Genomic DNA, 72,089 nt, shown 5'->3' with positions numbered 1-72,089 from the left:
CAAATCCTCTGTACAGTCAAAAGTCTTTGACCGATACGTTAAAGGAAAGCTAAAGGAAATAAATCCCGCTCAGTTAGAAAGGAGAAGGAACTGTGTGGTTGGCAAGGGTGAACCTGATAGAGGGGTGCCGACAAAAAGGGGCAATGCTTGATACCCTAAAGAACATTGTGATGACAAGAATGAACCCGACGGAGGGATGTCCGCTGTGCAATGTTTAAAAAGACATTAAGGCTTGTGAATGCAACAGGCGAAGGTGTTTTGTGAAAAGACATAGTGAACCCGACAGAGGGAGGCAAACTGGATCTGAGCCCGGAAGAGGGGGATCCAAAGGTGAAAACCCATAGTTTACACGACAGAGGGCAAACATTCTCCTGCTGTCCCCCTCCCCTTTCCTCGGCTACCTTGCCCTCCCTCTCTGCCCCTCTAGGGCTCCTTCTACACCTTCGCAGGGCGTACCTCTGATCTGTACCCCTCCCCGGAATTCTTTCAAGGATGGCAACCTTCTCCACATGCAGAAGGGATGTGGCCTAGCAGTTCGGGCTGGACTGCCCCTTTTGGGGTGGGGCCAAGCCTGATTTGCATATGGTATTTCCCTTCTGTAATGGCTTGGCAGGCAAAGAACGGTGGTCTGGAGGGTTGCCCAGAGCATTGCCTGTGGTTAAGATTAATTCTAAACCTTCCAGCCATCACCTCTTTGTTTTTGCTATGTCACCCCGAGTGGGACGGGTATGCCCAGACGTGGGTCCCGTGCCTGCTGGGCCGAGAGACCCAAGCTACTCCTCACTGATGAGTCCCAACAAGGGCGAAACATGTCTGGGGATGCTTGTGGTCTCGTGCAGAAGGGATGTGGCCTAGCAGTTCGTGCTGGACTGCCCCTTTTGGGATGGGGCCAAGCCTGATTTGCATATGGTATTTCCCTTCTGTAATGGCTTGGCAGGCGAAGAACGGTGGTCTGGAGGGTTGCCCAGAGCATTGCCTGTGGTTAAGATTAATTCTAAACCTTCCAGCCATCACCTCTTTGTTTTTGCTATGTCACCCCGAGTGGGACGGGTATGCCCAGACGTGGGTCCCGTGCCTGCTGGGCCGAGAGACCCAAGCTACTCCTCACTGATGAGTCCCAACAAGGGCGAAACATGTCTGGGGATGCTTGTGGTCTCGTGCAGAAGGGATGTGGCCTAACAGTTCGGGCTGGACTGCCCCTTTTGGGGTGGGGCCAAGCCTGATTTGCATATGGTATTTCTCTTCTGTAATGGCTTGGCAGGCGAAGAACGGTGGTCTGGAGGGTTGCCCAGAGCATTGCCTGTGGTTAAGATTAATTCTAAACCTTCCAGCCATCACCTCTTTGTTTTTGCTATGTCACCCCGAGTGGGACGGGTATGCCCAGACGTGGGTCCCGTGCCTGCTGGGCCGAGAGACCCAAGCTACTCCTCACTGATGAGTCCCAACAAGGGCGAAACATGTCTGGGGATGCTTGTGGTCTCGTGCAGAAGGGATGTGGCCTAGCAGTTCGGGCTGGACTGCCCCTTTTGGGGTGGGGCCAAGCCTGATTTGCATATGGTATTTCCCTTCTGTAATGGCTTGGCAGGCGAAGAACGGTGGTCTGGGGGGTTGCCCAGAGCATTGCCTGTGGTTAAGATTAATTCTAAACCTTCCAGCCATCACCTCTTTGTTTTTGCTATGTCACCCCGAGTGGGACGGGTATGCCCAGACGTGGGTCCCGTGCCTGCTGGGCCGAGAGACCCAAGCTACTCCTCACTGATGAGTCCCAACAAGGGCGAAACATGTCTGGGGATGCTTGTGGTCTCGTGCAGAAGGGATGTGGCCTAGCAGTTCGGGCTGGACTGCCCCTTTTGGGGTGGGGCCAAGCCTGATTTGCATATGGTATTTCCCTTCTGTAATGGCTTGGCAGGCGAAGAACGGTGGTCTGGAGGGTTGCCCAGAGCATTGCCTGTGGTTAAGATTAATTCTAAACCTTCCAGCCATCACCTCTTTGTTTTTGCTTTGTCACCCCGAGTGGGACGGGTATGCCCAGACGTGGGTCCCGTGCCTGCTGGGCCGAGAGACCCAAGCTACTCATCACTGATGAGTCCCAACAAGGGCGAAACATGTCTGGGGTTGCTTGTGGTCTCGTGCAGAAGGGATGTGGCCTAGCAGTTCGGGCTGGACTGCCCCTTTTGGGGTGGGGCCAAGCCTGATTTGCATATGGTATTTCCCTTCTGTAATGGCTTGGCAGGCGAAGAACGGTGGTCTGGAGGGTTGCCCAGAGCATTGCCTGTGGTTAAGATTAATTCTAAACCTTCCAGCCATCACCTCTTTGTTTTTGCTATGTCACCCCGAGTGGGACGGGTATGCCCAGACGTGGGTCCCGTGCCTGCTGGGCCGAGAGACCCAAGCTACTCCTCACTGATGAGTCCCAACAAGGGCGAAACATGTCTGGGGATGCTTGTGGTCTCGTGCAGAAGGGATGTGGCCTAGCAGTTCGGGCTGGACTGCCCCTTTTGGGGTGGGGCCAAGCCTGATTTGCATATGGTATTTCCCTTCTGTAATGGCTTGGCAGGCGAAGAACGGTGGTCTGGAGGGTTGCCCAGAGCATTGCCTGTGGTTAAGATTAATTCTAAACCTTCCAGCCATCACCTCTTTGTTTTTGCTATGTCACCCCGAGTGGGACGGGTATGCCCAGACGTGGGTCCCGTGCCTGCTGGGCCGAGAGACCCAAGCTACTCCTCACTGATGAGTCCCAACAAGGGCGAAACATGTCTGGGGATGCTTGTGGTCTCGTGCAGAAGGGATGTGGCCTAGCAGTTCGGGCTGGACTGCCCCTTTTGGGATGGGGCCAAGCATGATTTGCATATGGTATTTCCCTTCTGTAATGGCTTGGCAGGCGAAGAACGGTGGTCTGGAGGGTTGCCCAGAGCATTGCCTGTGGTTAAGATTAATTCTAAACCTTCCAGCCATCACCTCTTTGTTTTTGCTAAACCTTCTCCACATTGCCACTCTTAACTCTCGCTCTGCTGTCAAACATTCCTCTGATATCTGCCGCCTTCTTGAAGAACTTGACCTTGATGTCCTCGGTCTCAAGGAGACATGGTTCACGGCCAGCTCTGTCACCAGCTTTGACACACTCCATCCTCTCTGCGCCCAGGCCCAACTGACTCGGTGGGGGTGTAGCCCTTATCTTACCTGAGTGGATTCCTGCCCCTGTCATTCCTACGCAGACCTAGTCCTCTTTTGATGGCCTTGTCTGTCGGCTCTCTCTCTCCCCCCTAGCCATTCCCTTACTGTGGCTACTATCTATTGGCCACCTGGTCAGATTTCTTCCTTCCTCTCTGAGTGGGCGGACCTCTCCTCCTCACTCCTGGCCTCAACCACTCAACTCCTCCTTCTTGGAGACTTCAACATTCACCTGGATGCCTCCTGACCCCCTCTGGACTCTTTCGTGACCTCTGCGACTCTCTCTCACTCACCATTCTCCCCTCTGGCCTGACTCATTCTGCAGGGCACACTCTTGATGTTCTGATCTCCTCTGACCTTCCCCTCTCCGTCCCTTTCTCCACTCCTCTCTCCTGGAGTGATCACGTTCTCCTATCCTCCCACCTCACCCTCCCTACCCCTCAGGCCAAGCCACCTCCATCACTGCCACCCACCTTCTCGGTCATCTGACCTATGAAGCGCGTGTCAGTTGAGGCTTTCACCACCACATTCTCACTCCCCACTCCCCCTTTGGCTGACTCTCACCCTGACACAGCCCTCTCCATCATCCACTCCTCTATATCTGATACTCTTGATATCCTTGCCCCTGTCATGAGAATCTGCCTGAAGCTCAAAGCCAAGTGTAACTCCTGGTATGACTCAGACCTTGTCACCCTTAAACGCATGTGCAGGGTGGCCGAGAGGAAATGGCGTGCTTCATGTTCATCCTCTGACAAACTGGCCTGCCGCCGGCTTCAAAGGCAATAACGGCTCTCTGTCCTCACCAAGAAGAGAGCTCATATCCAAGCCCGCATCTCTGCAGCATCAAACAACTTGGCTGAACTCTTTAAAATCTGCAAGGAACTAGCCAATCCTGCTGCAGTCTCTACCTCTCCTGTACCTTCCCAGGCCCTCTGCACGGCACTGGCTTCTCACTTCATCTCTAATACTCAGGTCATCCTGTCCTCACTCTCCTCCTATCCCCTTCCTCCCCCTGCTCCCTGCTCTTCCTCTGGCCCTTCTGCAGCCACCTCTCCTGACTCCTTCTCTGCCTTTCCCCTTTTCTCTGCTGACAAGGTTTCTAGACAAGTCCGATCTATGAAAGTCTCGTCGAAACAGGTTCACTCCTGTTCCTCCAAAACTATCAAGGACCACATCGACTCCCTGGCTCCTGCCCTGGCTGATTTCTGACATCTCTCCTTCGCCACTGGAGTCTTCTCATCCCAACTTTGGTCTTTCCTCTCCAATATATTTTTCTCTACCTGTGGTGTCCCCCAGGGATCTAACCTCTCTCTCTCTCTGGCTGTTCAACCAATACCAATACCTGGCACTCCTTGCCCACCACATTGCCGCCCTCTGCCCCAATTTTCAGTGCTATGCAGATGATACCCAGCTTATTTTCCAGCTACCTTCGGCCTCCTCCTCGCCTTCCCTCATCTCTGACTGTCTGTCTGCTATCCAGGAGTGGTGTGCCGCCAATGACCTCTGCCTTAATGCCAGTAAAACAGAGATTTTACTCATTGGCACACCCACTCCCTCCTTCGCTGCAGCTCTCTGGCGGACCTCTCTTGGCCCTCTTCCTGCTCCCACCTGCAAGGCTAAAAACCTTGGGGTCATCTTCGACTCCACACTCTCCTTCTCTCCTCACATCTCTAAGAAGTCATACTACCAGCTACACCTCCTCAGAGGTATTCTTCCTTTCTTCTCCTTCCCTCAGAAGCTCACTGTCTCCAGATCCCCGGTTCTCTCTAGGCTGGACTATTGTAACAGCCTCTATCTAAATCTACCTGCCTCTACGCTCCGCCCTCTTCAACTTATCCAAAACAGGACTGCGAGACTTGTCCTTGGCCTCAAGCCCAGGGATTGTATCTCTCCAGGACTAAAATCTCTGCACTGGCTCCCAGTGGCTGCAAGGATTAAGTTCAAAACCCTCTGCATTGTCCACAAGGCCTTCTTGGGCCACAATATCTTCAACTCTCTCTTCCCAAATAGCTTCTTTCTCGAGCCCTTCACTCATCCTCCTCCAACTCCCTCAGGGTCAGTCGCTTCTCCAAGGAACGAGTTGGTGGTAGATCTCTCTCTTCGGCAGGGGCCTCCCTCTGGAACAGCCTTCCCAGCTTCCTGAAACTTGAGAACCATCTCCTGTTCTGGAAGCACCTCAAAACCTTCCTCTTTGCTTTTGCCTTCTCTCCTCCTCTCCCCCGTTGAATTCCTGGCTGAAACTGCACTGGTTACCTTGCCATCCTTTCTGATCTTGGGCCAGGCCCTGCCAATTGCACACCTGCTCTGCCTCCCTAGCAACCCCCGCACCTGGGTCTGTTATTCTGTATCCCTACAGTCCCCCTACCAGCACTTATGTCTGCTCTTACCTTGCACTTGCCTCCATCTGGCCGTTTTATTATCTTATTATTCTACTATCCCATGTACTGCACTTCCCCCCTCGCTTTCCCCACGCACTTTTCCCTTTCCCCCTTCCCATGCACATGTGCGATCTGAATGACACCTGGCCTAGTAAGATCGTTGTCTGTCTTCCCCCTGTTTCCCCTCCCTTGCCTCGTCGTGCCTCGAAACACTTGTGTATAGGCGCGTTATAAACGCCATATAAAATAAATATATATTTCGAGAGGGGTCTGAGCCCAGAAGAGGGGTACCGAGGGGTGAAGCAACATCATTCAAAGTGTAATCAAAGAGGAACTTTTTATTTGTTATTTTGGTATACATCAGGTCCTCGAAGGCAAGAGACAGTTTATGAAAAGAGACTTAACCATCGAAGATCCTGATAGCTGAGAACTGAACTGTCGTCTCGTGGTGGGAAGGCTCGAGAGTGTGCTGTGCTCACAAGTCCTACCTTGTCCCGTGCTCAAAACGTGGGGAAGGGAGTCCCCGGCTACCACATCCTAACATATCATTTATGAACACTTCTTTCTTTTATTGTGACCATTATCCCACACCCTTTTTGTATCTAGTGGTAAGGTCTGGCAATAGGTTCTTTAGTATAGGCCCTTTTATTTGACACAACGCCACTAGGAGTGCCTTATTTTTCATTTGATGGTCATAGCCTACTCCCATCTTAGATTTAGGTTTAGATTAGGCGTTTTTCCAACCTGCATCTACAGTTAATAAATACCCTTGAACTGTGATCACTTGTGTCTGTATTTACTGTTGCCACCATGAGTTCCTTACAATAACCAGAAACCTCCTGTGCTCCACTGCAGTATGGATTGTTAGGTATGCATTTTTAAGATCCAAGTGAGCCAACCAGTTTCCGGGTTTCAAAACGGGTAAAGATTGGGAGGATTTATATAGGCTTTCAATGGCCCACAGGCTTTGGGATAGCCTCTATCACTAGGAAAGAAGCATATTTAGCTGCACTGCAGTGTGCTTTACTTAATACACGCTCCCTGGTTGCTTACCATATGGATTGTTACGACCTTCTGTCCTGTAAGGGGCTCGATCTTCTCTTCCTAACTGAAACTTGGTTTAGAGGGACATCTGGTCCGCTGATTGTTCAATCTCTACCTGAAAATTACTCTCTAGCTCATGAGGATCGTGCTTCCCTCCATTCAGGGGTGGGAGTAGCCTTGATTTATAAGACCAACTATAAAGTCATCAGTATGGTCCCCAAGCACTCCCTAAAAATGGAATGCATTTTGACCCACATTTCAATTTCATCTACCTTTACTCTTACAGTTCTGCTGGTCTATCGACCCCCAGGGGCTGACACTGTATTCTACACCAACTTTCCAGCATTTGTGACGGAATTACAAGTGAAATATCCTGACTTGATTACTATGGGAGACTTTAATCTTCCCATCAATCCCGTCACTGCCAAATTGGTTGCCAATTTTACCATGCTGATGGTCGATCTTGGCCTCCTACAAGGGGTTCACACTCCCACTCACAGTGGCGGCAGCATTCTAGACTTAATTTTTACTCCCCTCTCCTATATTGATATTGATACTCCTATCCCTCTTATATGGTCAGATCGTCTTTTTGTGCCCTTTTCCATTCCCGTTAAAGTCCCTTCTCCTGCCATGGCGAAACCTGCTATTTGCATGCACAGTTGGAAAGATGTCCCTAAGTCTAAACTGATTAGTCTGCTACAATCTCACTGCAACTCTGCGGAAAGTTGTTCCCTCACTACATTACAAGATGCTTTCATCGCTACTGCTGATGCATTGGCACCATAGAAACTGTGCAAACAACGCAGTTGTCCTCCGGAACCCTGGTTTTCACCAAAACTCAGGGATAGAAAACTCTGATGTAGGCAGACTGAAAGAAAGTGGCATCTTAGCTACTCTTCCATCTCATAAATACTCTATCAGAGCACTCGTGCTGCCTACCAGAGAGAAGTGGTAAATGCTAAAAGAGTCTATTTTGCACAAACTGTAGAGGGGGCTATCAATAAACCTACAGCTTTATTTGATTTAGTTCAATCCCTCTCCACGCTTAAACTAGTACAAGATTGAGTCCCGCCCTCTCAAGAGCTCTGTGACTCCATCTCCACCTTTTTTCTTTCGAAAATAACCATCATTCGGGACAACACCAAAACTGAGGATGCAGCATTCACTGGAGCCCCAGCTTCTGTGAAACTTCCCTCTACCGCAGGGTCCTGGTCATCCTTTCCCATCTTTTCTAATACAGAAGTCTTATCTACTATTCAAAAACTTAAATCTGCGTCCCCTGCAGATGCCATACCACTCGCTCTCTTGCAGGAGACATCTGCTGATTTGATCAACTACATTACCTCGGCAGTTAATATCTTTTTCTACTGGAATAATCCCGGGCTCGCTTAAACACGCTTTAGTGATTCCCTTTGCTCAAAAAGCCTACTTGGATCCTGAAGTGTTGGGTGTCCTGACCCACGTTTAAGCTATCCTGCTACAACATTTGGTGCTGTGGGCTTAGGAAATTCAAGATGGCGGAAAACCCACATGTGCGCCGAAATCCAGGAAAGCTGCGCAGTTTGTGCGCCCACCAAAATGGTTGCCTCACTTGCCACCCACCAGTGCGAGAATGAAAGGCCGGGTTGCCATGAGGGAAATGGGTTGCCAAAGGAAAAACAGTAGCGCCGGTTAGCTTCAAAGCGCTTTAAAACCACCATTGGACTACCCGCACAGTAGTCTGAAACCATTGGGAATGGCAATGCTGATTGCCAAATGCAACCTAGAAGTGTGGGGAATTCATTTCTTAAATCCCAAAAATGGGTGCAGTACCAGTACTCACCACTATCCAAAAGCCGGCGTTTTAAAACCACTCTGTGTGTTTCTGAAGGCAAGTCAAAATGCCTATTTCTAACAGTGCAACATGTGCAAAATATTTACTGAACACCAGCAGACATTGGCAGAATGGAGTTTTGTGTGCCTACAGAATCTGGGAAATGAAGATCATAAGACAAGGTTTATAACAAGACTGGCTGAGCTGTGGATTGCAGCAGTTTAAGTTGCACTGGATTTAAAGACACTAAAATCGAAAATGTTAAATTAAATGAGTGACCTATGTTTGGTGTCACATGCCTTTGTAACTGTTGAAATGTCATAGTTTTGCACTTAGAATCAGCATTCTAGCTGCATGTGTAAAATTACAAGTTATTTTAAAAGCAACAAAAAGTTAGCTGAAGGTCCGGCTTAAGGAACTGAATTCTGCCTGGCAACTACCCCAGCAGCAGTGAAACTTGAGTCACCACTGTGTTCCCAGGCCATCTGCCCTTTTGCTGCTCACACAAAGGATATGCCATCTATCTGATAATTGAATTATCTGTGCTCTGCAGAGAGTGAACAAAGCCCTCTCCACTCAGGCAAGGGTTTTTTATTACAGACGTCGTAAAAAGTGGCTTCCTCCTGGAGAAGCTGGGAGGAGCACTGCCTGTGAGAGCAAGCTGGCTTGGCAGAACTGGAAAGAACCAGAAATTCAACCTTGTGCTGAGGGTAAACCACACCCCTTTGGAGCCAGAACATAACTTTAAAAAGATGAATAACTCATAGAGCGGACATGTGAAAATTTTATAAATGATACCATAATTCTTGTGATTTTTCTGCCCACAGTTTAAGACGTGGTAGGAACCGGTGGTATGTTCAGGGGGGTTTTAGCGGAAAAGTGGATATTACTCTAAATGTGTGCATGTTAAAAATCTGAAACTTCATCAGTTAATGTCCCTACCCCCTGCACACATGTATGTAAAGTTGGGTCCATGTCGGAAATTGAAAAAGCAGTTAAAAAGTGAAATATGTGCCAGTTCTGAATGCAAGCTCCCAGGAAGAGCAGAGTTTGAACAGGGGATACCTCCTGTAATGCATGATGGGTGCATATGATTTTAAAACAATATGTACCTCTGCAAATATGTATTTGTTTCAAATCTAGATTTGTGTGTAAGTTGACAGGAGGAGTGGACTTTCTGCAGGCTGTAAAATGACATCAATCTGACTCACAGTTCAGTTTGCCAATCAAGCGGAGGAATGGAAGTTTGACCAATTAGAAGCTGAGAGAGAGGTAGGGTCAGTGATGCTAGAACACACCCACATTCTAAACACATAAAAGCAGACAGACAGGACAGATAGGGACCTTCAAAATCCATCTGCCGCTGGAAGCTCTGCCGGAAAAATCCATACTTACCTTCATCAAACTCCAGAAAGCCAAACTAGAGACTTCAATCTATCCAGAGCAGAGAGACCCAAAGAACCGGTGCCTAGCAGAGACCAGACCCCTGTGAGCCGTTCCAGAGGCCAGGCGCTGTGAGCAGAACCCGGAAAGACCTGACCAGACTGAAGTCCGTGACCAAGTCGCTTTCCTGTTCAAAATCTCTTGTGAGTACTTAGCAAAACTCAGAACACATCTCTTAGTTTAAATTCATCTAATTCAATCTATTTAACCTAAGTAGAACTGCCTCCTAGCTGTCACCTGTCATTCTAGCTGCAAAAATTTGTCACTTGTCATTTTGAAAAAGTGTGCGTTTAAAATTTACAAAACCAAAAACGACCTTTACTAAATTACTCATATCTCCGCAACCGTTTGGGCTAGAGACTTGCAATAACTTTCATTTGGAAGCTGAGATCCCAGGCTTTTCTAGGACCCCAAAACGGTAGAGATAGTCCTTGCGGTTCCTTTGTAATAGCGCTCGGCGCATCCGCGAATTTTACCGCGATTTGCAATTTCTTCACATGTAAAAACTGCTGCTGTTTGCTTTCCATTGGCCAGAAATTCGTCTAACCTGCTAACTATCCCTGCATCATTGCTAGTGTGAGCCTGGACTAATATTAACTAGATACCACTCACCCTGAACCTCTATAAGGGAATTAAAAGCAAATTTAGCATATTTCTCATTCATTGCCAGCACATATCCAAGCATTGCCTGTGTTTTCAAAACTCCTATCTGTTATCTGTTTTCTGTAAGCTTGCTGGATTGAACTGATTACATTGATTGCATTTCTGAGGACTGTGTGTTTTCCTTCCATTTCCTTGCATTGCATAAAGAGGGGGGGAGGGAATAGCCCGAGAAAAGTGATTACATTGTTTGGTTGAAATCATATTGAGTATTTTCTGTACTGCATTCATTGAATATTGCATCCACCTGAGCTTACATAAAGCATCCTCTACCACATTATACTTTTGTTCCTATTTACCAGTGTGTTACCTTATCCATTCATGTCAACTCATTAGTGATTATCAGAAGAGTGCTAGTGCCAGATTCTCCGTTGTTGATCTTTATCATATCAGATTAAGTGTGCTATTCAATTATTAATTTATTATAAAGTGTGATATATATATTTTAATTTATCAAATAAACCTTTTAAACTTGCAAAACAGAACTACTTCTTGGCTCAGTGGGGTCAGGGGGATTCCAAGAGAGGGGTGTTATACAAGGGTAGTCATCCAGAACGCATGAACTGGACCTAAAGATATATCAATAAGGGTTTTCATTCAGTCTTCTAGACTAGGCGTTAACTTAGCTGTAGTGCTGAATTGAATCCTCTTACAAAGTGGGGGCTCGAGCCGAGACGTTGGGTTAGATTTACCACTTGTGCAGCTTAATACAGTGTGCTAACTGACGGGATACATACATCCAGTCGGATCACCACGCTGCATTACGCTGTGAAGCATTCCTCAAAAGGGACACTCCAAGAAAAGTTCTGTTCCGCAAAACTAAAATACTAACTTCTGTAAGTCAGGACAGAGACCAATCTCTAGAATGACGACCTTGGTAGATATGAAAATAGCCAGAGAGCACTTCTTACATAAGTTATTTGTGAGAGGTGAGTGGACTCACCAGGACCAAACAGTCTGGTTGCAGGCCATCATGCAACAGGTCACGGAAACAGGGTCAGATATATATAGAGATCAGGGTCCATTACACGTGGCCCTGAGTGAACTATATATGGCTCCTAAGGCCAAAGATGAGCACGACAAGATTGTTAGGATAGCGGCATATTTATATTTATACATGGGAGCCATACAGAATAAATGTGCTGAAGGCCATGATCTGGCAAAAAGGCAACAGATGGCGTTAGAGAAGGCCCAATCTGATCTGGACTCTTCTGAGCAAAGGCTGCACAGAAGCCAGGAGTCAGAAAATGAGACCAGACAGTACATCACTAAAATAAAGGAGGATATGGATGTGCTGCAAAAGGAAAAGTCAGAACAGGATACCAGATTTCTGGCCTTGCAGAAGGAACACCAAGAAGGTTTGGACTCCCTACTGCAAAGCCAGAAAAAGCTGGAGCAACAGCTAGACTTCAATAGGGCATGTGCTGAGCAGGTAGTCACCCTGCAAGGCCACCTAGATAGAGTGAAGGAGGAGAGCAATAAACTGATTCTGAAAGACCTGGATACCCAGGCAGAGTTTGATCAGGAGCGCCAGAAAGCTGGTGCCTTCCAAAGGCAAAGGGACGACCTGGCGGCACAAATGCAGGCTCTTAGTCAGGAAAGAGACGCCTTAGGCCAGGAAGTCTGCCATTTAAAAAGAAAAATGGAAGAAAATCACCTGGCCCACCAGGGGCTGGGTGATCTCCAAAAAGAAAACCAGAACTTGGTAGAGCACACCAGAAGGGTGGAAGATGCTCTAGCAAGAAAGGAGCAGGCCAATAGGGACATTGCCCAGGAGGTAAACCTCCTGCAGCAAAGACTGGCCCAGTTCTCCAGGACCAACCAGGAAGCACAGAGGGAGAATGAGGCCCTCTGTCAACACAATGATAGGCTCCAGCAACAGGTAGCGATGCAGGAGAAACTGATAGAGTCGAGTAAGGCCTTAACAGAGGAACTGAAGGCACAAATGCAGGCTCTTGCATTGCAACAGGGAGCAGGGGCGGATAGAGATGAGGTCCGCTGGGAAAGAGAGATTCCTGACCATAACCGCAGGAGCCCTAACACCAGGGGCCTTCATCTCCCCCAGTCCCTGGACTCTACCATCCCCATGTCCCCTGGCGCACATGAGCACAGGGCCACAGGGATGGCAGATTACTATCCAGCCAGAAGCATGGGGCTCATAGGCCAGTACCATCCAGGAATGGAGGGGTGGGCATCCGGGTATGGGCACCCAAGTACAATACAGTTCAGTGGGGAACCCCAGGAGAGTAGGCCCATTAAGGGCATCCTGAAAACCTCTGCCCAGTTAGGTCAGTGGAGGGGGTACCCATCAAATCCTGGCAGCAAGGATGAATCTGAAGACTCCTCTGAACTGCGCAGGACACAGGAGACCAGGTCCCCACATTCTGCCAGCCATTCCCAGGCTCGCAGAATCCGGGAAAACCTGGAAGAACAGACGGGAACCTCTGGGAGCAGTGCCTCTGAGTCCGAGGAAGAATGGACAAGGGTTACCCGAACCAAAAAGGCCAATAAGGCAAAAAGGGCCTTGCTTAAGGACCCCTTCAAGCAGATTAAGGCGATCAGGAGCGTCATCACGCCTTACCATAAGAACGCTAAGTATTCTGTTTGGGAGCACTTAGAGTTGTTTGAACAAATGATGGAGACTTTCCATTTGAAGGACAGCCAAAGCTGTATTCAATATGTAAAGTGGACATTCTCCCCGGAATACTCCAGTTTCTTTGCGGGGCTGGAGGACCAAAATCATTTAAGATGGTCCACATATAAGGCGGCCATCCTGAAACATTTTTCTGTTCACAGAAATCCTCAAGAGGCTCGCAAGGCGGCCTACAATTTGCAATGTGGGGAGGATCAGGCCCCACGAGAATTTGTGCAGGAGTTAAAGCGTGCGTTTGCGCAAACCACCAGAAGGGTGCGCACAGATAGTAGAGAGTTTGTCAATACATTTTTCCATGCCTTGCCCAAATATATAATGACCCAGCTCGTGAGAGATTTTCATGAGAAAAGATCTTTAGACTGGGTCATTGAACAGGCTACCCGGATCTATGAGGTGCAGAAGCCCATAGAAAATAAAAGCAATGCCCAGAAAAACCCCAAAGCCAACAGCACCCCTGCTGCTGCCAAGGTGGCAGAGGTAAAGGTCACCCCTGTTTTGGATTTGGAGATGGGGGGGCCTAAAAACCTACCTGCACCTAATAATGCTAGGCCCAGAAGGTCCTCGGGCCAGTCACAGACAGGGAGCCAGGGAGGCAGCCCCACAAATGGGGTCCCTCGCTCTCCTGACTATGTAAGTCCTCGCTACAAAGGTAACAGACCCATCCTGGGTTATGTGTGGACTCCTCCAGCCCAAGGGGGGGGATCCAGCCAAGCACCTAACCCAGGGAACTTCCCTCCAAACTTCCCACAGGAGGGCAGAAATTTACCAAACCCTGGGCAGAACTTTTTCCCCAGATATCCTCCCGACTTTCAGCCCCAAAACCATCCATCCTTCTTTCCCCAATTCCCTGAGCCCAGACCACTGAATCCGGGAGAGGGGAGGCCAAGGGTGGAGGGGTACCCAAATCTTCCCAACCAGGGGTACTACCAAAGAAGGGATAGCTACCCTTCCCGGGATCAGCCCAGGGGAGAAAACAGGGCCCCGTATCAGCCTGAGCGGGTTTCCCAGTTAGAGCGCCAGGTTCAAAACATGGCGCGGGATCTGGGTCACATACTGAGGGCTCAGCAGAACCCTCAGATGGGCGTGCCGGCGCAGAACGCACCCAACTCTGGACCTGGTGCTCCAGAACAATGACGGGGGCAGCACCCCGATAACTCACCGGTTCCCAGGGAGGAGGCACAAGGGGAAGGGGGGTGTAAAGCCTTGGAGGAAGCTTCCTTCCTCACTTGTAAACAGCCCCTAGAAACCCAGGAACCGGAAACAAAATCTCTTGCCCCTGAAAGTCTGCCTCCTAAGGAGCAGAGGGGGGGTAGGAGAAACAAAAGACCCAAACAGACTCAGTTTGGGGAGGAGGTACAGATCTTCCAATTTGAGGGAGAGGGATCCACAGAGGATCCTGGGAAAAGGATCTTCTCCTTCAGAGAGGGGGGAACTCCTCCCAAAGAAAAATGGGTCCCTAGGGATGCAAATCTAGACTGGGGAGATGTGGAGACTGAGCTACCGCCGCCCACCATCTCATCCCAGAACCAACAGCAAGAAAATCCCCTGGTTCAAACCCATCCTGGTGACTGCCTCCAAAAAGGGGGGGGCGGCCCAGAACCGGAACCAGGGGAACCCACAATGGCTCTGATCTCCAGTTGCCAACTTTTTCTTTCAGATTCCCAAGGCTCTCCACAGAATTCTGCCCAAAATTCTTCTCTCGCGATGTCCAAAACCAGAAAATTAGCCCACCAGTTGTCCAAAAATGTACATTATCTGTGCCCCCTTGAGGAGAAGGAGGGAAGATATTATGCCCCGGTACAAGTACAGGGGCAGGGTACAATCTCGGCACTGGTGGACACTGGATCTCAAGCTACCCTTCTGTCCAGAAGGGCCTTTGACGAACTGAATGCAGGAAGGGGAGAGAATTACCAAATTCCTCTCACCTCTCTTCCTGGACAACTGCAGAACTTTGACGGGAAGGAAATTCCCGTTGAGGGGACTGCAGACTTGGACATTAAGATCGGGCGACACAAGTTGAAACACCCGGTCATAGTTGTGACCCCAGAGGGCACCCCTTGTTTACTAGGGAATGACCTCCTGAGAAGGTTGTCACCCCTAATAGATTGCGTAAACAAGGTCCTCTGGACCCAGACTAGCCGACCAATAAAATTAAAACAGAGTGCCAACCATGTTAGTTTAAACGGCACATGCCACATGGTTGAACAAAAATCTGACCAAGTAGAATTTCACTTCCAGAACAACCAGATTCCAGACGTGACAGTAATAGCAGTAGGACAACAGACTGGTGATGGGGGGTCCTCTCTATTTCTGAAAATCAACCTTCCTTCCAGTCTAAAGTGGTATTCCACGCTGGAAGGAAACACTCTGAAATTCTATACTAATCCACAATCTGAAACTCCCACTCCTATAGTCCAGAAGGAGGTGAAATCAGCTCAGAGCCTGGCTGATATTCAGCAAATTGGAGAGCAGTTGTTCATCCCTGTTCAGTTAAATGATGGGAAGGACTCTGTTCTCGCTCGAGTGTGTGTGAACAACGGTAAGAGCTTCATCAGCGAAGCCATGTTCCGCCAACTCCCAAAAGATCCAGCCATTCCCACCTTCAAACTGATAGACAAATGGGAAATGGACCTGGAAGCACCTAATTCCAAACATCTCCTGCCAAGCAGGTGTATGCTCAAAATCTCCATTGGCAACAAGAGCATAGTCCACAATTGTTGGGTCGTGCGAGACGTCCCTGCCGCCTTTTACTTAGGCAGTGACATTCTCAATCGCTTCGCCATTAGTTTGGACCTAATAAACTTCAAAGCTTGGTCCCGATTAGCGGATAATCCTATGGGCTTTGATGATCCAGAAAAAGCATTTAGGTCAGCTCAATTGCTACCTTATGCAGTTGAAATTCAGGTTAAAGAGGAAGTCACCATCCCAGAAAGGACCCGACAATTCTCCCTGGAAGTGAAAGTTAAAAGGGGACAAGAGTTGAAAAACCCTGATGCCTACATACATCTAAATGCTTCTCTCCAACAGCAAGGGTTAGGGGTAAACCCAACTCCATTAGTCAACATAGAACATGACACCATTCCAATAGAGGTGGATAACAGCGACTTAAAGAGTATTACTCTAGCCGCAGGCACCATTATTGGAATGGCGGTTGATGACCGACATTTCTCCATTGATCTTGTAAATGAACTGTTAGGACCAATCCCCAAGGACTGTGTTGACAGTGACAGTGAGGACAATACAACACCAGACAGGATCTTTACCCGGCATGGGGGGAACTTCCTGGTGTACACTTCCTGCCCCTATGGTAAGGAAGATGTGATTTGTGACTTCAGGAGGGATGAGGTGATTTTCCAGGTCCATGAGGGCTGCCTTTCCCACCTGAAGCCTCCGGTCCAAATCAGCACTCTGACCAGGGACTTCTCCACCCAGCTGGAGGAGGCCGCTGAAATAGCCAAACCAGAAGTCTTTCCAGGCTTCAGGCAGATGGTGGAAGAGAGAGTCAACCTAGCTGATGCCTGTGTGACTCTGGAACAAAAGCAAAAGTTGAAACAAGTTTTCTTGGATTTCCAAGATCTCTTTGCGGTAGACTCATATGACTGTGGTCGCACTGACATCCACACAACAACAATCCCCACGGACCCTGGCATGACTCCTGTGTTTGTGAAGCAATATCGCTTGCCTCTCGCATCAATGGAGTCCCTTACCGAAATAATTAAGAACCTTGAGTCCCGGGGAATAATCCGTCCCGTCCACAGCACCTTCAATAATCCGGTGCTGGGAATATTGAAGCCAAACGGCCAGTGGAGACTCTGCGCCGACCTCAGGGAGCTCAACAAACGGGTCCATACTTCCCGATGGCCTCTGCCCTACATTGACCAAGGGCTGGCCCAGATCCAGGGGTCACAGGTATTCACTGCAATAGACCTGACCAATGGGTACTGGACCGTGCCTGTCAGTAGGGAGGACCAATACAAACTGGCTTTTACCTTTGGGGGCCAGCAGTACACATGGACCCGGACTCCCTTCGGATACCTCAACTCCGGCAATGAATTCAACATCTTTCTACACAAGGCCATGCCCGACTTGGGTGCAAGGGGTAACCTGGCTTATGTAGATGATGTCCTCATCAAAAGCTCAACTGTTGAGGAACACATAGCGGAGATCCGTTATGTTCTGACACAGTTGAGGGCCGCCGGAGCAAAACTTTCCTTTCAGAAAGCACAGTGGTGTAGAACCCGTGTTAATTTCTTGGGGCATGAGATTACTCCTCAGGGTCTCTGTCCCCAGGAAAAGAAAGTGGAAGCACTTCAGAAACTGAAAGACCCCACAACTCTGCGGGAACTAAGGAGCCTCCTTGGACTGACTAATTACAGCAGAAAGTTCATTGAGGGCTACGCAGAGATCACCAGACCCCTGATTCATCTCCTGAAGGGGGGGGTCAAGTGGGAATGGGGTCCAGAACAATCCGAGGCAGTAAGACAACTCAAAAGAAGCCTCTCACAAGCGCCTTGCCTAGCTTACCCGGTCAGAAACAAGGAGTTCTTCCTGGAGACAGGGTTCTCTAATACGTGCTTGACGGCAGTATTATATCAAAAGCATGACAAGGTCAATAAAGTAATCTCCTATGCGAGCAAAACTTTATCCTCTGTGGAGGAAAAATTCAACGATTGTGAGAAGGCACTCCTGGCAACGGTGTGGGCATTGAAGAATTACCGCCCGTTTATCCAGGGGGAACACATCATAGTGGAGACTCCACACCAGCCTCTGCAATATCTCCAAAGTGACAGAATCCGGGCCGGAAATGTGAGTAATTCCCGAATTACTTCCTGGATTCTGTCAATGCAAGGCTTTCCTGTGGAGGTCAGATATGGCCAAAACAAGAAGAGTCCCCTCGCGCAAGGTCTGGCTGACTTGCATGATTGTGCCAGAGAAAACTGTCTCGAGGACGAAAGTCTAAAAATAAAGGACAACATGGAGGCATACCTTAATTCCCCCCACAAAGTCTTTGAAGAGGACAAGTGTGAGGGAATGCCCACTGTGTATGTGGATGGATGCTCTTACCATGTTGACAACAACGGGGAGAAAGAACTGGTGGCTGGCGTAGGGAATGCATGGGTGAATGAGTCCCCAGAACCCTCCGCTGGATACAAAATTGGTCCCCGAAGTAGTCAGGTGGCAGAATTGATGGCTGTGCATCAGGCCATCCTCACTGCTATCCAGCACCAACTCCACGAACTGGTCATAATCACAGATTCGGATTATGTACGGAACGGGTTCGTGGAGCACCTGGTTAATTGGAAAACCAGAGGCATGTTATGTGCTAACAACAAACCCTTGAAACATGGGAAGTTGATCCAAAACATTGATGATCTGGTCACCTCGAATGAGATGACCATCTATTGGAAGAAGATCAAGGGTCATTCCAAAGTAGAGGGACCAGACAAAACTGGAAATGACTTAGCTGATCAGCTGGCCAAAACCGGGGCCATCCAAGGGGATCTAATTGAGATTGAGTCCCTGTTGGGGGAAATCCAGGTCACTGCTATCACTAGGTCCCAGACAAATGCTCACAACGACCTTTCAATTGCACAATGGAGTAAGGAGACCCCTGATGCTGATTTGATTACTGCTCAGAAGGGGGATCCAATAATTGGTAAATTTTACCAGCACCTTGAGGACCCTGAGAACTTTCCCCTGACGGATACCGATTACATTGGGAAAGAGGACCTAAGAGTGTTGATGAAATGTCCCAAAATGTTCCGGATCCAAGACGGTTTGTTGGTAAGGAAATCCAAAGCTGGCCACGATCAGTGGGTGGTTCCTACCTCATTCCGAAGCCTGATGTTAAGTCACGCCCATGATGCGGCCACCGCCGGTCATAGGGGGTTTCACACAACATTGGAAATCTTAAGAGAGGTTGCATACTGGCCACACATGGGGCAGGACCTCGACCAATACTTGAAGGGGTGTCTTGTGTGTGCACAATTTCAGCCATCATCCCTCACGCACCGGGCGCCTTTACAAAAGAGGGGAATGACACTGCCATGGTCAGATTTACAAATCGACTTCGTAGGCCCCGTGATTCGCTCGGCTAGGGGGAATAAGTACATGTTGACCGTCACATGCTTGTTTACCAAGTGGGTGGAATGTCTCCCAGCCCCAAATTGCAAGGCAGAAACTGCAGCTGCCTTGATGATTAACCACATCTTTTCCCGTTTTGGTCTACCTCAAAGGATTGAGTCAGACAGAGGTAGCCACTTCACCAGTGAGGTAATGACAAAGATGTGGGAGATACTGGGGGTCAAGAGAAAGCTGCATATTGCTTACCGGCCAGCTTCTTCTGGGGCAGTAGAGAGATATAACCGGACAATTGTGAGCATGTTAAAGAAGTTTGTGGCAGATTCTGGGCCAAGTTGGGATATCCGATTACCTCTGGTCCTAATGGCCATCAGATCTACCCCTTCATCTGCAACCAAAATGTCACCATTTGAGTTGATGACGGGGCGCAAGATGGTGCTTCCTCAGCATTTGCTCTATAGGACCCAAGAGCAGACACTGATAAATGCCTCCACTACTCATGAGTATGTGGAGAATTTAAGGAAACACCTTCAACATGCTTTTGCTTATGCTCAGCGGAATCTAGAAAGATCGGCTGATAGCATGAAGACCCACTATGACCTGAAGACTTCCAGGAAGGAATATCAGGTGGGAGACCGGGTCTATCTATACAACTTCCAAAGGAACCAGGCCAAGCAGCGCAAATTTTTGCCTACATGGAAGGGACCCTTTGAGATCGTCGATAAGATCTCCCCTGTGGCCTACAAGATCCGCATCCCCAAAGGCGGTTCGGCAGAGGGGGAAGACAAGTGGGTCCACATAAACCAGTTGAAATGTTGCCATCCCAGGCACACTCTGCAACAACTGGAGGAATCCTCTGGAATCCTAGCGGGTATTGTATCAGACTAATTCAGTTCCAATCATAAAACCTACCACATCTAGTCTCTAAAATATTGTGATTTACATGAAACTGTCTCTAGTGATACTGTTTTTTTTTCAAAATAAGAATGTAATGTTTTGTTATGATAAAATGCATATGCTGCCCCACTATCTCAACAGTGGTGGAAAAAATCGCCTATGAGTAGATATTGCCGCTTTTGCTTTATCATCCTAGGAGAGATGAAACCATGAAGGATGACCAAGAAGGACGATTCGGAGACCGGGAGCAGAGACGCAACGGGCCCGGGGTACCGCCCAATCTTCCCATCAGGACCGGCGAGGAGAACCGATCGATCAGTACCGGATGGAGAAGAAAACGCTGAACTGTGTCATCTACAGAAGAGGAAGAAGATTATGCGGACAGACCGGTGCATGGGTCAAAACCCTTGTGCACGCGACTCCCCATCGACTCAAATTCAAAGTGCAGTCGCGTGGGGGGGACTTGTTGGGTGTCCTGACCCACGTTTAAGCTATCCTGCTACAACATTTGGTGCTGTGGGCTTAGGAAATTCAAGATGGCGGAAAACCCACATGTGCGCCGAAATCCAGGAAAGCTGCGCAGTTTGTGCGCCCACCAAAATGGTTGCCTCACTTGCCACCCACCAGTGCGAGAATGAAAGGCCGGGTTGCCATGAGGGAAATGGGTTGCCAAAGGAAAAACAGTAGCGCCGGTTAGCTTCAAAGCGCTTTAAAACCACCATTGGACTACCCGCACAGTAGTCTGAAACCATTGGGAATGGCAATGCTGATTGCCAAATGCAACCTAGAAGTGTGGGGAATTCATTTCTTAAATCCCAAAAATGGGTGCAGTACCAGTACTCACCACTATCCAAAAGCCGGCGTTTTAAAACCACTCTGTGTGTTTCTGAAGGCAAGTCAAAATGCCTATTTCTAACAGTGCAACATGTGCAAAATATTTACTGAACACCAGCAGACATTGGCAGAATGGAGTTTTGTGTGCCTACAGAATCTGGGAAATGAAGATCATAAGACAAGGTTTATAACAAGACTGGCTGAGCTGTGGATTGCAGCAGTTTAAGTTGCACTGGATTTAAAGACACTAAAATCGAAAATGTTAAATTAAATGAGTGACCTATGTTTGGTGTCACATGCCTTTGTAACTGTTGAAATGTCATAGTTTTGCACTTAGAATCAGCATTCTAGCTGCATGTGTAAAATTACAAGTTATTTTAAAAGCAACAAAAAGTTAGCTGAAGGTCCGGCTTAAGGAACTGAATTCTGCCTGGCAACTACCCCAGCAGCAGTGAAACTTGAGTCACCACTGTGTTCCCAGGCCATCTGCCCTTTTGCTGCTCACACAAAGGATATGCCATCTATCTGATAATTGAATTATCTGTGCTCTGCAGAGAGTGAACAAAGCCCTCTCCACTCAGGCAAGGGTTTTTTATTACAGACGTCGTAAAAAGTGGCTTCCTCCTGGAGAAGCTGGGAGGAGCACTGCCTGTGAGAGCAAGCTGGCTTGGCAGAACTGGAAAGAACCAGAAATTCAACCTTGTGCTGAGGGTAAACCACACCCCTTTGGAGCCAGAACATAACTTTAAAAAGATGAATAACTCATAGAGCGGACATGTGAAAATTTTATAAATGATACCATAATTCTTGTGATTTTTCTGCCCACAGTTTAAGACGTGGTAGGAACCGGTGGTATGTTCAGGGGGGTTTTAGCGGAAAAGTGGATATTACTCTAAATGTGTGCATGTTAAAAATCTGAAACTTCATCAGTTAATGTCCCTACCCCCTGCACACATGTATGTAAAGTTGGGTCCATGTCGGAAATTGAAAAAGCAGTTAAAAAGTGAAATATGTGCCAGTTCTGAATGCAAGCTCCCAGGAAGAGCAGAGTTTGAACAGGGGATACCTCCTGTAATGCATGATGGGTGCATATGATTTTAAAACAATATGTACCTCTGCAAATATGTATTTGTTTCAAATCTAGATTTGTGTGTAAGTTGACAGGAGGAGTGGACTTTCTGCAGGCTGTAAAATGACATCAATCTGACTCACAGTTCAGTTTGCCAATCAAGCGGAGGAATGGAAGTTTGACCAATTAGAAGCTGAGAGAGAGGTAGGGTCAGTGATGCTAGAACACACCCACATTCTAAACACATAAAAGCAGACAGACAGGACAGATAGGGACCTTCAAAATCCATCTGCCGCTGGAAGCTCTGCCGGAAAAATCCATACTTACCTTCATCAAACTCCAGAAAGCCAAACTAGAGACTTCAATCTATCCAGAGCAGAGAGACCCAAAGAACCGGTGCCTAGCAGAGACCAGACCCCTGTGAGCCGTTCCAGAGGCCAGGCGCTGTGAGCAGAACCCGGAAAGACCTGACCAGACTGAAGTCCGTGACCAAGTCGCTTTCCTGTTCAAAATCTCTTGTGAGTACTTAGCAAAACTCAGAACACATCTCTTAGTTTAAATTCATCTAATTCAATCTATTTAACCTAAGTAGAACTGCCTCCTAGCTGTCACCTGTCATTCTAGCTGCAAAAATTTGTCACTTGTCATTTTGAAAAAGTGTGCGTTTAAAATTTACAAAACCAAAAACGACCTTTACTAAATTACTCATATCTCCGCAACCGTTTGGGCTAGAGACTTGCAATAACTTTCATTTGGAAGCTGAGATCCCAGGCTTTTCTAGGACCCCAAAACGGTAGAGATAGTCCTTGCGGTTCCTTTGTAATAGCGCTCGGCGCATCCGCGAATTTTACCGCGATTTGCAATTTCTTCACATGTAAAAACTGCTGCTGTTTGCTTTCCATTGGCCAGAAATTCGTCTAACCTGCTAACTATCCCTGCATCATTGCTAGTGTGAGCCTGGACTAATATTAACTAGATACCACTCACCCTGAACCTCTATAAGGGAATTAAAAGCAAATTTAGCATATTTCTCATTCATTGCCAGCACATATCCAAGCATTGCCTGTGTTTTCAAAACTCCTATCTGTTATCTGTTTTCTGTAAGCTTGCTGGATTGAACTGATTACATTGATTGCATTTCTGAGGACTGTGTGTTTTCCTTCCATTTCCTTGCATTGCATAAAGAGGGGGGGAGGGAATAGCCCGAGAAAAGTGATTACATTGTTTGGTTGAAATCATATTGAGTATTTTCTGTACTGCATTCATTGAATATTGCATCCACCTGAGCTTACATAAAGCATCCTCTACCACATTATACTTTTGTTCCTATTTACTAGTGTGTTACCTTATCCATTCATGTCAACTCATTAGTGATTATCAGAAGAGTGCTAGTGCCAGATTCTCCGTTGTTGATCTTTATCATATCAGATTAAGTGTGCTATTCAATTATTAATTTATTATAAAGTGTGATATATATATTTTAATTTATCAAATAAACCTTTTAAACTTGCAAAACAGAACTACTTCTTGGCTCAGTGGGGTCAGGGGGATTCCAAGAGAGGGGTGTTATACAAGGGTAGTCATCCAGAACGCATGAACTGGACCTAAAGATATATCAATAAGGGTTTTCATTCAGTCTTCTAGACTAGGCGTTAACTTAGCTGTAGTGCTGAATTGAATCCTCTTACAGAAGTGATGGCCAACTATCACCCCCATCTCACTTCTAACTTTTCTAATGAAGGCTTTAGTGGCACCGGTTCCTGGAATCCTCACAGTTCCTTGATTCATTTCAATCTGGTATCGTGCCGGGTAGAGGCACTGAATCTGTTCTTAATTCGGTGATGGATGACCTACTGCACCTTGTTGACCATGGCGGTGTCAAAGCAGTCATGCATTTAGATCTGTCAGCTGCTTTCGACACCGTCGACCACTCTCTCCTTATCTCCTGGCTTTCTGAAGCCAGAATCTCTGGCCAAGTTCTTAAATGGTTCAGAGCTTTTCTTACTGACCGTTCACAGTCAGTTTCTCTTCCTCCTATCTGTTCTATCCCTGTCACTCTCTACTGTGGAGTCCCTCAGGGCTCGGTGCTGTCTCCTATCTTGTTTAACATTTACATAAGATATCTTCTGTTTCTTATTGAATCGCATGGGTTTCGCTTCTATTCATATGTCGACGATAACCAGATTCTGGTCTGTTTGGACTTGACAAAATCAGAAACAGCCAGGAGTGTTAAAAAATGCCTGGATGAACTTGAAACTTGGATGACACTGAACTGGCTTAAGCTGAATGGTACTAAAACTGAGGTCCTGATTGTAGGTACCTCTACTCCTCAATTGTTCTGGACGGCCGATTTCTGGCCCTCGTCATTAGGCCATCTCCCTACACCTGTCCTATCAGTTAGGAGTGTGATTCTCTGCTACTTTGACCATGGATGAGCAGGTTAGCGCAGTCTGTAAATCTGGCCATTTTAAACTCCGGGTTCTTCGGAAAGTCCTTCCTTTTATTCCCACAGCCAGTCAGGCACCGGTTGTGGGAGCCTTAGTCCTCAGTGTACTGGACTATTGCAACTCATTATATCTGGCACAACCAGGCTATGTCACTGGACGTCGTCCGCTGCTCCAGAATGCCGCTGCTAGATCCATCATCCGTCCACCTTCTGGAGCCCATATGACTCCTCTGCTGAGACAACTACACTGGCTCCCCATTGCCCAGCGGATTTTGTTCAAGCCATGTGCATAGTACACCAGGCCTTTTTTGGTGTGGGAGCAGAATGTCTGCAAGTAATGTTTACTCCTTACCAACCCACTCGCATTCTTCGCTCTCAAACCACCTCGCTTTAGGCTAGCCCGTAAGGGAGGCCATGCCTTCTCAGTCGCCGCTGCAAAGGCTTGGAACAACTTGCCCCTTCCCTTGCGCGATATCTCAGATCACCTTGCCTTCCGTCGAAGATTAAAAACCTTGCTCTTCTAACTTCCCAACGGATTCACACCTTGCCTCCTCAGCGCCATGATGCCTCTGGGTGTACGTGCGCTTACATACATTTCCTTAACATAACATAACATAACAGCACGTAAGCATGCGCATGACTGGCAGGGTGAGAGGTTTGGGAGTGTAAGTTGTGATGAGGAATTTGTGAGTGTGTGGGTTGTTGGTGAGTGGCTGTGGGCCGGTGCTTGGGGGATTTTAAGGACATAGAAGGGAAATATTTTCTCCATTAAAAATGATAATGATCAATAAAGTTAATAATATAAAATAGGCTCATACGATAAACCATAAAAGTAGAACAAACAAATACTGTTTAGTCATGCATGGGACAAAGGGACTGTATTTACTTGAAAGCAGAAACTACATAGAAAAGATGCAAATAATGACAATCTGGTTAGTTTGCAGCCTCACACACACACTACCTCTTCCGTGCAACCTAGTTCTCTAGCACCCTCCGGTCAATTAAATATGTGAAGCAAAAATGCTGCAGAAATATAAATTTGCCTAGAGGCCTCCAATGGTGTAACTCTCATTTGAAATTGGTTAGTTACATAGAGCTAAAAGAGGGTCTACATTCCAAAAAAAGATTTAAGTACAGAGAAGCGGTCCCATAACATGTCTGACACTTCCCATCCAGCCCTAGCTGTTCATTCAACTGCGGCTTGCATTCTGGGACTTTTAAGTTTAGTTTTTCCCAAATGTGTGTACCGCAAAGCAAATGTAGATTGGCATTGGGTAAACAGTAAGCACTGATGACTAGTCAGCTGCTTTCCCACCACTGACTCTTACTCTGTATTGTATTTGTGAAGCAGAGATGTATTTTCCCTCACGCCATGTCTGTCAGGTTTGAGTGATGCAGTCTGTGCTGAGTGTTTCTCTGCATTTTTGTATTCACAGTTTTGCATTTCATTCACCATTACAGAGCTGTAAGTGACAGAATGCAAAAAAAGAGACAGTCCTGGATGCCCTAGTCAGACAGGACACTGCTACAACCTGAGATTTCTTAAGTCAGCTGTGGGTTGGTTGTTTTATTAAGACACATTGCTTGTGTTTTTCATTGTTGAAAACAGGCAGTCAGCATATTGTTATGAATAGGAGTAAATAAAATTAGCAATTTGACAAACAAGTACTTTTTTTGCTTTCAAACAAGCAGGCAAGTTTCTACGTTTCTTTAAATTAAGAGTTATCATTTTCCTTCACAAATACACAGAATAGTTAATGAACCTGGTTGTCTGGACATTGCTTTAAAATGCACATGGGACATCAAAATTAACAGCCTTAACATTAGCACTTTGTATGAAGAGTTGACATTTTGCACATGAAAAGGTCAATGAAGGTGGACTTGCCACCATGGCCCATTTTCAATTAATGTCTGCCTACTGGGCAGCCCTTATCTAAGATGGAGTTGTAAATCATAGGTCCAGGGAGACACCGCGTGGCTGCTTCTGCTGGCTGTCTGCTTACGGCTTCCGAGTCTTTCTTTAAATAAAGACAGCAATAGGAGAGATAAAATCTGGATGTTCTGTCTGTAAACCAAACAATCGGGCACAGATCTAAAAATACAGTCAGTCCGGTCTAAATCCGGATGGGTGGCAACTCTATGCAAGTACTAGCAGTCAGTCCATCACGATTTCAATTGCCTAAAAATGTATGAATGCATGCTTTGCGTTACATTAGTAAATGTCGGGCCTTTGCTAACTATGCAGCCGCAGGCACTGTTTATTGTTTCTGTCCTGTCCTGACATGGTTCTGTAGGTCAGCCAGGTCAAGTCAGCATAACCCAACATTTGGGGCGAGAGGGGGCGGGGGGGGGCTAAAGCCCAATCTGTCCAATGTTCATTGCAACACTGCCCTTTACTATTTCTTACACTAGCCCAGTGGCAGTAGGCACATCAACAGGAGATAAGAGACCTCTCCTTTGAATTTATGGATGCAGGAACCTGAATTTGGTTTGTCACCATAAAGCAGGGTATATGCAAGGCTAGGGCTAACCGTGGCAAAAACAGATTGCACACAATTGATTCATGCTAGGAAGGGATCAGATGATTGACATGCTGTTGAAGAAATGTGAGCAGGGAAGCCATATGTGCCTAAGTAGGAGAGCCAACAACTGACTGTCAAAGGATGAGGCTGTCCTACTGTGGCAAAATGGAGGTTGAGTGTTAATATTCTAGATTGCCATGGGACAGCAAGTCAGGAGGGGTACCATAAATTACAGTTCAGAAAAGCTATTAAGCACACTCGACCTGGGTCATTTATTTACAGTATGAAGGTGATTAACTCACTGATTTAATTGCCTAGCAGTGAATGTGAAACTCATTCATTTGCAAACAGCTAATTATTTAGAAAATGAACCAGAAAGTGATTTATTTACAAACCATCCAAGACAATGTTGAATAACAAGGGCCAACAACCAACACCAGACTCCCAGGTGGTGAGGCTGTCCACTGTGACAAAATGGAGGAACACTGTTAATGGCTGTAGATGATTTTAGGGCAGGCAGACTGCAGGGGTGCTGAAAGTCTACAGTCCTAGCTATCCTTTCCACCCATGGCTTGCTCGAGCCCCAAACACTGCAGCCCCTCCATGCACCCCTACATATATACTGTTTGCGAGCAGTATCTGGAGAGGTACACTGGAAATGCCTGGGCGGGACGCAGCATGCCTTGAGTGCCTCAGACTCCAATCATCATGAGGGACATACTGGCAAGTGGTTGACTGTTGATGACCTACCTGCCTGTGGTATGAGGCACGTCCCTACTTTTGGGTCTTTTGGCAATTATACGCCGGTTTGTTGCATGGTTCTTGCAATATATGCACTGCTTGTTTGTGAAACCCAAGCTGACAGATTATGTTCCCTGATTATTAGTCTGTTTACCAAAGATGTTTAACAGATGCTTTGCTGGCTTCAGTTTGTGTACCGTTTGTAGCTTTGGTCATGTAAGGATTTTTTCATATAGGTCAAATGTAATTCTCTATTCTCTGTATGCGGTATGTGCTCATTATTAAATGGTTTGTAGTAAGTGGGCTTTGTCATGCTATGCGTCCCTCACAATGCATACATGAATTTATAGCACTATTACTGCCTGTGCTGTCCAGCATAAGAGCAGACACACAGCAGGCGGTGCTTCCTGAGACAATGCTGAGTGTCCAGAGCAGCCAACACTTTACTCGCAAAGGAGGAGGATTTCCTATTGTGGCAAAGGGTAAATGGCAGCATTGTCATGGGACAGGCAGCCAGCAGGGGAGTTGAAACCGTAAATAAGCACTTGTGACAGGGTTATCACAAATAACCACTCAGATGTCACCTTTCAGTGCAAGGGTGTTTTTTCAGGATGTTACTCAAATAGGGGGCTTGTTGGAGCACTCCAGATTTGAGGGCAAACCAGGGTTTTGGGGACATTTTGCCAGTATGGCTATCCCTCTCTCTCTCTTCTCCCCTGGGTTCCTGGCACCCTAAACCAGAGGTCCTTAACCCTGTTAGTGCTAGAGCCAGGTAATCTCAAATGTCTGTTGTTCTTTCTAATATTGTGGTGGTCTCCATAAATTATGGTTACCTGACTCCCTAAGAGTCTTCTAGCTGTCCCTCTCCTCACCCTACTTAGTGTTCTAGGGAGTATAGGAATGTTGCCTTCTTTTACTCAGTGTCACTTTCTAAGCTCACACGCCCAGTTTAACCTGATCCTGTCCTATAATGGGCCCCAAGTGTTCTCCCCTGCCACAGAATTATCCCTCCGATCTTGCACCCGCTGTTGTTTTTGCCCCCCCTTCTTGCTAACCTGTCACCTTGCCACTACTACCTCTCTGTTACTACTACCTCTCCTCTCTTACCACTACTCTTATTCCACTACCGCTTCTTCCTACTACTTTTTCTCTACTTCCACTATCACTCCATCTCCTTTTCTGTTGCTACCCCTACTGCTCTGCTACTACCACTACTTTTTTTTCTCTCTCTCCTCTTACTACCACACTTTTCTACCAGTACTACCACTACATCTTACTACTGCAACTACCTCTCTGTCCCACTGATGCTCCACGAATACCACTGCCACTACCTTCAGCCACAACTACTACACCTTCTTTTACTCCTACTACACTCACTCCTCATTCCCACACACAAACAATCCACAGACCCTTTCTCCAGTAACCTCCACACTCCTTTAATTCTCTCCTCTGGTCCCTCTGGCATCCTCCTCCACTTCCTGTCATCACCCAACTGCAACCCACACTTGACTGTTCCCAACTTACCTCTTGAATAGCCCACCCCCTAACAAAGCCCCAGTACTCTGTGATACTGCTGCGAGTATCAGCACTGTCCAACAACAGTGGCTGCAAGAGGACCAGATCTTTCCTGGTCCAGAGAAACTAGTTAGGGGTTTGAGGGCCTTACCCAATGCCACTGGCTATCATGGAGTTTAGTTGGAGGGGTGAAACCTCTCAACTTCGCGCCACTGTCAAGTACAAAATTCCAGTGGACTCTCTGCTAGGGAATGACTTGCCTGATGAATCAATTATTGCTTATGTCACTAGATCTAGGGCCAAGGAACCAGCATGGGAAGCAATACTTGCGCCATGGGCCCAAGAGTACTTCCAGCTGGAGATGGTGAGAGGCCGGCACAGCCGGTACTGCCCAGTCCATATCCAGAGTACACAGAAGCGCATGCTCCTGCCTGAGAGGGCCAAGTTGCCACTGAGGCGCCTACTGCAGTGGCAGTCAATTTAGTGATCTCATGGTTGCCTACAGGCTTTGAACCACACAACCTGAGATGGGGATACAGCAGCTTCAGACCTCCACCACTTGCAAACCAAGAGAGTTTTCATGAGTTGGCGGTCTAAGTCAGGCTGACCTTTGCCAGGCACAGATGGACTGCAACACTCTGATCTGTGTGAACAAGCAACACAAAAGGCTCAGGTGGAAGCCACTGGGATGTTCAAATTGTACTGGGAGAATGGTCTCCTGTGTAGTGAGCTCAAGTAGTTGGTGGCATGGGTCAACCAGAGGTTGGTTGTGCCCCAATGCCACAAGAGGTTCCTACTGGACTTGGCTCATGACATTCCTTTGGCAGGTCATTTAGGAGTTACCAAGACAGATGACAGTCTGTCTGTCCATTTTTACTGGCCCCCAGATGGGTGTAAAAATCAAGGAGTTTGTCAGGTCCTGACATACTTGCCATGCATCCATTAAGTCTGGCGGGGCAACACATGCCCCCTTAATTCCACTACCGTTGGTTGGGCAGCATTCCAAGAGAATAGGCATAGACTTTGCGGGTCCTTTGGATCCTCAGACAACCTCAGGGAACTAGTACATATTAGTTGTGGTGGACCATGCCACCTAGTACCCACAGGCAGTACCCTTGAGAAGCATCAACGCCCCAGTGGTGGCAAAGGCTTTTGTAGGGCTATTCTCTCATGCGAGTTTCCATAAAAAAGTTATTTCTGACAGGGGATCCAACAACATATCCGCGTACAAGAAGGCTATGTGGGATGAGTGTGGGGTTACTTATAAGGTTACTAGTCTTTCCATCGAAGATTTACCATCGAAGGTAAGTACCAACTCATTTTTTCCAATTAAAAATTTTACATCGAATTCCCATACATGAAGTGCAAAGTGTTTATGCATCAAACCCCTTGCATCAAATAGGGTTTCATTATATAAACACTTTACTTTTTTTGCATGGAAATTTGATGAAACGTAACATTACAGGGAGCTGTCCCGTGCTGAAATTAATATTTTTAACACTGGATAGCTCTCTCTATAGTGGTATTTAATGTTTATTGGGGGGTCTTCCCCCTCAACCCCCAGAGGTCCTAACCCTCCCCCCCACCCCCACTAATCCCCATTTACAAAATGTAACCCTTATCCAGTGCTGAAATCTTTAATGTATTTCAGCACTGGACAGCTCCCTGTAACTTGGGGTATTTATTGTTTATTGGGGGGGTCTCCTCCCAAACCCCTCTCAACCCCCAGAGGTCCTCCCCCTAACCCCCTCCCCACACCAACCCCCATTTACAAAATGTAACCCTTGTCCAGTGCTGAAATCTTTAATGTATTTCAGCACTGGACAGCTCCCAGTAACTTGGGGTATTTATTGTTTATTGGGGGGGGGGTCTCCCACCCAAACCCCCCTTAACTCCCAGGGGTCCTCCACCCCTAACGCCCCCAACCCCCATTTTCAAAAATTAACCCTTTCCTCAACCCATTGAATTTCCAACCCAAACATACATCAATTTTTAAGTTATGTTTGAGTTGGAAATCCATTGAAATTCATTCACTGAATATGCTTTTCGATGGAAATGCATTTCAATGAATACATTTCGTTGGATTTTAATTCGATTGAACATTTTTCGATGGAAAGACTGGCTACCAATTATAAGTACTCCACAACCTTCACACACAGACACATTGGATTTTAGAGTATTTCAACAAGAACCAAAAAGGCATGATAGGTGGACTGGAAAAGCACCTGAGGAGGAAATGGGATAATTTCCTGCCATGCCTTCTGTTTGCCTACTGGGAGGTACCACAGAGCGTTGTAGGATTCAGTCCCTTTGAGCTCCTGTTTGAATGCCCTATTAGGAATCTACTATCAACAATGTCTGACGCTGTGGGTGTATCAGCACGGTTGTCCGTGATGTGGTCCACCCCACTCAAACCCTGAGAGTCTTTAAATCCCCCTTCCTCCTCACCTGATGAAGACGAGAAGTCCAACTTCTTTCCACGAGGTCGATGAGTAAAAGTCCTTCTCTCCTTGTGTAGATAGGGTCGGCCTCGGGAGGAAGCCACCGCGACCCTTTGGGAATGAATTCGCGGGGACTCCCCCCGCGACAGACAAGTGCGGCAAGGGGAAAAGCCTAACGGCACAAAAACCCCTTTGGAGTGTAGGTATCCGACGGTGCGGAACGAGAGGAATATCCAAAGCCAGCTGGAATGCGGATACCGGGCAAACGGACGGTATGGAGAGGCAATCAAGGTAGAACAGGGGGGGGGGGAGGCCAGAGAGAGAGAAACTATAACAAGTAAGGAAAGATGGAAGAAGGGAGGAGAGCTACCGTGCCCGAATACAAGAAGGTGCACCGGTAAGAGATAGGAAGGACAACAAGAGGAATATAGGATAGGAGCGGAACTCCGCTAAGCGAGTGTACTGTGGAGCGCAAGCAACAAAGAAGAATTCAGAAGTTGCAACGCGCCGAACCGCCGAGCTTGAACCAAGAAATACACACTGCGGCGGCCATGTTGGAAAGGACTAGAACGTAAACAGCGCTAGTGAGCACAACGTGGCGGCACAGTCTAACGACCGCCATGTTTCCACCTCTTCCATAACCGCCAGAACCCAGCGGTTGTGACAGTATGCCCCCCTCGAAGTCGGGTTCCCCCCGGCTTGCCGGGATGTAATCTGTGAAACTTACGTAGCAAGAGGGGAGCATGTACATGGATCCTAGGTTCCCAGGTATCTTCCGAGGAAGGATACCCCTTCCAATGAATAAGATATTCAAGGCGACCTCTGCGATAACGTGAATCCCGGATATGGGAGACCTCGTATTCTTCAGAGATGGGAGCAGGTAAAGTAGGGAGACTGGGGGTATTCTGTTTCCTGTTCCCTGATTTGAAGGGACGTAATTGAGAGGCATGAAAGGTCGGATGTATGCGACCAAGATTGTTAGGCAGTTTGAGGCGATAGGCCACTGGATTGATCCTGGATAGAACATCGAAGGGACCAATAAATCGGGGGGATAGTTTAGAAGGGCGTACCCAGCGGGGTAAGAACTTAGTGGATAGCATGACTTTAGATCCTCTTTTCCACTCCGGTACAGGTCTCCGGTGTTTATCCGCTTGTAGTTTGTTACGGGTATTGGCCTTTAGAAGACTTTGATTGGCGGTGTTATGGGCTTCCTTTAATCTAGATAAAGAGTTTTCCAAGGATGGTATGGGAGTCTCAGACCAGAAGGTAGGTACTATGGATTTAGGATGGTACCCATACGTACAAAAGAAAGGGCTGACACCCAGTGCGCTGTGTACTGTATTGTTATAAGAAAACTCAGCTGTTGGTAAGAGGGAGACCCAGTTGTCCTGTTGTTGGTTGATGAAACACCTCAAATACTGCTCAAGAGTACCGTTTAGCCTTTCTGTCTGCCCGTTGGTCTGTGGGTGAAACCCAGAAGATAGAGCCCTTTCGATACCCAATAGTCTGCACAAGGCTGTCCAGAACTTTGAGGTGTATTGGCTCCCACGGTCAGACACGATCTTATTGGGAAGACCATGTAATCTGAAGACATCTCTCATGAAGACGTCCGCCATAAGGGAGGCCGAAGGTATTCTGGGTAGGGGGGAAAAATGAGCCAACTTCGAGAAGGAGTCCACAGTTACCATAATACAGGTACAGCCCTGGGAATTAGGTAGGTCTACGATGAAATCTGTAGATATGTGCTTCCAGGGTCCTGGAGGAATCGGGTCTTGTTGAAGCAGGCCAAGGGGACTTTGTGTGGAATGCTTGTTTTGCATACAGATAAGATAGGTCTGGATGTATGCCTGAGTGTCGGCTCGCATACCGGGCATGTAAAAAGATCTCTGCAGTAATTCCAGGGTCCCTCGTAATCCTCTATGCCCGGCTACCCTTGAGTCGTGGCACCACTGGAGAGCTTGTATTCTGAGGTCCTGTGAAGGAAGGATAAGCCTTCCTCGTGAGAAGTATAGACCGTCCCTAAGATCCACCGGAGTCCCCCCCACTTGCATGAGTGTTTCTTCAGGGGAAAGAGAACTTTCTCTCACTCTTTCCAGGAAAGACGATACGGCGGAAATGATCTTGATATGGGGAAACATGCGTTCTTTCTTGTATCCCAGAGAGGCTTCATCTCTGCGAGATAATGCGTCAGCAACCTGATTTTGGGTTCCGGGTATGTATGTAATGAGAAAATGGAATTGTGCAAAGAAATGTGCCCATCGGGCTTGTCTGGTGTTATAGCACTATTGTTGGCGTAGGATCTGTAGGTTCTTGTGATCAGTCCGTATCAGGAATGGGTGTAAGCTTCCTTGGAGAAGATGTCTCCATTCAAGACAAGCCAGTTTCATGGCTAAAAGTTCTTTTTCTATCACGGAGTAGTTCTGTTGGCTAGGGTTGAGGGTTTTAGAGTAATAGGCGATGGGATGTTCTCGACCCTGACTTGTTTGTAGAAGAACGGCGCCAACTGCACCCGCCGAGGCGTCAGTCTCCAGAATAAAGGGGAGCAGTTGGTCCGGCTGTCTCAGTATAGGGGCTGAACAGAACCTTTTTTTCAGGCAGATGAAACTCTCTTCGGCTTCCCTGGACCATTAAAATGGTCTGGAGGCTTTCTTCAGTAAGGAGGTGATGGGCAGGGTGAGTCGGGAGAATTCGGGAATAAACTTCCGGTAAAAGTTGGCCAGACCCAGAAATCTTTGGATCTCTTTAACCGATGAAGGGGAGGGCCAGTCTAGTATAGCTTCGACCTTCTTGGGATCCATGGCGATTCCCTCGCTGGACAAGATGAAGCCAAAATAGGAGACAGAGGACTTAGCAAAAGCACACTTTTCCGGCTTGACTAGTAGATGATGATGTTGCAGCCTGCGTAATACTTCTTTCACATGACGGGTATGTTCTTCGGGTTGACGGGAGTAAACCAGAATATCGTCTAAATAGACAACAGTGTTTTGACCCAAGAGATCTGAAAATATACGGTCCATAAACCTTTGAAAGATTGAGGGAGCGTTGACCAAACCGAACGGCATTACTTGATATTCGAACAGTCCATAGGGAGTGCGGAAAGCCGTCTTCCATTCGTCACCAGTTCTTATGCGGAGCAAATGATAGGCATTCCGTAGGTCGAGTTTGGAAAACACTACCGAACCTTGGACTGCCTCCAGGATCTCAGCGATGATGGGCATAGGGTACCGGTCCTTGATGGTAAGTTTGTTGAGCCCTCGGTAATCGATACAAGGTCTTAGGTCTTTGGAGTCCCTCTTTGGAATGAAGAATAAAGATGCTCCTGCTGGTGATCTGGACGGTCGGATAAGCCCATTGGCTAAGTTGTCATCTAAGTAACGTCTAAGGACTTCTTTTTCCGACATAGAAAGGGGATACATCCTACAAAACGGAACCAGAGCCTGAGGGACTAAGTCTATCCTACAGTCCTCCGGTCTGTGAGGAGGAAGTTCCATAGGTTGTTGGTCTTGGAACACTGTGGCGTACTCCTGGAAACTGTTTGGGATACAGTGGATCGTGCTCCTCTCTGGGGCACACCCCGTCTTGACACTTTCGAACAAGGGTCCTGGAAGACACTTCTCCTGGCAGAAGGCTGAATGAAAACTTAGGAGATTAGCCGACCAATCGATGGTAGGGTTGTGTCGTCGGAGCCATCCAATCCCCAAGATGACTGGGAAATGAGCTGCTCGGATTATGTCGAAGTACAGTACTTCAGTGTGTTGTTGAATGGATACTCGTACTTCCTCTGTGGTATGGGTGATGAGGCCGGAGCACAGAGGGGTACCATCTACACCCTCTACCTTCTGGTCTACCTTCTTGGCTATCCTACGAAGGCCTATCTTGTCGGCCCATAGGGTGTCCAGGAAGTTACCGGCTGCTCCACAATCTAGCAGGGCCAGGGTCTCTATTTCCTTTCCTCTGAACTGAAGCTGGACGGATAACACCATAAGACGTTGGTCCTCCGAGGGTTGAGCAGAAGTAACGGAAAGTGTTACATAGGAACTGAGAAAAGCCCCTCGGTAGTCCGTCCTACCAACTACCGAGGGCGTTCGTTTCCCGAACGTCTGGGAGGTACATCTGGGCAGTCTCTCAAGAGATGAGTGGAGGAGCCACAGTATAGACACAGGTTGCCTTCTCTTCTCCTTTTCTTTTCTTCAGCAGTCAAGGGCGATCTGGTTGTTCCTATCTGCATAGGTTCTTCCTGGGTGGATGGACGAGCAGCAGGTGAGGAGGTCGATGGGTGAGTTTCGGGGTAGGAATTGACGTTACGGTTCTTTCTCTTTTCGTTTCTCCTTTCAGACAAGCGGAAGTCTATTCGTACCACTGCTTTTATGAGATCTGAGAAAGAATCAGGGCGAGGGATTCTAGCGAGCTCGTCCTTTAGCTCTTCGCGCAAACCCCTCCTGAATATGGTATATTGAGCCTCTTCTTGCCAGCCGGCTTCAGTAGCTAGTCTTTTGAAGGAGGATATGTAAGTGAGTAGGTCAGAGCCACCCTGACGTACATCCAACAGGTCTTCACTAGCCTGGTGAGCGCTTTCAGTGCGAAGAAATGCCTGCTTGAGAAGATCTTTGAATGCTACGTAGTCCTGTAATACTGGGTCGGACCGGGACACCAGAGGGGTAGCCCAAGCTAGGGCATTTCCAGTCATGTGAGTGATCATAAACCCCACTTTGGCATGATCAGAGGAAAAAGTGTTCGGTCTGAATGTAAAATGAATATTGCAAGCCTCCAAGAATTCTTTGACTTTTTTCTCAGATCCGTCAAATTTTCCCGACACCAAAGGCAAAGGCGGTAAATCAGTGACTTGCTGTTCTCTGGCGGTGACTCTCTGTTGGAGAGCGGTATTTGCCGTTTGTAGTGCTTGAACTTCCAGGTTTAAGTTTTGGACTGCCGCGACCAATTCTTGAAGTTGCTGGGGAGTTGCCATGTCTGTATTAGGACGTTGCAAGCTATCAACAATGTCTGACGCTGTGGGTGTATCAGCAGGGTTGTCCGTGATGTGGTCCACCCCACTCAAACCCTGAGAGTCTTTAAATCCCCCTTCCTCCTCACCTGATGAAGACGAGAAGTCCAACTTCTTTCCACGAGGTCGATGAGTAAAAGTCCTTCTCTCCTTGTGTAGATAGGGTCGGCCTCGGGAGGAAGCCACCGCGACCCTTTGGGAATGAATTCGCGGGGACTCCCCCCCGCGACAGACAAGTGCGGCAAGGGGAAAAGCCTAACGGCACAAAAACCCCTTTGGAGTGTAGGTATCCGACGGTGCGGAACGAGAGGAATATCCAAAGCCAGCTGGAATGCGGATACCGGGCAAACGGACGGTATGGAGAGGCAATCAAGGTAGAACAGGGGGGGGGGAAGGCCAGAGAGAGAGAAACTATAACAAGTAAGGAAAGATGGAAGAAGGGAGGAGAGCTACCGTGCCCGAATACAAGAAGGTGCACCGGTAAGAGATAGGAAGGACAACAAGAGGAATATAGGATAGGAGCGGAACTCCGCTAAGCGAGTGTACTGTGGAGCGCAAGCAACAAAGAAGAATTCAGAAGTTGCAACGCGCCGAACCGCCGAGCTTGAACCAAGAAATACACACAGCGGCGGCCATGTTGGAAAGGACTAGAACGTAAACAGCGCTAGTGAGCACAACGTGGCGGCACAGTCTGACGACCGCCATGTTTCCACCTCTTCCATAACCGCCAGAACCCAGCGGTTGTGACATCTACTGTCTGGTGCAGGTAGCATGGGAGGGCAATCCCCAAACTCCTTTGCACGACATATTGGGTTATGTGCTTGGCCTTACATCCAAGATGACCAAGTACAGAGAACAGAGCACCCAGAATCTGAAGGTCAGTCACAAGCTCATGAAACACTGGCATGACCAGAAGGCCACAGTGGCAGATAGACGGTATGGATTATGGAACCTGTCAAGTCAACTGCACTCCCTGATAAGTAGACTGTACCTTCTGTGGTTCTGGAGAAGATCGATGAGGTTAACTACCTCATTGACGCAAAGCCCCTATGTCAACCCGCTGAAGGCTCACTATACCATTGATGACTTGGTGATGGCTCTCGTGACAGATGATGAGACTAAAGGGGAGACAGATCTCCTCCCGAACTTGTTGCATACAGAGTCCTCAGATGGTTCTCTGGTGGGAGTCCAGATCTGCCAGAGCTAATCGAGCAGCAATTGCGGGCCTGCTGGCAACTGCTGGGCCAGTACACAAGTCGGTTCTCGCTGTCTTAATGTAAAATTGATTAGTGCATCCATGACACTGACACTAGAGACAGTAAGCAGTTGAAGAGTAGAATTCAGCAGAAGTCTGATAAGGTAAAGACTACCATCAAAGAGGAGGTCTCCAGGATTTTGGACTTGGGGTGATTGAGCTTTCCCGCATCCAACAGGATAGTTCTGTGGTTCTGGTACATAAAAAGTCCAGCAATGGGAAGACTGAAGTTCATTTTTGTGTGGACTTCAGAGGGCTCAATTCTGTCATCAAGACAGATGTGCACCCCATACTTAGGGCAGATGGGATCATTAACAGGTTAGGCACTGCCAAATTCATGAGTACCTTTTGACCTCCCTACATGCTACTGGACGGTCAGCCTAACTGACAAAGCAAAGAAGAGGTCAGCATTTCCTACTCCAGAAGGGCACTGTCAGTTTACTGTGGCGACACTTTGGTTAATAAAGCCCATGCCACCTTAAGCATTGCCTAGATAGAGGACATTGCTGTCATCAGGCAAACCTGGGAAGACTGTCCATACTACTCGAAATAAGTGCTTCAAGCCATGCAGGAGCCTGGCTTCACTATCGAATCTTCCAAGCGCCAGATAGTGCTTGTACTGTTCTTTACCCATGACATCAAGTGGGTGGTGGTACTCTCGAGGCCAATGTCCAGGCAGTGGTGGACTGATATCCCCACTACTCAATCGCAAGTGAGGGCCTCACCTGTTACTATAGTCCCTTCATCAAGGTGTGTGGGACCATTGCCCTTCCCCTCAATGATGTGACATCTAAGAAAATGCCATGGAAGGTCACTTGGACCTCTGCCTGTCAAAGATCCTTCCAGAACTTGAAGGATGGTTTATGGAAGGTGCAGTTCTTAAGATCCTGGATTATGGGCAGGAATTCATCAGACAGACGCTTGTGAATTCGGGATTGGTGCAGTGTTAGCACAGCTAAACTTTGAGAGGATAGAGCAACCTTGTGTGCATCTTAGTCGGCACTTAAACAAACAAGGGTAGTTCTGGCCCACAATTGAAAAAGAGCCTTTTGCTGTAGTTTGGGTGGTACACCAGCTGGAACGCTATGTATCTGGGTCTCATTGTACCATCCAAACAGACCGCAGACCTATTAGGTGGCTTCTGGCCATGCAGAGAGAGAATCCCAAGTTGTTCTGTTGGGCCTTAGCCGTAAAGGGATTGGACATGGGCATCCAACACAAACCTGGGGTGCAGCACTCCAATACAATTGGCCTCAGTGCATCCTTTTTCCTTGATGATGAGCCTGGCCCTCAGAAGGCTGAGTCTCAACCTTCTTAGCTGGGGGTTGAGGGAGGCTTGTGAGGAATTGGCATCTAGCAATATGTAGAAACCCTGGATTTTTTATTTGTATTAATTAGTACAGCTATGTGAACAATTCCATCTCAGAAAGGGTGATCTGATAACCAGTTTCCCCTTTTCATAAACTCCAGTCCAAAAGCATAGCAGGCACCTGTGCCCTGCCATATCAGTTTCCAGTGGCGCAGAGCAGGTTCAGTGATACCCGGTTCCCTGATTGACCGCTGCTGTGACAGCCAAGTCACTGCTGAGTTTGCATTTAAGATATGCACCGCTGTCCCCAAACCCCATAATTATGAGAGTAGTGACAGTTGTAAACTTTAACTATAAGCCTCACCTGATGTTTGGGTGTAGTGGCTAGTATTTCTCATCATTCTTAAAGACATATCTGATGGATATCATACATGTGTCAGTGGAGTGAGCCTCAGCTCAGCAGGGGAAGGGTTATATGTATTCTGGTCAGACAGCCTGGGCAAGAGAGTGAATGATCGCGCCTCTCCTTTGATCCTTTGTGGGGTTGTTTAATAACTCTCTACAGGAAGACAATCCCTCAGCAGGCATTGTCCTGGGAAATCAGTATCAAAGGGAACATACTACACAAAAGAACCAGCGTCACACTAGGGTGTTTCATACCAAATGGAATTTGATACTATGAACAAGGGAAGTGGACAGTGTTAGTGTAGATTGAGGGAGCATAGCATAGTTGGAGAAAAGTTCCACCATCTTGTTTCTCTCTGTTCCCCTTTCCTTCCTGCCTTCTCCACTTCCTTTAGCACAAAGCACTTTGTGTATGATGCCAGAAGACAAAGGCCACTTGTCAAAAGGCAAGGGATTATACCCCTTAAACCAGGCTTGCATTTGTCCAATCAACTGTGAACTTTTGCCTATGAAAGAGGGGGGTCTCCCACTTGTCCTTTGATTCATATCTGGACTACAACCCTTCAAGAAGTATCTGTTGTCTCCTGCTGGGAGATCAGTCCTTTCGGAAGTCCTTCAGTTGTGATGTGAAGGCAGGGGAGTAAAGGCAGAAGCGAACTCTGCTGCCTAACTATCCCCAGAGCACATTGTGGGTGACCTGCTAATGGAGCAAGATCTGCCAGAAACACATAACCAGGACCTCACTAGAGGAGAAGGACCCCTGTAAGGTGCTTGCCAGCGTCTCCCCTGTTTGGGAGGAAGAGAACAAGGACCTACTTTGTCTCTGAGCCCCTATATTGGGACTCAAAGCAGCTGAAGAAGCCAAGCAGCGGGTCTCCTGCATTTCAACTACATTCAAACATATTCAAAGCAACAGAACCTGCGGTGCTGCCTTTAGCACTTATTCAAACTCTTCAGACCTCTATTGCTGCATCCTTAAACCAATTCACTGCATCAGCTGAGCGCGTTGTTGCCTCGTAAAGATTAGAAATGCTATGTGCCTCACTTCAAATCCTACTCAATGCCTGCTCCCCGTCTGGATCACTGCAATTCGATGTATCCAAACCTGATTTGAACCGCTCACATATAGTGGCCTCAAGCTTGGTTCACCAAGTGCAGCGAGAAGATATCATTGACTGCTAACTGCCCACGGTGTATCTTTGGGCCCTAGAAAGTGGTTAGGTCACCCTTAATATCTTTTCTCGCACAAGAACATATCCTTTTACAAACATTGTGGTTGTTGATTGACTTTCACCCCTGGTTTATTACCTTATTTTATTATTTTTTGCTTGCATATTGCGTGATATATATTTATTTATAACATTTTTATAACGCCCAAACCCAGAGGTATCACAGCATTTGTACCATAAAAGATGTAAAGACAGAACAAAACCTAAGTAAGAGCACATTAGTGAGAAGTCATGAATCATAAATTGCTATCTGGTGGTACAATATGCGCCCAAATGGGTGGGGTGGGATCACAGAAATGCACTTCGGCTGGGGAGGTTAGTCGTATTTGTCAAATAACCCATTTTTTAGCAGTCTCTTGAAAATTGAATAGGAGGATTCATTCCTAATGGTTGCTGTAAGGAGTTCCAAAAAGTGGGCGCGGTGACAGTGAAACTCGTGCAGCCTGCTCAGACACGTTGGAAGCGTGGAGAGGACAGTGAGATACTGCTGGCAGAGCAAAGGAGTTGCTTCTGTTTTCTTGTGATTATTCAGGTAGAGTGGGGCTTTGCTGTAGATGCATCAGTGGGCAATCAAAAGGGTCTTAAAGTAAATCCGAGCTTTGATGGGCAACCAATGGAAATCACAGCATGCTACTGTGATTTGGTCCGATTGGCGGAGCACCAGGGCTGCGTGCAATGCTTTATTCTGGAGAAGTTGGAGCTTAGCGGGATTGGAAGCAGACGTGCCTTTAAGTAGTACATTGCAGTAATCAGGTTTTCTGAGAGTGAGCGCTCTCTATAGTGTGAGGCAGTTGTTGGTGGAGAGAAACGTCCTGCTCAAAGCTATGAGCTTGGATGTGATGGCTGTTGAGGAGGCAAGGGCGTTGATGTGCTTTGTCATGGTGAGCTCTGCGTCTAGGTAAACCCCAAGGGTTTTAACTTGTTTGAGGACCGGGTTAGTGACCCCATTCATGTGAAAGGAGGAGTGGGAGAGTTCAGGGATTTGAGGTGCTGTAAAGAGCCAACAATGAGTAACTCGTCATTGAGACAGAGGCTGTGTGTGGCCATCCAGTTTGTATAGTACTGCAAACGTTGTCTATGGTGGTAGAATCCTGGATGTAGTTGCCTGAGATAGGGATGAGGATTTGAGTATCATCTGCAAAGTTTGTGTAGGTGATGCTGAGGGAGTCAAGGATGTCAAAGAGTGGTTTGGTGTAGGTATTGTAACGAGTGGGGGAGAGGCAAGAGCCTTGGAGGATGCCAAGGGGGGCTGGGATTGGGTCCGCGGCGCGTTGTTCTTAGATACTCTAGAGGTATGATCACTGAGGAATGATCTGATCCAGGGGATGGCTTCCATGGAGAAGTGGAAGTGGGAGCTGAGGTGTGGCAGAGTGTATTGTGATCAACAAAATTAGAAGCTGCCGAGAGGTCGAGTAGGAGGAGTAGCGCTAGGTTGCCAGTGTCCCAAATCCTGTCCAATGGAATTTGAAGGTTGAGTAGGGCCGTTTTGGTGCTGTGCCTGAGTCGGAAGCCAGGCTGCCTGAATCCAAGTAGGCAGTGATGTTCGAGGAATTGTACTTGTGCGAAGGCAATGCGGTCTAGTATCCTGAGTAGGAAGGGCACACTAGTGATAGGGCGATAGTTGGTGGGCATAGCAGGGTCCAGGGAGGGTTTTTAAGGAGTGGCGGGACCCATGCTTATTTGATACTACTGGGAACAGTGCATGTTTTGAGGGAGGCATTTACAAAGTTTGTAATGATGGTGGTCATGGTAGAGGCACAAAGTTTAATAATATTTGCATTTTATTTTTTAAAGCGCTCAAACAGCCCGCGGGCATTGAGGCACTGTTACAGGAATTGTTTGTTAGTTGCATAATAGTTTTTTGTCTTAGTTCTGTATTTATAACGCGCTTAAATACCCAGAGGTGTCTCAGCGCGGACCCGGGGATCGAACCTGTGTTGCTTCGCGTCCTCTTGCTTCCAAGGCGAACACATTGCCGCTGAGCTATCCTCTAGGGAATATGCCGGTGGCAGACATCTCCCTTGCAATTAGAGGGTTTTAGAGTTTGAATGGTCTCCAGTACTGTGATTTGAGACACAGGGGAGAAGGGTGGCTGAATGCCCATAGTAGTAGCAGTGACTGGGGCCTGAGTGGTGGGTTTGACTGCAACTTGAGGTTTTTTTAGGTTAATTATGGTGTGAAGCAAATCAGTTTTGTTAGCTAGAGCGTCTTTAATGGTGGTGCACCAATGTTTGTCAGCCCTAGTGTGGGAGTTGGGTGGGACAGGTGTCTCCAGTTCTCTTAAAATGGCAAAGGCAAAGTGTTCTTTAGTATTAGAGCTCACATCGGATATTCTGTTGTCAGAGTAGGCAGCTTTATTGGAGATAACTGCTTTCTTATAAGCAGTGGTGGCATTGGCTAGTTTCAGAGAGTTGCCTGGGGATGGGTGTCTCTTAGCCAGATAATCTCTTGGTTCTACGGAGGGTGATAAGCTCAAAGAACCAGATATTAGTAGGCTTGTGGGGTTTGGGTGTTTTCAGTTTTAGGGGGGCATGTAGGTTGATGGTAAGGCGGAGGCCATGGTGGAAGTGGTTAGCTATGTCTTCTGGTTTGCTAGAACCAAGATGAGTGAGGTTGAGCGTGGACAGAAGCATGGCTTGGGGGCTTCATGCGTTAGTTTCTTACCATGATCTGGTTGAGTGTGGGCCTTTTTCCAGGGGCGCATTTGGTGTACGGGAGATTGAATTCTGTTAGGTGACGTCTGACCAAGGCACTGGGTTAATAGAGTAGATTTTGATATTAGAGTTGGTAGTGAGTATCCAGTCGTGAATACAACCATTGATGTTTGTGGTGGCAGTGACTAGTTGAGAGAAACTCATGTCTTTGAGCACCTGTATAAGTGCTATAGCTTTGGGATCGTGGGGTCATTGTAACACATATTCATGTCCCCTAGAATGATACATTTGGTTAGGGGTTTGAGTAGAAAGGATGATGAGCAGTGGAAGGTCAGATTTTGGTGCATTGGGTAAGTTAGGTTGCCGGTAGAGGAGGAGTATATTATAGGTGGTCTGTGGGTTGATGTCTAATTTTAGTAACAGCATTTCGTAGCCTGTAATGGACGTTGATAGAGAGCTACGGATAGAGAGAGTATCTAGCAATGAGGGCTACATTTCATCCAACAGCATTTGTGCGATCTACTCTGAGTATAGTTTTCTCAGCAAGGATGGCAAGTGCAAGCTGTGGATTGGATGCACTATGCAATCAGGATTCAGTGGTGGCAAGGATTTCCAAATCATGCTCTAAGATCAGATTGTGGATTTCAATGGTGTGTGCTCCTTAAGGGAGACATTTTGAGTGGCTAGAGTGAGGGGAGATGGGCAGGAGATGGGGATGCTAGTGGGGATGGCGGTGGGAGGAGATGAGGTGAGCTAGTACAGGATGAAAGTTTTAACCTTCTAGGTTCACCTGTGATGGGGTAAGAGAAGCACAACAGGGGTAAGTCAGACTAGTAGGTTCTGTTGCTTAAATTCCGTAACCTTAAGGCGCCTGCCCAGTTGAGGTAGAGAGGGGTTGGTGGGGTGTCACTGATGGGATTTGTCCTCTGTCAATGGGGAGGCAGCATCATGGGTGTGAGTCGATAAGGGTCTGTTGTGGCGGGTGGTGGCTCCAGTGGTGGGTGAGAGCTCTTTGTTGCAGGTGGATGAGCAAATGGAGTTGGGCCGGGTCGGGGGAATGGGAGGGACAGTCTTGTGACTAGGTGGGGAGGGAACGGCTAGCTTCCACAGTGTAGGGGACGTGCACATTTGTAATAGGACTCTGACAGGACCTGCGGTTGGAAATGCAGGCAGCAAGCAGAGGGCAACAAAGCACAGTAAGTTGCTGTATTTGGCAATGCATACTGCAGAACAGGTGGCAACGAATCACAGTAAGGTGCTATAATTGGCAATGCAGGCGGCAGAGCAGATGCAACAAAGCACAGTATGGTGCTGTATTTGGCAATGCAGGCGGCAGAGCAGATGGCAACAAAGCACATTAAGGTGCTGTATTTGGCAACGCAGGCAGCAGAGCAGATGGCAACGAAGCAAAGAAAAGCGCTGTGTTTGGCAATGCAGGCAACAGCACAGGTGGTGCTGTATTTTGGCATTGCAGGCGGCAGAGCAGAGAGCAACAAGGCACAGAAAGGTGCTGTATTTGGCAGTGCAGGCGGCAGAGCACAGTGCAACAAGGCACAGTAAGGTGCTGTATTTTGTAATGCAGGTGGCAGAGCAGGGGACAGCCAGGCATAGTAGGGAGCTAAAGTGGGTGATGTTGGAAGGGGTTGGGAGTGGGTAGTGGTGGTGACACTCCTGGGAGTACAGGAGGAGCGTGTTAGGTCAAGATGAGGCAATGGTCCGTCTGTTCAAGGTGGCTCACATAACTCTGATGAGCCTATCTGACATATCTAGAGGTGGGCTTTTGTAGTTTATTATATGTTCTATATTTTTTGCATGTGGTGCAAATCCACCGATTTACCACCAAACACATTTATCGTTACCACCACTTGGTCCTGCAGAGTTACCACCGGATTACAAGTGGTGGTAGGGTGGTGCAAGTCCCCATTTTTGGCGTTATTGGACTCCATGGGGATTTTGGCAGAATTATCGCGAGCTGTAATTCTGCTGATTTTTGCCACATTTCGGTAGTTTCAGGTGGATGCGACCACCATCAGGAGCCAGGTACCGGCCTCCAGCCAGCGCCAACCTGCCGCACCTGTAAATAGAGTAAAAAGACATAAGGTAGGCGAAAGCACAGACTCTAACAGTTAAAGCGGCATAACTTACAAGCTTGGTGCAATCTCTGAAATCACTGCTTACCTATCAGTGGTGGAAATTCCCGGAGTTGCTTCCTTTTGCCATCACGCGCTCCTGGGTCATCTTCATTGCTACAGGGGGAAGAAAGAACAGCATACCCTTACGAACTATAAGTTTCATTGCAAGGACACGGACAATACAAAAGTCATAAAGAACACTTACCTTCAAGACGGAACGGTCGCAGCCGGTCTGGACCTCCGCACTCAGGACCAATGATGTAACTAGGTCCATCCACAGCACCCCTGCTGAAGGAAAGCAGGACGGAGAGCTCGCCCTTACATACTATCAGGTGAGCCTGCATGGGTAAACTTCTGCGCACCATATTCTGGCACGAACGAGCAGAAGTGAACCACGAATCCACCACTCAAGCCTCATTGTCTCTCACCCTCTCGCCGGAACAGGTTCCGCCTTCCAGGCCCACGAAGTGGCAGTTGTTGGGGGAGAGAAGAAGTCTGAGAGAGTCAACTACAGGGAAGGCTCCAACCGTGCCCCAACGCCCCCACAGAGACCAGGTGAGCGTAACAGTAAGTGGATCTTTTTTTCTGATGGTAAATCTGCCTTAATAGCCAACTCTCAGTACGGTGGTGCGGTAATGCAGCAGTAATGGAGCAGTAATAAAATTACCACTGCATTATTGCCGTTTTTACCTGCACCGCTGTATTGGTAACGAGGCTCTATAGGTTTTATATAGAATTTTGACTGGACATTCCTTAGTTTTGGACCGTTGTACTTTGCTGTTTGGGTGCTATTTTTTCACATTGACGCTGCACTTAGGAGAATAGCCTGTCCTCAACCCATGTTACCACAAAAGTTGAAGTTGCCTATTTCTCTTTCTGGTAACTCTACTGCAAATGAGATGAGCCAACAGACACAGAGATGAGTATAAAAACAAAGTTTATCCGCTTCACGCGGACTCAGGTTCTACCCAGCAATAGCAGTGCAGAAGTGAGCAATTTACAGAAAGAAAATCACATCCTTTTATGCACCCCAGTTTACATGAGTTCTGCTGCAAAATGCCATGTTATAGATTGTTTACATCTCCATGCTATGTATAGGGTTTTCTGTGAAAACATATATACATACATTTCGTCAGTGATTTTCATGCTTGTACATTCTTACAAGACAACATACTGTTCTCACTGAAAGGAAAACATTCCTACCAACATTATCTTTGTTTTCATGACCGTGGGTTACTGTACTGTGTAGCGGCATGTTTTTAAAGTTTGTTTAGGATAACCCTTTCCTGGTAAAAACAGAACAGAACATCTCCTGTGTAATAAACTATCCTTATTATTTGTACGTGCATTTGTGAGGACCACGCAATTAAGAGCTGAAGATGAAAATATTTGATCGCGCTTTGGCCAGGCCTGTGCAAGATCTATGTCTGTAATAACAATGAGCTAATTTCTTTGCAACAGCAAACTCAGCACTCTTGTGCGGCGATTCCTTGGAGCTCGAAATAGGAGATTTTGCAAGATGGAGTGAGTGCATGAAATAAAATGGGGGAGCCTAAGGCTAACCTGAATAAATGCATTTTCACAAACCCTCCTTTTAGCCTAAGCTAAGCCATTTTGTTATACATCATCAAATGCATGTATATCAATCTTCAATCATTTCTGAATTTCCATATCCTGCATAATTAGTGCATTTGTCACATTCCCAGGGGACAAGCGTTCAGGTTGTAAGTGTTCTAGAGTTCTTGAACAGCACTGGCATAGCATAGATCCTAAAGTAGGTAAGCATTGTATGCAGCAACAACAGCAGAGAATGGCAACAGCGATCAGAGCAAGTACAGAAAGTATTTTCCAACCCCATGTGGTAAACAAATTCTAAGCTCAAGTACCGATGTCCCAGCTACCTCAGTTAACATGAATTTTGGATCCCAATGTGTGTAACCTCTTAATAGCCCAAAACACAGTAGGAGAGGAATCTGCTATGTAAACAGAGCAAGATGACCCGACCATTTTTCAATCACCTCCTCTTTCAGCTAGCATGGTGTCCAGTATCATCCTATTTTGAAGTGCAACCAGCCTAATCACCCTCTGTTCTAATGTTATATTAAATAGTATATCAGTTGTCTCATAAATCGTTCTTTCTAACTCTCGGGCCAACCTTCTAATGTCTCAGGAGTTTATCGCCGGGCCCGTAAGGGGAACTATCGCTTTTGACACATCCCCTAATATTTGGCCAGTTGTATCGTCATCGATATTCCTCATAGGACAGTGTTTCATTATTTCTAAAGTTGATATCAAGTAAAGCCCTGGTCACAGTATTCCTAAGTAACATGTTCCTTTCCAATCTTTGGGTAACCATGGATATGCTTGCTTCCCACAGACAAAGTAAATTGATCCCCCAATGTGCTAGGGCCTTTTTTCGTTCACCAAAACTGCAGTATTCATACATTTGTCATATGTACCTAGAACCTTCCTTACTTAGGCAAAATGGTACTGTGGCAGGATTATTGTTAATTGTGTATGCTGGAGGAGTTGCTTCCCTATTCCCTACTGGTGACATTCGAAAGGATATCATTGATTGGTATGTCTTAGAATTCCTGCCTGAGCGTTTGGTAGAGGCAGTGTTGGTAGTGCTCCTGTTAGCAAACACAGAGCATCCCAAAGGTAGTAGCACCTGCTGATCAAACATATTTATATTTGTCCCACCAAAGTTATCTGTGGTACTGTCATTCCAGCTACCAAAAAACATGTCCCTAAAGAATGCAAGCAGTGGACAATGGGAGAGGATATATGTACCATCCTAACCCTTTCCCACTGTGTTGTGGAAGGTGGGAACCTACCCAACAATTGGTTTTGTTCAGTATTGCATGAGTATCATTCATTATTCTTATGAAGGTGTTAGTGAGATATCCCTCTCTGGGTTCAAGATCAAGGGGACGAAGTGTATATGTGTGTACATGGAAAGGAGACATAGTAGTGGAGCTGACCGTAAGCAATAGTGAGCTAAAGGGGTGTGAGCTCTCCAGAAACCATAAAACAGGCATTAATATAAGTACGATACATGCCACAAAATCTATAATCACACATTTATCTTTAGTTGACCACAGTCCTTTGGACCTGGTCATTCCAGTGGCAAAACGTTCCATTTAATCGCTTCTGCATACCCCGAACAGAGGCATAGTCTTTCAGTGTCCATTAAAAAGCCTCACTGATCTAGGCTTTATAAGTTCACCCGTGGGTGGCACCTGCCCACGTGGTCTATCTTGCTTGCAGTCTTTTCCCTGGCCCCCTTTACCTCCAGGCGTCTTTTGGGGGGTATGGAGGGAATATAGTTGGTTTCTTGTGTGTGCAGTACTTAAAGAATACCACACTTTCCTACTCACAAAATGTCCTTCCCTAGCTATTTCCGTGGCCGAAGATTGTACCTGGACACCTCGGGCACGGAGTGATCCCCGAACAGTGTGTAAGTGGGTGGCAAAAGTGAAAGATCTGGCTGCTTAAAATTTGGGTAAGTGTATTCTCCGTCACTGAAAGGTATGTGCTGAGGAACGTATTTGTGTCCCAAAACAGCTACTCCCTGCTTTACCCATCTGTCATAGGGCAAAGGCAAAGGTACTTGTTTCAGATGTGCTGCATGTATCCAGTATTTCTTCCTGTCTAAACGCACAGCAGTCTGTGTGGCCAATGGGACCTGGAGTGGCCCCTTCCAGTGCGGTCAAAGGCTAGATTTCTGCTGGAATTCTTTCACCAGAATGTAGTCACTAGGCCGAATAGTGTGGCCAGGACCCACATATCGATCAGGCAATGCTTCTCGCACCTGTTGGTGAATCAAACGCTTTGGGTCAACTGGTTACAATAGTCCAAGACAAAAAATAAGCAGTGTTGCATAGCAATTTGCTAGGCAATTCTGTAGGTTTGCTAATTAAATGGACACTGTAGCAAATCTAGCCATTTAAGTTACCCTGTTCAATGAAAGTACAGCTCACCCCACTTTCCTCTCTCCACACTCTTTTCTCAGTTCACTTCAAGTTCAAATGGGCTAATGGCGAGAGAGTGCAGCAGTCATCATCTCCTCCACTCTTAAGTGCCAAAGTCTTGTGTGGGAGTGCTAGGGAAGATATTTTGTTTCATCAAATAAATGCAAACCAGAAGTAATTGTGATGATACTTGTATTAAGCTAACTATATCCTGTCTGGCAAAGACCAGTATGTGTAGTTATGGAATTCCATTCCTAAAATGTTAAGTTGTTACATCATGCATAATTACAGTATTGCTACTGGAAAACACTGAATTGACTCCATGTTTATAGTAAAGTTTAGGTTACTGTATCTAAATATCATTGTGTCAACTATGCTTCATTTTGTGGGAAAGATGCATCCTATTGATGAGTGAACACTCTTTAAAATGTACATGATCGCACTTCCAAATGGTTTGGATGGCAAACCTAGTTCTGTGACCTGATGGTTGCAACCATCTGTGAAACTGGTGCTCAACCCAAGAGCTGATCCCAAACTCCTTGACTTTCTATCTCATTACCCTGTTGCTTTGTACCAGCTACCCTGAAAGTGAGATGGCTGGCAACTACAATACTCCACCAACTTTGCCCATTTCTCTGCCTGTTACATCATTCACTCTTAGTCTCTTACTTTCTTTGCTCTTACTAACTAGATGTTTACGCAAAGTAGCGATCAATAGTTCCATCCAGTCTGTACATCCACAGATCGACTGCAATACCATAACACTGTAGTGAGCCACCAGAACTCACTTTACTCTATGATTATCATTGCATTATATACTAGCACCTGCATGAGAAACTGCTTGCAGGGCCTTATTATATCTATTTGTGTCCATTCATGCAGCTAACCTTTTACATTTTACAGACACTCATTACGGGCTCGCAAAATCTAGTCGCCCACTCGCATAGTTGATATGAGTACTATTTAGATGGGATGTTAGCATTTACTTTGTTTGCAACAATATACACAACAGTTCACTGTGCCTGGCTGCTGGCCTCGGTGTAGCAACAGTGTGCCAAACAAAGTTGGTTTGTGGTAGGATGCACCATTTTACAGACATGGGTTGAGTGCATTTCTCCAACGTCGAGTAGGAAAACTAAATTGCTCGAGTTGCAGGTTGTTGTATAAAGCTAAACCTTTGTATGCTTTGTTGTATAAAGCTAAACCTTTGTATGCTTTCTTGTTGCTATGGTTTTCAGCTGTGTTTATGCCAAACATATCATCTGTAATTCCAGAATGGATTTATGCCTACTGTGCCATTCTGGAATGATGTGTGCTTGGAGATGTTTACTCTGGAGTGAAGTCAGTTGTACCCTGGATGCTGCCTGTGTTGGGGGTCTTAAGTGAGTTACTGAAGCTGTTCCAAATAAACTGGCTTTCACTTACCAAGTTTGTGGCTTCTTTACAATGGTGACGAGGATGGGATGTCTGTAGTAATCCCTGCAGAAGCCAAGACCCCCAACAGTGACTGGAAGTGGTGTTTGGCAGGAGCTGTCAGCAGGAGCAGCCACCATCCAGGAGGAATTGGCAGGAGCTATCAGCAGGAGCAACCACCATCCAGGAGCTGTTAGCAGGAGCAGCCACCATCCAGAAGGAATTGGCAGGAGCTATCAGCAGGAAGCTGGAAGCTTCCTGAAAGTGGATGTGGCGCTGAGTCAAGCCCAGCTGAATACGGATGTGGCGCTGAATTGAGAAAGGATACTGAAACCTCGCCCAGGGCCCCCTGTGGAAGGGCGGATTAGGAGGAGCTATCCGCAGGAAGCTGGAAGATGGAAGCTGCCTGAAAGTGGATGTGGTGCTGAATCAAGCCCTAGCTGACACATGACATTGTATATGACACAACAAAAACAATTTTGCTTTCAAGATGTCAAATGGTGATTCTTAGAATATTGTCAAATATTGCCATACATAGCCACTCTATTTTGGCTATGCTTGTCCAGTCACCACCACAAAAATATCTCCTCCTTAGGGGTGTATGACAAAGGGCACCACAGCTTAGAGAAGTTGCTTTCTCTGGCCCCCCAAAGGAGGAGATATTTTTGTGGTGGTGACTGGACAAGCATAGCCAAAATAGAGTGGCTATGTATGACAACGTTTGACGATATTCTAAGAATCACCATTTGACATCTTGAAAGCAAAATTGTTTTTGTTGTGTCATATACTTTGGACGCATATTAACCTGTTATTTTACGCATTGTGTTACGTAGCATTTAGAGGTTATAAATATGGCCCTGTCTGGAGTCCCCGGTCCGCAAGTATTTATGCTCACACCAGGTCCGCCAAAAATTAAGTGGGCCCCCGTGGAAGAAGGGATTCCTACATTATGTTAAAGCTACATGTGGGAATGGAATGTCTGTAGAAGGTTAAGTAGCGATGTTAATGCATTTTCTGGGGTATGAAGGTCAGAGGATATATGACACACTTCCTGATATTTCCGAATTAGATTCAGAAGAGGGAACAAATGATTTTGACCTGGCATTGACCAAAATTGATAGGCATTTTGAGTCAAAAACTAGCACGGTATTGGAGCGATATCATTTTGGCATGAGATGTCAACATGAAGGAGAAACTGTTGAAGACTATATAACTGCTTTGAGACATTTATCCCTCAATTGTAAGTTTGGTGGTGGATTAGAGGAACACATAAGAGATCAATTTATGATTCACTGCTCTAATGATAAAATACGGGAGGAAATTTGGTTAAAGGATGATCCAAACTTAGAGGAGGTCATTAGTATAGCGAAGAGAATTGAGCACACATTACAGTGTGTAGCGAAGCTGTCCCACAAGGAAAATAAATCAGCACCAAGTGTTGAGGTACTAAGAGTTGGAGATAAGAAGGGAGGGTGCCCAAAGGAAATGAAAAAACATAGAACCAAGCCCAATAAACATTATGAGAATACCCAAGCCAAAGGTGGGGGTGGTGAGCAGAATAATAGGCGGTTTCAAAAGGACGCCGCTCAATTTAATGTGAAAAAGGAAGATAGGTTATGTTTTCGCTGTGGGAGCTCACGACATTTGTCTACATCTCCCATTTGCCCTGGGAGGCGAGTGAATTGTGGTTTATGTAAGAAGTGGGGGCACTTCGAGAATTGTTGTAAAAACTATCGAATTGGAGGTGGAAGGGGAACCCTCCTGATTGAAGAATATGACGGTGTATCTTCTGAAGAAGCTGATGTTTCTGAGAATTAAATAGTTACCGTTCATATGGTAAAGTGTTCAGGTTCTGATGAGTGCGAGCATCCATCAGCATGGATAGAGGTAAATGGTCATATGGTTAAAATGCTTGCTGACATCTGCTCCAAAATCACATTAATGTCTAAAACTGTTTTTGAGAATGTAATTGGAGGTGACGTCAGATGTTTGATTCCTTCAGATAAAATGCCTGGCGGATATAACGGAGACAAAATAGAAATTCTGGGGTGCTATGAGACAGAATTCAAATTCAAATGGAGGTTCACACGTGGGAAAATATATATGTTACCAAAAGAGGTGAAACCTTGTTAGGTTGGAAGGAACAAAGGGGTTTGGGAATCAAGGTGGATCCTAATAGTGAAGAGCAAGTCCTCAATGTGGTTAATTCTTCTGAGGTTAATAGTGACAAAACAAAATGTGAAATGGTGACTAGATATCCTGAGGTATTTTGTAACAGAGTGGGGTGTCTCAAAGGGATGGTGCACAAGATTGAGGTGAAAGAAGGAAGCAATCCTGTTGCGTCCAAGCTCAGACCGCTGCCCCTGTCTATGCGGAATGCTGTGCGTGAGGAATTAATGAAATTGGAAAGAGAAGGAATTATTGAGCCAGCTAGGGCTGTGGAGTGGATATCTCCTGTGGTGGTGGTAAAGAAAAGCAATGGGGATTTGAGGGTATGCATTGATTTGAGGGAGCTTAATCGGTGTGTGGTAGCAGATCGCCATCCTCTTCCCAATATGGGGGAGTTATTAAGTAGGATAGGGAGTGCAAAATATTTTGCGAAGCTTGACATGGCGAGTGCGTATCATCAGATAAGTTTAGATGATGAGTCACGCAAATTGACTGCTTTCATCACTTATGAGGGAATATATCAATTCAAGCGCATGCCATTTGGGCTGGTGTCAGCGTCTTCCGTATTCCAAAAGGTTATGGACAAATTGTTGAAGGATGTCGGCGGTGTATGGTGCTTTCAGGACGATGTCCTGATATGTGGGAAGGACGAGAGTGAGTTAAAAACAAGACTGGATTTAGTTCTCAAGATCTTTAAAGCAAGAGGAATAACTGCGTGGCGAAAAATGTGTATTTCTGACTGAAGCGGTTGATTATCTAGGTCATGTAATTTCTGAGCAGGGCCTCAAACCAAAAAGAATAAGGCTGAGTTGAGATCATTTCTAGGTACTATTGAGTTCTATCATAGGTTTGTTGAGAACTATGGCGATTCCATAACTAAATTGAGGGCATTATTAAGGAAGGGTGCTGAGTTTGAATGTGAAAAAAGAATTTGAAGCAATGAAAAGAAAAATTGATATGGCAAAACCCCTATCAATGTTTGATACTAGGAAGAAAACCATTCTGGCCGTGGATGCCAGTGAGACAGGTATAGGTGTGGTGATGTTGCAGCCAGATGTTGATGGTACGGAGATGATTGTAATGCATGCATCCCGCATGTTAAGAGGTACAGAATTGAACTATTCCGTGTTGGAAAATGAAGCCCTGGTGTGCCATTGGGGCATTGAAAAGATGAAAAATGTTGTCTGGTGTCAAGAGTTTACCTTGAGAACAGAATACAAACCCCTTAAGGCGATTTTTGAAAGTAAAGGCCTCGACAAGGTTTCAAGGAGAGTGGCAGGCTGGGTAACCAGGCTACAGTGGCAGTTTGTTAGTTGAGCATATAACAATTTATTTGGCAAAGAGGAAAACAAAATTTGCCAAAAGGCACATTCTGTTGTACAAAGTAATTCGTGACGTTTAACATATTAAAACAAATTGCGAAGAAGCAATAAATGATGGAGAGGTGATGCTGTCCAATTGTGGAGTGGCCGACGCGTTTCGAGGGTAACCTCTTCTTCATAAGGGCCCAATTGAACTGTTGACAACATTTCAAGGAGACAAAAAGTAAAATCTTTTATTTTATTTCCATAACAGTCAAGGACTGACTGACAAGCTGTACATAACTCGGGATGCTAGCGAGATGGTGAAGAGCAGAATACTGGAGATCTAGTATGGTGAAAAGAGTGAACTAACAGATCAAAGAGAAACACTCTATACTAATAGCTAAACACATAACAAAGGAGATGTATTGTGTGAGATCCACCTACATGGTGGGATCTAGAAAATGGCGTGATGAAGAGTCAGACAGATCGAGATAAGCCAAAAGCGGTAGTGGGTTCTAAATAGCAAGGACCACCCTTGAATAGTGAAAAAGCTGAGTCAATATGGGGAGCGTGTTTAAGAAAAAACCATACCCCTCCTGTGGACGGAGAAAGAATAACTCCAAAAGAGCGCTACTGAATAAAATAAATAATACTTAAAATAAACCGGAATTGGTTTTAAAGAATGCACTCACTCGAGTTGCGGGACGAGTAGCCAAGGCAACAGGGGCATCCGTGTGGTCAACAAGTATTCGAAACAATTATACGATGCAGGGCATCTGCAAAGAGACACGTACTGCTGGCACCTAAGTGGGGACATATACATTTCTGTTATACTGGAGAAAAATAAACCTGGGGTCTCCCAACCGGGCAAAGGGACCCAAGTAGCGGTAGCTTACCTGTACAGTGCGGGGAACACTGTTAGTGGAAACTGAAACCGGCAGGCAGTGGCTCCGCGCGGTCGTAACCTAGGGAACGAGCTGTGCTGGGGACACGCCGTCAGACGTAGAAAGGAAACTAAATAATAAACATAGAAAAGGGCATAGAAGCCGGTGAGTGAGGAATATGGAGGCCATCATGCAATGGCGCATAGTGCAAGCGTACTCATAGGGACTGACCAGAGATCAGGATAAATAAGAAAAGTAGAGTTAATATGTTCCATAATGAAACATAAGAATTCTGGTGTTCACCATCGCAACGCATTTTATAATTTTGGTTCTAATGGAACAGAAATTTGTGAATAGTACAATAATCGTTACAGTCATGATAGATAGCACAAATGGTACATGCAGTTTACTCTTAATAGTCCAAAACAAATCATGTAGAGTCATGAGGCTACTCATTATATAGTGAGACAAGTATAATTCAATGGCAAGGGGATAAAAGATTGCGATGTAGCCTATTACTCATACAAGGTTCGAACGAATGGAGAGATGGTTCAATTGGTCATTCGTGAACAGGTGCAAACATTTAAGTGAATATAGGCAAGTCAAACATAGGAAAATACAGTTCCCTTGAAGAAAACATCAAAGTCACAACACTTGTAATGACAAAGAAAAAAATTTTTTTAAGGTCCGGGATACTGACACTTGTGTATAGTAGTTGGCGATGTAACATGTGAGTTTCACAATTCACTATAGAAAGCAACTCAAAGAGAATTCATCATTCAGACCCTTAGGTTGCAAAGTGTCAAGTGTGTGGATCCAGTACTTCTCTCGCTGTGACAACAGGGATTGGTAATTGCCACCTCTGTGTGGACGTTTGACAATTTCTATGACTTGAAATTTAATTTGTGCAATCGTATGTTGGAATTCGATGAAGTGCCTTGCCACTGGGGATCTGAGATTCTTACATCTGATGGTGGATTTGTGTTCTGACCATCTTTCTTTGACGGGTCTTGTGGTTTGTCCTATGTATAATTTACCACAGGGACATTTCAATGAGTAGATGACACCTGCGGAGAGGCAGGTGGAAAAGTCTCTGATCTTGAATTTCTTCCCAGTTTGTGGGTGAGATATCGTTTCACCTTTTATAACATTGTTACAGTTCGTACAGTTCAAGCAGGGAAAGGTACCCTTCTTTATGGTACTCAGTACAAGTTGTTTGTCTTTAGGAGGTCTTTCCGCTCTCACTAGTTTATCTTTGAGATTATGTCCACGTTTAAAGGCCATCATTGGTGCTTTGGGAAATAATTTCAGGAGAGAGGGATCATTGTGTAGTATGGTCCAATTTTTACGCAGAGTTTTGCTGATTTGGAAACTCTGTCGTGAGTACTTTGAAATGTAGAGTAGCGGTGTGGACTTATCCTTGACTTTAGGGATGCGTAGTTGTTCCTTCGTGAAGGTCTCTGATCTGTTGCGGGCTTCTCCTGTGATAGTATCTGGATACCCCCAAAATCAGAGACTTTTCCACCTGCCTCTCCGCAGGTGTCATCTACTCATTGAAATGTCCCTGTGGTAAATTATACATAGGACAAACCACAAGACCCGTCAAAGAAAGATGGTCAGAACACAAATCCACCATCAGATGTAAGAATCTCAGATCCCCAGTGGCAAGGCACTTCATCGAATTCCAACATACGATTGCACAAATTAAATTTCAAGTCATAGAAATTGTCAAACGTCCACACAGAGGTGGCAATTACCAATCCCTGTTGTCACAGCGAGAGAAGTACTGGATCCACACACTTGACACTTTGCAACCTAAGGGTCTGAATGATGAATTCTCTTTGAGTTGCTTTCTATAGTGAATTGTGAAACTCACATGTTACATCGCCAACTACTATACACAAGTGTCAGTATCCCGGACCTTAAAAAAAATTTTTTTCTTTGTCATTACAAGTGTTGTGACTTTGATGTTTTCTTCAAGGGAACTGTATTTTCCTATGTTTGACTTGCCTATATTCACTTAAATGTTTGCACCTGTTCACGAATGACCAATTGAACCATCTCTCCATTCGTTCGAACCTTGTATGAGTAATAGGCTACATCGCAATCTTTTATCCCCTTGCCATTGAATTATACTTGTCTCACTATATAATGAGTAGCCTCATGACTCTACATGATTTGTTTTGGACTATTAAGAGTAAACTGCATGTACCATTTGTGCTATCTATCATGACTGTAACGATTATTGTACTATTCACAAATTTCTGTTCCATTAGAACCAAAATTATAAAATGCGTTGCGATGGTGAACACCAGAATTCTTATGTTTCATTATGGAACATATTAACTCTACTTTTCTTATTTATCCTGATCTCTGGTCAGTCCCTATGAGTACGCTTGCACTATGCGCCATTGCATGATGGCCTCCATATTCCTCACTCACCGGCTTCTATGCCCTTTTCTATGTTTATTATTTAGTTTCCTTTCTACGTCTGACGGCGTGTCCCCAGCACAGCTCGTTCCCTAGGTTACGACCGCGCGGAGCCACTGCCTGCCGGTTTCAGTTTCCACTAACAGTGTTCCCCGCACTGTACAGGTAAGCTACCGCTACTTGGGTCCCTTTGCCCGGTTGGGAGACCCCAGGTTTATTTTTCTCCAGTATAACAGAAATGTATATGTCCCCACTTAGGTGCCAGCAGTACGTGTCTCTTTGCAGATGCCCTGCATCGTATAATTGTTTCGAATACTTGTTGACCACACGGATGCCCCTGTTGCCTTGGCTACTCGTCCCGCAACTCGAGTGAGTGCATTCTTTAAAACCAATTCCGGTTTATTTTAAGTATTATTTATTTTATTCAGTAGCGCTCTTTTGGAGTTATTCTTTCTCCGTCCACAGGAGGGGTATGGTTTTTTCTTAAACACGCTCCCCATATTGACTCAGCTTTTTCACTATTCAAGGGTGGTCCTTGCTATTTAGAACCCACTACCGCTTTTGGCTTATCTCGATCTGTCTGACTCTTCATCACGCCATTTTCTAGATCCCACCATGTAGGTGGATCTCACACAATACATCTCCTTTGTTATGTGTTTAGCTATTAGTATAGAGTGTTTCTCTTTGATCTGTTAGTTCACTCTTTTCACCATACTAGATCTCCAGTATTCTGCTCTTCACCATCTCGCTAGCATCCCGAGTTATGTACAGCTTGTCAGTCAGTCCTTGACTGTTATGGAAATAAAATAAAAGATTTTACTTTTTGTCTCCTTGAAATGTTGTCAACAGTTCAATTGGGCCCTTATGAAGAAGAGGTTACCCTCGAAACGCGTCGGCCACTCCACAATTGGACAGCATCACCTCTCCATCATTTATTGCTTCTTCGCAATTTGTTTTAATATGTTAAACGTCACGAATTACTTTGTACAACAGAATGTGCCTTTTGGCAAATTTTGTTTTCCTCTTTGCCAAATAAATTGTTATATGCTCAACTAACAAACTGCTGTTATATATCTATATCCATATATTTGAAGGCCCTATGTGGCATCAGTAAACAGTGTGCAGGGGACGGGAGGGCCCCACTTTTTGGGTCCTCTTCTATTTTCTCTTTTCTGATTTAGGCTTTGTGCCAAGGCCTTTTTTCCTCCCCCGCACCTTTAAATTCTTAAACCAGCTCTTCTGTACATATAATGATGATTTGAATTTCTATATCAATTGTTACCAGGTGTGCACCACTGTCAGCATTTTTGTTTTAACCAGGCTACAGTGTCATAAATTTGAAATAGAAGTAGTTGCTGGTAAAGAGAATGTGCAAGCTGATCACGCTTCGAGAGTGAAGTTGGAGAATGATGCTGGTGAAAAAGGAAGTAATGTATATGGTGAACATGAAATGGTTTTTGCAACTGTGGAGGGAATAATTCAGAAACAAGAGTGGATTCAAGTGTTAAGGGCCAATGAAATGTGGAAGCGGATTATGGTATTTGTGGCGGATGGGTGGCCAGAGAAAAGGCTACTATCAGGTGAAGAGAGGGCTATGTGGGAAGTAAGGAATGAACTATCCGTAAAAAGAGAGTTGTTGTATAGATGGGACAAGTTGGTGGTTCCAGGCAGTCTGCGGAGGAAATTGATTGATTGTGCCCATCAGGGACATATTGGCATTTGTAAAACGAAAGAAGTAATAAAAGCCGATTACTGGTGGCCAGGAATTGATCGCGAAATTGAGAAAGTGGTTGGTGCGTGCAGTGACTGTACCAAATCAGGGAAGAACGTGATAGCTGTGTCCCAACCAATGGGTAAAACTACCATTCCTGGTATCCGTAGTTTATTCAGATGGGGATCGACCAGAGTCTCTCGAGTTAGCACCCACGTGGTGCTGCTTCCCTCGGCAACTAGTCTGCCCTTAACACTTTTTACAGTTCTTTGAACTTGGTTCAAACTTGCCACTTTGCGACTTTCATTCACCACAACCCGGCTCTTATCGGCTTCCCCTCCGACTCACCGGCTGTGATGAACCACTTGGCTTTTTTCTTCACTGGAGTCAAGGCCGGTACCACGGTTGCAGGAGCTTCCCTCACTCCTGCTTATCAGCATAGGCACGCTGTGGGTACCGCTGGCATCTGTTGCAGCACACTTGGTCTATTGTCCTTGGTCTTACGATTCCTTCTGTGGAGGTGTCCCGGGGCTGCATTGAAAAGGGCAAGCTCGTATCGTTCCCTGTCAGCCTCTTCATATTCGCTGCTTTTCTCCTCCTCTTGAACTGCCGGGTCAGGATAGCAGTCTCGTCTTGCTGTCTGGCTTGCTCGTACTGTGCTCTCTTGCTTCACCTTTTATCACTGTGGGGAAAAGGAAGGGCTGTCAGGTGCGTGTGATTTAAGTCAATTGCATGACTTTGCCTGACCCTTACGTTGGGACATGCCAGGAGAACAGTTCTAAAATTATGCTATTGTCTTTCGTGTTGTGCAAAGGTGTTTGGGTCGGAAAGGGGGGGAGTTAGAGAATTCCAGTATCCTACCGGGTATAGAAAGGAAGAGGTATTGTATGGGATTATAGTTCTCTTGCTAGGGATTTGGGTACATTTTGAAGGGGGAGGTTTGTAGGGTGTGTGGATCAAACTGGAATTACCAGGATTATTGTCGGAAGGCAAACAGGGGGGTTTGTGGGACGGTAGTGTTTTGTCTCAGCAGGTTGGGATTGCAGGAAATGATAATCAGAGGGACGGGATTGGTAGGGTTTTGTAAAGGTATATTTGGTATTCAGGTAAGAATAACCAGAGGGATGGGGAGTATTTGGATGGGAACCAGTAAAAGCTGGATTCTGGGAGTTGTGGTTCTTAACAAGTTTACCAGATGCAAATGGGTTGTTGGCTTTATCTTTGGGTAAGGGAGATTCAATGGGTGGAAGAGATGATGAGTGGGAATAGCGTATAAAAGCTTCAGGGACTTTGTTCACCTCACCATCCTCCCTGTGATGGTGCCACGTCTCACCTGGGGTATTCCCTCGAGCATAACCCTGGGTTACCCTACACAGGTGATCCTCCCCCCAGGAACTGGATCCAACAGCGATGGCTGTATCCTGGCCACGTGAATAAGGGATTCCTGGGCTCTACCCGAGGAAGTACCCTTAGGTTTCTTACAATATGCATTTGGTAACATCTATCTCTGTTTATCATGGTCAACCCAACAACCTTCCTCATCTAGACGGGCTGGTTTAGATCCCCACTCTTTGATTTCTTCAGCTGTGCCTCCGCCTGACTCTCTATTACAATGCTAATGCCCTCTTCCATCATCCCACTCTCAGCAAGCCATCTAGCAGGACCCAATACGTACATTACAGACTATAAGTCTGTGGCTGTTTGTTTGGCAATGCGGTCTGCGAAAGCATTGCCTTTCCCAATACTGACAGCGATTTTCTTTTGGGCTGCGCGTTTCATTATTGCTAGCTGTACAGGTAATGCTACTGCTGATAAAAGCTGCCTTATCAAGGGACCATGCTGAATTTTGGTGCCATGGGATGTCAGAAATCCCCTTTTGGCCCATAGTTTCCCAGAATTGTGAGCTACACCAAAGGTGTACTGGCTGTCCGTATACATATTTACTTTCAACTCTTGAGATACCTCACAAGCTCGAGTCAGGGCAATTATTTCTGCTGCTTGGGTGTTGTTGTAAGGAATCCTCCTAATTTCTACCACTGTATCTAGTGTGGGGATTTCATAGGCAGCAGTAGAAGTGCCGTCCGGAAGTTTAAAGCAAGAACCATCACAAAATATTTCTCCATCTGAGGATGGCAGAGGTGTGTCGGTCAAATCGATTCTTCCTTTTGTTTAATTTTCATTGATAAAAATGCAATCATGATTTGTATCAGGAATGTTACTCTCCTCTAGGGGAGGTAACAGTTCAGCTGGGTTTAACATGTTATATAATTTCATTTGGATGTGAGGTGCAAACAAAATGAGCTTGTATCTAGTGAGGCGAGCAGATGTGAGATGCTGTGTTTGCATTCTGTTTACCAGTACATCCACTGAGTGAGGCACCATGCCGGTTAAGGAGTGACTCAAAACCATGCTTTCGGTCTGTTGTACTGATGCATTTGGGCAAAGGGCATGCAACAGGGTCCAACGTGGAGGAAAAATAGCTGCACTGCCTGTTCTTTCCCCCCATGTTCCTGGGTTAAAACAGCCTAAGCACAACCATTCTTTCATGCACAAATAACACAAACTCCTTAGTGTAATTTGGTGTGCCCAATACTGGCGCAGAAAACAGAGCAGTTTTTAGCATATCAAAAGCATCTTGCAAGCTGTAACCCAAGGTAGAGGTAGAGCTACATCTTTTTTTGTTAGTGCTAACAATGGCTTAATAACAAAGGAGACATTCGGAACCCATTGCCTGCTATAGGAAGTCATCCTTGTAAAAGTTCTAAACTCAGTTTGTGTGTTTGGAACCTTCATTTCAGAGATAGTCTGTATTCTTTCTGGTGCAAGACGCCTAACCTCCATCAACAGGAAGTTTCCTAAATAGGCAACCTCCTGTTGACAATATTGGAATTTCTTCAAAGAAGTCTTGTGACCTTTGTTGGACAACTATGTTAACAACAACACAGTGCCCTCCTTACAAGCTTCCTCACAATCTGTGGCAATAAGTAGGTCATCAATTTAGTGTATCGATGTGCAAGATGAAGGTAATTCTAAAGTGTCCAGTTGTTCCTTGAGGGCTCTACTATAAATGCTTGTGCTTTCAGTGTATTCTTGGGGTATTCTAGTGAATATAAACGATAACCCTCTAAGAGTAAAGGCGAATAAGTACCTACTGTCAGCATGTATCGGTATGCTAAAAAATGCATTCTTTAAGTCTACCACCAAAAAATGAGTGGCCTGGGCAGGTATCATGGTCAAAATAGTCATGATGTCAGGCACAATGGGAAATTGTGGACAAACATTTTTATTGATAGCCCTGTAAATCAATTACAAAATGGTAAGGCCAGAGCATTGTCACAAGTGCTATCCATAATCGGTTCAATGACACATTAAATGGATTGCTTCATTCCTCAAAGATAGATACCAAATAACGATACTCTCCACCTATACCTCCCAAGCCCGACCAGTCGACACGGGAGTCCCACAAGGAGCATGCCTATCTGCCCTCCTATTCAATTTCTACCTGACCACCCTCCCACCGATAATCCGTTCACACAACATCCTGTGTTACAACTACGCCGACGACACTCAGCGAATTCTAAAACTCCTGAACTCAAAACTCAATCTCCGACCTGACCTGGCCTCCTGCCTCCTTGACATAGAACTCTGGATGACCCAAAGCCACCTCCTGTTAAACCCCTCCAAAACGGAAATCATGGTATGTGGCAACTCCGAACTCCTTCCGCACCCACTACCATTACCATCCACCATGGGCAACTCACCGACTGCCTCCAAATCAGTGAAAAATCTTGGATGCACCCTTGACTCTGACCTAACTCTCTCGCGCCCAGTCAACAACGTCTCAAAGTCCTGCCACTACCACCTTAAAACCCTTAGACGCGTCTTTCCATATCTCTCCTTTCCCAACAGACTCTCTGCCGTCCAATCAATCGTTATATCAAGACTGGACTACTGAAACCCCCTATACCTGGGAATCCACGCGTACCAACTGAATAAACTCCAAAGGGCACAAAACGCGGCAGCCAAATTACTACTTGCGCTTGCCCCAAGAGACCACGTCTCCCCAGCCCTTAAGACGCTTCACTGGCTTCCAGTAGCCCGAAGGGTGACTTTCAAAACCTTATGCATCTCCCATCGAGCACTGCATAAAACTGGACCTCAATATCTTCAAGACAAACTAAAACCCTATCAACCCCCACGCACCCTAAGATCGAGTTCAGCCAGCCTCCTAGTCATACAGAAGACAAACTCAGTCAGGCTAGGCGGAGCGTCATTCTCAGCTTTGGCCCCCACGCTATGGAATTCACTCCCACCCCACATCCGCCTAACTGAGGATTTAACGTCTTTCCGCAAACTGCTGAAAACCTGGCTCTTCCCATAAAACCAACCCGCACCATACCATCCCAAAACGGACTAACAACAACTCAATGACATCAATCCAACAAACTACTGATGCGAGAAATTGACAACTAATAACCCTTACTTTAATCTAGAAGGACAAACAGAATTAAACGAATAAAGTATATCAAAACAGTATAAGGGTTAATAAGAGTAAATCATACGAAAACAGTAAAGAAAGTTAAACTGCTGAAATGGACAGATTGCATGTGTCGTAAACGAAGCGAATGGCTGGGATGATATAGCTAGAATCGATGAAGCTGGTGGAACAGATGAATGCGCTGAGTCGAAGAATGCATGAGTGGAAGAACAGACAGCTATATAGCGAATGAAGGTGGAAATCAAAAGAATAAGTAAACCGGATGAGTGTATAGAATGGATGAACACGTTGAACGGATGAGTGTGTAGAGCAGACAGGTATGTAGTGCGAACGAGCGTGTAACACGGATGAGTGCGTAATATAGATGAGTGTGAAGAACAGATGACTGTAAACCGAATGAGTGTGTAGAACAGATGAGTATGTGGAACGGATGAGTTTGTAGAGCAAGTGACAGCTCCAGGTCATAGTCTGCAGGTTTCCGCAAGAAAGGCAAGTAAAGCGCATCATTGAGTGGATAGCGGATGAACTCGGAATTGCAAAGCGGATGACTGTATGGAGCGGATGAGTGTATGGAGCAGATGAGTGTATGGAGTGGATGTGTATATGGAGCGGATGTGTATATGGAGCGGACGAGTGTATAGAGCGGAGGAGAGTATTGTGCGGCAGAGAGTATGATGCGGAGGAGAGTATGGTGCGGAGGAAAGTACGGAGCGGAAGAGTGTATGGAGCGGAAGAATGTATGGAGCGGAGGGGTGTATGGAGCAGAGGGGTGTATGGAGCGCATGGGTGCATGGAGAGGATGAGTGGGCAGAGCTGTTGAAGACATAGAACAGACGAGTGTGCGAGATTGAATATATAGAATAGGATATTGCTGTTGGATGCGTGAAAAGCACGAGTGCTTAAAGCGGATGAGTGTATGGAGCGGACGAGTGTTTGGAACGGACGGTGGAATGGAACTCATGGGTGTATGGAGCGGATGAGTGTATGGAGCGAATGAGTGCACGGAGCGGATGAGTGCATGGAGCGGATGAGTGCACGGAGCGGATGAGTGCACGGAGCGGATGAGTGTATGGAGCGGATGAGTGTATGGAGCGGATGAGTGTATGGAGCGGATGGATGCATGGAGCGGACGGGTGTATGGAGCGGTTAGGTGTATGCAGCCAGCAGATCAGTGTATGGAGAGGTTAGATGTATGCAGTCAGCAGATCGGTGTATAGAGAGGTTAGGTGTATGAAGCCGAGGGGAGTATGGAGCGGATAGGCGTATGGAACGGATGAATATATGAAGTGGATGTATATTCAGAGTAAATGAAGGTATGCAGCCAGCAGATCGGTGTATGGAGAGGTTGAGTGTATGAAGCCGAATGGAGTATGGAGCGGATAGGCGTATCGAACAGATGAATATATGAAGTCGATGTATACTCAGAGTAAATGAAGGTATAGGACAGATGAGTGTAGAGATGAATATATAGAACAAGATATTACTGTTGGATACGTGAACATCACAAGTGATTAAAACAGATGAGTGCAGAGAGGATGAGTGCGTGGAGCGGGTGAGTACGTAGAGGGGGTTGAGTCCGTAGAGGGGGCTGAGTCCGTAGAGGGGGCTGAGTCCGTAGAGGGGGCTGAGTCTGTAGAGGGGCTGAGTCCGTAGAGGGGGTGAGTCCATAGAGGGGGCTGAGTCTGTAGAGGGGCTGAGTCCGTAGAGGGGGTGAGTCCATAGAGGGGGTGAGGGCATAGAGGGGGTAAGGGCATAGACGGGGTGAGTGCATAGAGGGGATAAGTGCGTAAAACAGGTAAACGCATAGCACGCGTGAGGGCATAAAGCGGATGAGTACCTGGAGCGATCGAGTGCCCAGAGTGAACTGACGCGTCGCGTAGAGCCAACGAGCATGTAGAACGAACGAGCACTGACGCATCCAGTACTGATGAGTGCGTAGAATGGATGAGTATGTTGAGCTACTGAATGCTGGGGCAGTCAAGAGTGCATGCCTTGAGCAGTCAAAGTGCATGCGTGAGGCAGACAAGAGGCCATGCATGGTGCGGACAAGTGGACAGTCGTGTGGTAGACAAGAGCGCATGCACGGAGCAGACTAGACCGCGCAGGGCGGACCAGAGTGTATTTGGACCTGACTGGGGTGCATAGAATGGATAGCTGTCCACGGTACGGACTGGAACGCATAAATATTGCGTGACGTATATAGTATGGTCTAGAATGCAAAGAACGCTTGAAAGAGCATATAACTCATCATATCACACCACCATGCTTACTCTCTCCTTTACATCACCACTCAACTAGAACACAGAGATACTATGACACCATTCGGTATAACTGTTCTCATATCAACATCCGCCGCTCACCCCACATCATTCTAAGTTGACACTGCTGGTCTCACACCCCCCAGCCAGGCGTTCTCCTCAGGCCTAACGCAGCCGCAGCCGTTCTGGATAAAACCTGCCTGAACAAACACATTCTCCTGACCTCTCAACCACCACACCTACCGCTAAGAAGCAGCTACTACTCGGATATCGCACGAGCTGCACACATACCCGGTGCTCACATGCACCTTTTGACTCTCTCTACTCTCTCTACTGATTTGAACTTCGGTTCCCAAGGGCGGTCAACCTACCAGCGCCTTCAGACCATACCAATGGTATATAAGGCGCTATATAAATGCAAAATAACATAACATAACATAACATAGATATACAAGATCTGAAATTATTATTTTCAGTGCGGCTTCTCTGTCCACTGAAACCTTGTTTTGTGGTATGCGCAGTAATGTGACTTTTTTTCTTTAACTGGATGCGTACTGGTTCAACATCAAGCATTCCCACGTCTTTATCGCTAATGGCCCATAAATGAGTGGGTACACTTTGCAATACACTGGGTAGTGGGAGTGCTAACAACCGAGATGTAGAAGTGTACTGCTGTGAAAAAGTCAAATATACACCATCGGGTGAGCTGTAAATAACAGCATATTATGTCTTCAGTATATTCAAAACTAACAAGTTTTCCCCACAGTTAGTTGTCAATAGCAAAGGAAATGCATCAGTGAATGATCCCAGAGAAATAGTTACCGGTTTGGAGACCATTACAGGAGTGCCAGCAAACCCTACAGAAACATTTTGATGCCCTGACAGAGGAATATCTGAAATTGATAGGTGATCAATGGAGCACTTCTGTGCACCAGTATCAACTAGAAATGTGTGTGGCCTTTCCCCAACTTTCATTGTAGCGTAGGGTCCTTTTTGATTGACAGGGATAGGGGTAGGATGCAGCCGCTGTTTCGGGCTGTCCTAGCCAAAGAATATGACGACAGATGTGTAGTCATCAGAAAAATTATTCCACAGGGGAATGTTGGCGGACTTAGTCGGGTGTCGCGTGTCTGTATTTGCTGTATTATTGCTGAACTGTGGAAGCTGAGAAAACTGGCTTCTATTTGGTCCCTGCATGCCATTACTACGTCCTCTTCCTCGTCTTTCTTACATATTGTTTCCCTTCTGCTGGAGTATTGGGCATTGCGCCCTCCAGTGGCCTTCCTGCTTGCAGTAGGTGCACTGGTTCTCATTCACTATCCCAGTAGTGGTAATTGCAAGGGCTCAGTCCGCCCACTGCCTGGTTTAGCAGAGGTCAATACCTACGAATAAAGAAATGAGGTAAACTAGTGTGAATATTTAGTGCCCAAGGGCTGAGCTACTAGGAATAGTTATTACCACTACCCAGTAACTAACTGACCTACCTGCAACAAGCAGGAACCAGGACAATCCCTCTATTTTACCTACCAGGTGAGACCCCTTGCAAATGAGTCAATCATTACCAATCATTACCAAACACTCCAAACCAATTAGGACCATTGCCAAACAAACTTACGGAAATCTCTTCTTTTCTCTCCCTTAACATGTACTCAATACTGTCTATTGATAATTGTTTTTGACTGCAAAATGTATGAACCAATCTGCAAATCACTATGAATCTGTATATATATCACGATCACTGGGAATTAAATCGCCCACACATAATATGTCCAAACACAAATGTCACATGATATACACCCAATCACGAATGGTGAATGCCCGATCTTGGGACCACATTGGCACCAAATATGTATCGAATCCATTGTTATTAAAAATTATGAATGGTAGCCTAGAAAAAGACCTGTTAGGTCGAAACACGTGTCGGCACCACCTGTTATATCATCAATTGATGAATTCGAGACAATAAAAGATTGGAAAAAATGAAAATCACAAACCTTGTGGAACTACATTTTTCAAACGCAGCAAAAGACAACGGGGTAAATCCCAGCATAAGAAATTGCACACGCGCCGAATGAGTGGAAACTATAACAATTCTCTCTGGATACACACAATAGGCACCACGAGCACGGGCCTTTTTACAAGTTTCCACCAACTGGCTGCTAGTGCACCGATAACAAAGATGGAGGGCGCGGCAACCCATGGTTCCTGGTGCTCTTAACGCAACAATATTTTACATGTTTTGTGGATTCTGCTAACCAGCTCATTTTGGCAATGTCCACAAATGAGGCAGTCACTGAATACAATATAAGCAATACATCAATGGATGGTGCTAACGTTTTTATCACTGTTGGAAATAGCGCACAGCATCAACTGGATTGTTTACAGAACACACCTAAAATTCATAAAAATAAAATATCAAATAATTTCAAATCCCTCTATATCTTTTCAATGGAATGTGCAATCTCGTCCAATTCAGCATAAACAGCTCACAAATTTGCAGCACATTCAAGTATTGTTGCAACACATTCATCTACTCTTGAAACTCCTGCTCAGTGAAAACCAGGCCAACTTAAACAAACAATATCAACCTCTTGCACCTTACCTTTGGGAAATTAAAAGATCTTGGCTCCAGGGTTACTTTGAAACTCCCCAACCAGACAATGTCAAAAGCGTGATTTCCACAATATGCAAAGTTTACTTGAAAAGGGGAATTCCAAGCAAATACCACTTAGGGAATACGGAGATGTTATCACATATGCGTAACAAGAAATATTTAATGAGTTTATGAAAAACAAACTTCTGTGTAAAAAATCAACAACTACAAGTAGTAATTGTTCAAACCCGACCCAAAAACAGACGCAAGAAATGAAACATGCCCGAGAACAAGTCTAGCTATCCAGTAAAAATTCCAAAAACGTTTAAGTTGGTGTGTGACTGCCATTGCCATCTTTACTGCCATTAGACCCGGAACATGTCAATTAATTTCTAGGCTTCAAGAATGTTAATGTGTTGTTGCAGTTGGCGAAATAAATGCTGCAACTTAGCAGCAAAGTTGAAAATGCTGCCAATTAAAACATGGTGCAGAAAATTTAAGTTTGCATATAAAAAACGTCTTTTCTATGCCCTTTACTTTGTGCTTTTTAAGTGGCACACTTTAAATTATTGCGTCATGTGCTATTAACATCATTTGCTTTATGTGATGTTTATTTAAGGAGTACATTTACACAACTTTATTCTATTTATATTAAAACAAAAATATGCGTTAGTAATAAGCAAGTGTTTACTTATATGTTTCTGTCCATTGAGGGGTTCTATCATCTTGGTTCTTGCGTGGGCTTCTACAACATCCTGCCCGTCCCTGATTCCTGCAAACGGAACGTGTTGGACTCTGAAAGAAGAAGGATTAATCTGGAATTCTAGGGTACAGTGTACTCCAAAGTACTCTGCCAAACAGGTGAAGACATAGAGCTCCAAGGCAAAGGTAAAGCTCTGCTCCCTAACCATCCCGGGAACAGTGGGAGTGATGCTGCTATTGGACCATAGCGTCTTTTCTGCCCGTGCACTGAGACCAGGATCCTGCTCACTCGAGTTGAAGGACCCCCTGCGGGTGCCTGACAACCTTCACTTTTTCCATGGAAACCCTGCATTGGCCCACCAAGCAGCTCTCAAGTACAGAAGCAGGTTGGAACCTGGTTATCTTCCTCAATACATCTCTGAGAAGGTTCAATCACACTTAATGCTGTTTCAGCAATTGGCAGGATCTGGTGCTGCTTTTGGCATTTTTATTATTATTAAGGTATTTATTGAGCGCGGACCTGGCTTCGAGAAGCAACGGAGCGCTTTACAGAGGTATCCAACAATACAGATACATGACAGAGTGCTTTACAGAGGTATACACCCGAGGTATACAACCATACAGATGCATAACAGAGCGCTTTTCTGAGGTAACAACAGAACAGGTATACAGCAGGGGGTGGGATACAGAGGAGCACAGAGGAGGGGTACAGCTGTTCCAGGTGGCGGGGAAAAGATGGGCGGGCAGCATCTAGCGAGTCAGGTGGCAAGAGGGGTGAAGTGATGGCCTAGGTGTTGAGGCAGAGAGATTCCTTGAAGAGATGGGTCTTGAGTTATTTTCTGATTTGTAGGAGCGTGGGGTGAGTCTGATGCTGATGGGGAGGAGGTTCAATAGTTTTGGAGCATCGCAGAAAAGGCTTGTTTTCTGGTCCTTTCTTTTTTGCAGCAACGGATTTCAAGTCTGCACATGTCCTGGCTTCTGGTGGTGTGCTGTCTGCAGGAGATGTTGAGTTTCTCCGCAAAGTAGCTGGGTGACTTGAGGGCGCCTGTCTTATAGATGATGCAGCAAGACTTGAAGGTGATTCCTGCGTGCAGTGGGAGCCAGTGATGGCCGATGAGGGCCAGGGTGATGTGGTTGTATTTGTGTAGACCCTTGATGTGATGTGATGTGCGGCCGTGTGTAGGACACTTCTTAGGGGCACAAGTGAGGACAACGGGTGGCCTTCGAGGAGTGCATTGCCCCGATCCAGGTGGGATAGGACCAGTGCTTGAACAGTGGTTCTCAAGCTGTATGGAGGGAGGAACGGCTTGGCATTTCACAGGTGGGAGAGCTGATACCAAGCTGTCTGAGTTTTTGTATCTATGTGTGTCTTGAAGGAGAGGTGTTTGTCGATGTGGAACCTGAGGGACTTGGCACAGGAGGTGAGCTCAGGTGTGAAGCCATCAGATTCAGGCTCGGACTGGCCTAAATGGCATTAGGCCCATGAGCGAACCAACCATACACAATGCTGGTGTGGGCCAGTTTATTTGGTCAAAGTGGGCCACTTTTGTGGCCAATTTGGGTGAGTTTGATGAGTTAATTCACTCTGCGGCTAGTGGTTTTGACCAGTGTATCTAAATAAATATTCTTTAAAATGCACAATTTGCATCACACTTAATAAAAATAAAAAACTTGGTTACTATTCAAACAGTGTCACAAAAGGAATGAATAGCCATTTGCAACTGTGGACCACTTTTTCATTGGTGCCCAAGACAATTTTATGGCCAAGTCCGACGCTGCTGAGAGTTCATGGTTGATAGCCAGGTGTGTATGTCTGGATGTTCAGTGCTGTTGGTCAGGAGTAGGAATTCAGTCTTGGAATGCTCAGATCTTCAAACTGCTGGCCTGCCCCTTGAACTATTAAGACTCCAGCTCGACCCATTGCAGTGGACCTCATCGATCAACCCAATTACTGGCTCAACTCTGTGGAAGCACCTGACCCGAATGCCAGCTCGACCTGCTAGAAGCCTGCGAATCACTGCTTGAACGCTGGCTTGACTTCTCAAAAGCATTGTTTCACAGCCAGCTTGACCGCCGATTCAAATCGTTGGAAGCCATTGAGACGACCATCTCGAATATTGACTCAATCCAACTGAGCGTCGAACCACCATTGGGCCGGGTGACTCCATGATCGTGACACTGGCTCACTTGCAGAAAAGTGCGTAGCACAACTGAAGACAACTAGAAGCCTGGCTCAACTCTGTTTAGTCCCAAAGATACATAAGGTATTTGAAGAGGTCCTATTCCTGTGAACTGTAAGCCATCCTTCGCTGCGTTTTGAAAGACACAGATTTTTTTATGACATTGCCTCTGAACCTTGCCTGTTCAGCAACCCTGTCTTCACCCAGAGTGCCCACTTTGTTGTTCAAAGTCTGCATTTGCATTCTCTGTTTTTCCTTTACATGAGTTGGTGCTTAGTG

At 46.2% G+C, this 72,089-nt stretch overlaps 2 long non-coding RNA genes across 2 annotated transcripts; one reads left to right on the top strand and one right to left on the bottom strand.

Annotated features, from left to right (window-relative positions):
• Window positions 1-54,555: 54,555 nt before the first annotated feature.
• Window positions 54,556-56,113, bottom strand: LOC138569386 (uncharacterized). Its single transcript, XR_011303230.1, has 3 exons — window positions 55,451-56,113; window positions 55,247-55,357; window positions 54,556-54,766 (listed from the first exon to the last, which is right to left on the bottom strand). It is a non-coding gene; the product is annotated as an uncharacterized lncRNA (long non-coding RNA).
• Window positions 56,114-56,975: 862 nt separating this feature from the next.
• LOC138569385 (uncharacterized) lies at window positions 56,976-58,928 on the top strand. Its single transcript, XR_011303229.1, has 3 exons — window positions 56,976-58,033; window positions 58,127-58,237; window positions 58,718-58,928. It is a non-coding gene; the product is annotated as an uncharacterized lncRNA (long non-coding RNA).
• Window positions 58,929-72,089: the final 13,161 nt, after the last annotated feature.

The sequence above is a fragment of the Ambystoma mexicanum genome, chromosome 2q (assembly GCF_040938575.1).
Source record: "Ambystoma mexicanum isolate Mex_15411 chromosome 2q, UKY_AmexF1_1, whole genome shotgun sequence".
Taxonomy (NCBI): domain Eukaryota; kingdom Metazoa; phylum Chordata; class Amphibia; order Caudata; family Ambystomatidae; genus Ambystoma; species Ambystoma mexicanum.
Note: the sequence above shows the minus strand (reverse complement) of the source record. Positions and strands in the feature narration are given on the sequence as shown.